Consider the following 72089-nt stretch of genomic DNA (forward strand, 5'->3'; position numbering starts at 1 on the left):
ATATTTTTTCTGATCCTTAAAGGATCTGGGCTAGACTAGAGGTTTTCTTTCCTCCATTCTTTCCTACTGGTGCCCACACTAGATGGAGGTGTAAGTGTAACTATTTTTTAATTAATAAAATTCTTTGACTTCAGTCTTTTATCGATAAAAAAAAAAATATTAAAAATAAATAAATTTAAATAATTCTTAAATAAAAAAAATTATATATATATATTTAATAAAAATTGGCCTCATCTAAACAAAATCACTTAATCCACTTTATGTATTATGTATAAAATAAAATAGTATCATTCCCCAATTTTCTTGACCTTATCATGAATCTCACATTTTCTTTTAAGTTTTTTTCATTTGTAATATATTATACCTAGAGTAAGATTTTAAAATTTGAAATGTGGGTTTACAATGATGTCAATTTTAGGAAAAACTCACTTAATCAAGAGCAAAATTATGTGATTTTAAATTTGGAAATGTGGGTTTATGAGATCACTTTTTGGGGTATATTATTATTATATTTTATATATAAGTTTTTTTAATTTGTAAGAATTATAAAAAAATATAATATAAGTTTTTTTTTTTGAAAATTAAAAAAATTATATTATATATAAAATATAATATAAATTTATTGAATTTTTTTTTCGATGTTTTTTCTAATTGATTCAAATAATTTGTATCTTATTACCAAATTTCTCGGATCTACTTTCTACATTTTTTTAGGCAAATTTTTAGGTCATTAAAATAATATTTAGTATGATTTTTTTTGGAATTATTTAGATTAAAGATTATTATGTGTTAAATTTAAGATTCAACTAATTTATAATTAACATTCAATTAATATTATAGTTAGGGTTCAAATAAAATTATATAACTTAATTAAAGTTAAGATTCAATTAAAGTTACACTACAAAATTATTAATATCTTCTATTATTAATTAATTAAAAAAAAACTTATATTTTTTAATAATTCTTACAAATTACAAAACTTATATATAAAATATTATACCGAAAAACTGATCTCATAAATCCACGTTTCCAAATTTAAAATCACTTAATTCCGCTCTCGGTAATATATAATATAAATAGAAATAGTGTTAGTAGGCATGATTTACGGACAAGTATAATTCAGTTGTTTTGGGGCAGGGCAGAATAATTTTATGGAGTTAAAATGCCTTATTTAGACACAGAAAAGGCTAAACAAACTCGATGCATCGAGAATATCTCTCTGCTGTTTCTTTAAAAAGAAATTGTTCTAGATTGCAAAATACACGTTGCATTCATTCCCAATTTAAAACAAAGCCTGAATTTGCCACCACTTGTCATTTTAACAAATCCTATTTTAAGGTTGTGGGCATGCCAAGAAAAGAAAATCCTGTTAAGTGGAATGCCTGAAACGGAAATCACAGAATCCGAATCATGGGGTTGTTCTCCTGTTTGTTCGTTGCTTCTACCTGCCTTTTGGGTTCAGATTTTCTAATTATCAAAGGCAATTTTCCTTTTCAAGACTGAAAGATGAAGAGTTTTATGGAATTCTTCTTGATTGGATGGCCTTTCCATTTTGGGCAGTATATTTTTCTTTTTTGAGAAGACTGTGAAGCTGTGCGGTTGGGCAAGATTGGATTTTTCTTCCCAAAATAAGAATACTTTTACTCTAATTTATGAGCAGAAGATTTTCTTGCTAGGTTGGTTTACTAATTCGGTAGCCCTTTGTATTCTAAGACCTTACCAAGCCACTTTATTATCTTCTTCACATCCCCTGTATCACTCTGAGATAAGAGAAAAAAAAGTTATTGGGAAAAGAGAATATATCTCAAGCAGTTATGGGTCGAGGGAAGATAGAGATCAAGAGGATAGAGAATGCAACAAGCAGGCAAGTCACATTTTCAAAGAGAAGAGGAGGACTCCTTAAAAAAGCTCAAGAATTGGCTATACTATGCGATGCAGATATTGCACTTATCATCTTTTCCAGCACTGGAAAATTGTTTGAATTCGCCAGTTCTAGGTATGTTTATGGTTATTTTATATCTTTAATTTTCTGCAAATTATGGTTCTTGTTTGAATTAGCCTGCTGTATTTCTTAATTTTTCTTAAAAAGGCTCAAAAAATTATGCTATCCGACTTGTGCATGAATTTTGGCAACTTTTTCCATGTAAACACAAAGAATGGTTCACAGACCCAGCTAGAGTGGCATCGCTGTTTCATCTTACTGGTCAAAACAAAACCTTTGTTGAAGACGCATTTGATTTGTCATCAAGATTTGATGCACAACAATCTCTCTATGATGAATTAATTTGAATTAGATGCTGTGGGTTGTTTATCCACATTTTACTTAAGTATTTAATTTTTTGCTTTTTAAAAGATTAAATTTGTCGACATACTGAATTAAAAAAGTGCAGAGCCTATGACACTCCAATGGAAGCAATCTGTTACAGATCCTCTGAGAATTTGCTTTGGACCGCGGATTACATAGCTAAGAGTTTTCTACAAAGTCATAAAATTTATACTAATCATAATCTGAACCCTTGTACATAATAAAATGTTAATTGAGTTTTCTTTGCAATAGCCTGTTCTGCAGATGTTTGTAAATCTGAGGAAGGTAGCCTTATGAGCACCTTTTAAGTCATCCTTAGGATCATGGTCACCAGCGATGCATCGAGCATTTGTAGTTGGGTGCTTTTAAAATATACTTCGAAGGATGTCGATTAGCCTTCCCACTGCCGCTACAAGAGTTGCATGCTTATTTCAAAGTACTGAGTTGTCTGCTACTGTAAGCAGTTTGCTTTTTAATTAGGGTAAGCAGGGATTTTGAAAGGGCCCTGACCTTTGTACAATTTAAAAGATAAGCATTAAGGACTACAAGACATCAAAAGACAACCAAGAGACATATCTATGAAACCTTAAAAAAACCCAAAGACAACTAACACTCACAAACTACCAACCCAAATTCAGGGTTGTTTGAAGCCAAAATGTTCCAATGATTTTCTCCTCACCAGTGAGCATGGATCCATCTGTCCTGAATTTCTTTTTTTGGAACAACACTTAAGACCACTAGCAGATGTATCATCCAAAACCAAATCCTTGAGAGAGGCATCCGTTACCTTACTTTTAACAGGAGCATCCCCTTCAAGTTCATCCTTCTGTGCTTCATCCATGTTGGTATCTTCAACAGCAACAGGCGTTTGCTTCTTTTTCCTCCAAATTAAATGCTTTTTCTTATTACTTGGGCAACTAGCAGTACCATGGCTCACTTTGCAACAACAAAGACAAATTAGTGGAGAGTCTTCAAGTTCAATCTGCTGTTCCCACTCACTAGTTTGGAAGATAAGTTAATCCTAGTAGGGATCTCCTTTTTTTGTCCATGAGCACACAGAATTTAGCAGATAGTCGGCACTTTCTGAATCTAGTGATTGAATTAGTTGCAAAGTACTGTCCAAAGGATTTAGTGATAAGCATAAAATCCTTGTACTCCAAAGGCAATCCCAGCAAACTATTCCAAACAGGGGACTTAATAAAGTCATCATTCAATGGATCAAAACCCGGAGACCAGTTTTTAAGACAAAGGCCATGTCACCCGTAAACCAAGGACCTTTCCATAGAGTCCAAAGGCAATCACTCAGATTGGAAAAAGAAAATGAAAAAAAAGTTATTCAACAAAGTGAATACCTCGACTGCTTAACTTCCATTTCCAAAGCGAACATCTTCTGATAGCATCAATATTTGGACAATTACAGCAAAATCTCCCAACCAGCATCCTCTTAAAGTAAGTCATTGACTTAGCAGTAAGGGAGTCAGGGATAACAATTTGTATCTGGCAATCTACCCTTCAACCTCAGCTTCAACAGAAGTGATAACATTTGAACTATCTACACTAACACCTTCTTAGAAACCCTAGGGTGAACACCCACCCCAGAAGGCCTAGTAGCCACAATGATGTTGTATGCAGTTTACCTAGCCATATTAGGCCCAGAAGCCTGCAGAATAGGGAGGGGTAGCAACTAAAGAAATCTCCCTATCCCTCCCACCAACAAACTCCGGCAAATCCTTAACAACACTATCAATAGAGTTATTGAAACCCTTTGTTGCTTGGGAAGGAGCCTTGGGTACCATTTGTTCAACATTCGTGGAAATCCGAGCATGAGTCACCTTGTGAGGAGAAACCATAGGTTGAGGGCTAAAATGGGGAGGGGAAGACATCGCTGGGGAGAGGAGGAAGTCTGTACGCAGCTTTTGAACAGAAGCTCCATCATTGACAGTAGCCTTCCTGATGTCCACAAACCCATGCACCTTATGGTGAGCCTCGAACAAAATCTTGAGGAGCAGCTCATTGTCCTCCTCGGACCATTTATTGCCCCATTCATCTTCTACAGAGAAGTCTTTAAAGCCACCATCGCCGTCATCTGAATCTGAATCTTCCTCACCATTGGCAGCACAAGAAGAACGCACAACTAGGGCTTGTGTCTCCTTCACAACTAACCTTTCCTGCTCTCGTGTTCATCATATTTTTTTGAGGCCGATCTATTGTTATTTTCGAGGCTTATCTATTGTTATTATGAGCAAAATGAAATGAAAATAAGGCTACTGTAAGCAATTTGTTCACAACCCCCAGGATGGTCAATTTTGTTGCAGATATACTCATGTCACAAGAAAATACCAAATATAGTGTTGTTAATTCAAACAAATGGGACAGCCCAACTGCCAGTAAAACTCCTACAGAATAGATTCTTCAATTAGAGAGATTCACCAATGGCTACAAAAATAGGCATTACATATCTAAATACAATAAACATATGAATATTTAAATCAAGCTATAATTTACTATTTGTGAACAGTAACAAGTAGACGGTCATTGCAGAAGGTTAGTGTCTCCACATCATTTGAAGACCAAGTTTATCATGCTTCAGAGCTTGAGACCAACCAACAAGAAATATTACTGCTACACTTCAAAATATATTTTAGGGATGTCTGAGAACCAAGAAAAGGAAACTTCATAATTGCCCACTTGTTGATAATAGATGGAAAAGATGCCAAAATGCAATACCCAACAACAATGCTTTAAACATAAGCTTCCTATATACTCTAAACAAAACCCACAATGGTTTCTGCACTTCGCTAACATCTGTTGAGTTTATCTGTGCATTTCATTTGTTCAGATCCACGTAATTGTGACGACATCTGTAATAAACTTTTACATCCAGCATATGAATGCAAACGTGAATCCCTGACAGTCAAGAACCATCCTAGTTTAGTCTCACAAAATACTCAGACATGAAAACAGGAACAAATGTGTCAAATAAAATTCCCAAAAGACCATGCAAGAATACACAATATACTATGTGGAATCGTCTTAATTATAAACAAAAAATAAACATAAGCACTGCTGACAACAGAACATTCTGACAGTTAAGATCATTTATAGGTTTAATGACAGTTAACAGAATCCATTGAGACAAGCGTTTTGCAACTATCAGTCTTCCCATGATTATCGTAATTCATATAAAACTTCTTAGATGAGTTATACAATTCAAGACATGAGATTCTGCTTGTATTGATTTTCACTATGATCCTTGACGTGTCTTTGTATAATGTATTAATGTCGCCTTAGCACATTTTGCCATTTTTGTATCACTTGAGGTGACTATTCTTCCTCTAAATTTTTATAAATATTATCTAAAAGTGTATAAACTTGAATTGCATATATGCACACGATCCATCAATCACTTTCATCGATTTGTTCTTGATAATACTGCAAAAATAGATGGAGAACTTATCTCCATCCATACAGAGCTGATTACAAATAATTTTTGAAATGATTTCCTAGATTCTTCATGCTGGGTAGCTCTTGGCTTAGATGCCTTGTATGAGGGGACTGGGGAATTGTTTCAGTCAAAGTCACCCATGATATGCATCCAACCTCATACATTGTGATATACCAAATGAGTTAGATGCAGTAATCTTAGCCATTTTTAACACTTTTCATTTTTTGTGTGTTTGAATGTGAGTCTCCACTCTGAGAGCTTAAACGCTTTTCCACTTGAGCTCATCTCATGCAACTATCAAATTAGGGTTACACTAGATGTTCTCAAATATCAATGCTCTATGAGTAGCACATGTGATCTGCTAAGTTGCATATATTGCCTAGCAACAACAGATATTAATGGATGCGAATTCATAGAATCAGTTTTCACTAAAAATTCTTTACAGAAATTTGAACAATGTTTGTTTATGATAAATATGAAATGGCTGGAATTTCAGTCACCAATTGGCCTTCTTGTTTCATCGAAACAACCAAATTCCAAAATGGGGAAAATCATACTATGAAATGCCATATTCAAAAAATTTGGTCTTGGATTGTCTATATGTTCTAAGATCTATCATTCAACAGTCAGGAAAGCAGTACACACAAACACAAATGGATGCTGCCTCTGTCACTCCCCATATCTAACAACTCTTTGCCCCTGCTCCATTGAACACATATACAGAGTCAATATAAAAACATTTAATAAAATATTTCCTAGCTAAAACTGAATCAATTTGCATACCATCAGTCAGATAGAAAGTTATAGGGCCAAACAATGGCCTATCAGAAAAGCTTTCAGAAGACTTCTCAGTTAGAGCCTGTTAAAAGCAGTAGAGGTTTGAGCAAGATTCTTGCCTCAAAATCTAACTTTTTTTGCATATAATTTTTTGTCAACAACAGCGGTTTGAGGAGAAGGATGGTCATCTGCTCATTTGGCATCTTTCCTAAAGATGGCTAGTTTGTTAGAGAATCTATTTGAAGAAACAACATTCTTTTAATCTTTTCAAGGTATGGTAAGTTTACATCAGTAATATCATGAAGGAGAAAGGAAAGCAGGAGCCTTGAAAAGACATGTCTTCTCTCAACTGAATAACACCTAGAAGCGTAATATCATGCAAGGACAAATTTATTCCAATTCAAAAGCTGTTGTTGATGTATAAGAGTCATTCAATATAATCATGTGGTAGATCAATCATTTAGGGGCATGGTACATTCATGAGGTTGAAGAATTATGTGGTAAGATCACCCATAAATTATTGTGTGCTTGTTTGACATTAGTTTTGATAAAATGCATGAAAATCTTGTAGGATTTGTTCCTAGCAATCTGATCTTGGTCTATGGAAAATCCTCAACTCCAACTTTTCAAGTTGTATTTTCTGACACATCATTAAGAGAGTTTCCAATATTAAATCAAACATTCATCTTATACATGAAGAGGTTATCATTCTCCTATGTTATTTATTTTTGTATGCCAATAGTTTTTATAACTCTTGGTTGGTTTTCATGTTCTCATATTTCTACATACACTTTTGGTTTATTTTCAATTATTATGTTTAGATTATCAATACCATTCTCAAGATAACAATATTGTTGCAAAGGTATGATGTCAGAAACTGAATTTGTAAAAGGCAGAATATCTTTCTTATGTTTTCTCAACTCAATGACATCTTTATTACAGGCCTGAGCCTACAAGTTTTGAACCTATGTTCTCTCCATCACTAGAACATCCTCTTATTACCATGCTATACGTGCCTAAATCAATATAAAACATGTTAACTGAAGTATTAAACATTCCAACAAATTTTCTCACTTGCTTCTTGATGTTAAAATTGCAAACGTACAGACTTCTGTCTCAGACAGTTGTCTAACACTTTCAATGTCCTCAAATCCACCTTTAGTCTTATCCATTCTGTTTTTAGACTTGCTTCTGATTTCATCCAGACACTCCTCTTGATCTTCCAACCTATGATATTATTTTATGGCTGTAATATCTGTTTATTTTCCTGATAAGGACATTGAAATTCATATTATCTTTAAAGAAACATGCAACCCGCTGTGGTACACATCAAAAGAAAGGCCCAGTGGGTCCATCCAAGCACATCATTGAGGAAGTAGTGTCCATCTGTGCATATTAAGTTCAGGTTTATCAGTCTTTGCTAGTTGTATGATCCCCTGTTTAAGGTATACAACAGCACTACATTTGGCCTATCATGCATGTGATATTATTATTCCTTTAAGCAGCATATATAAGGATATAATATAGTTACTATATGCAAGGTAAATAACAGACAAAGGAGATGAAGGATCGAAATTCTTTATAATCTATTGTTCACAGTTCACAGTGTTTGTGTCCAAGATTGGTGGATTCAGCTGTAGAGATCAAAGAATAAATAAAGGTAAATATTCTGTTTCTTGCATGTCTTATGCAAGCTATATTAAGTGGGAAAGTGTAGATTATGAACTGAAATAGCTGAGGCACGCCAATGGAGGATCTTGGAAAAGATTATTTTCAAGAGCACGAATCAAAAGGACTCCTCCAGCTTTTATTTTGTTCCATTTTAAATGACTATGATAATTATTTCTGTTGAAGATATTATAGCTATGGTCAGATTTCTGAGATCTATTTTTATATATATACAAACTGAAGCACAGACCATACCGATGTAAGACTTGGATTAATATCTTCACATCTAAGATGAACTTGAGACATATATGAATCAATATCAAATGTTAAGTGCTGGAGATGCGATGGAATTATAGTTCGATCCATGTTTGTATTGTTAACATACTAATAGCTAGTTATTACTTACTAACTAACCATTAAGACATACCGTTTGATATTGAAGAGACACAACCGATCATGGATCGGTTCTACAAGCCATATATAGGCTCATTCGATGGAAGAATGCAATCATCGAAATTGATAAATGACTCGTATTCTTCAGCATAGATAATCTCAACGACTCATATTCACAAGATATGGTTCGACATTATATATTCGTTTGATATTGCAGATTGATAACAATATCCAAGGCATTCTATATCGCAGATCGACATCATATTAAGGGCAGTTTATACTGTAGATTGAATATATATTTTCAAGTGCTGGGCATTCACTATTAGTGAATTAATCATCATATCAGACATTACTGTATACTTACCTGGGCGAGGTCTATTGGTGATCAAGGTGGACTTGAGCAATATTATATATTAGGCACTGCTTCATATCAGTCAAAGTACAGATAAGTAACTGATTCTATACTAGTTGCAAATAATCTACTGCATTCTTTGATATTAGATTCTAAAAACATCTTTACATACCTGTGATTTGTCTTTCTCTACTTGAGTCTAAAGAAGTTAAAGAACTGAATTTAAAGATACTTACCTGCAAATAGAAGACTGAATTTGATTTAGTTCACGTCTATCTATATCTATAATAAGTTCAATTTGCATTAACAATTTCCATTTCAATAAGATAGCAAGAAAGTTGGTGATATTTACCTCCTTCAAAGGAAATAGTTCTCCAAAAATCTTTGACATTAGATGCTATTGAAAAGGCAGGACGATGAAAAAATAACCAGCTACAAAATTCAATGCATGAAATCCAACAATGAGAATAAGGATGGTAAGCCCAGAAGGAGAGTGAATAGCATTGATACTTATTGCCCATGGAGATCCAACAGAGAGTGAAGTTATAAATACTGATATTGACATCAGCAAAGGTTGAATTACTGAATAAACATGTAGTGCAAACCTTAAGAAGACAAATGATTAATCAACTCAGAATATCGGTGGATAATGATGATGATAACAATAGTAATAAATCTGTCTTATTTCTGCAACTATCCTATTTGTTTGCACACATTGGAAAGACAATTTACATTATAGTTAGTTTGTTTTTTGATCAGTTATTAACAAATGTCTAACCATGAAACCTGGAACAGTTGGTGATAAAAAGATTAACATAAATTTTAATTATAAAATTTCATCTATTTTCCACTTGAAGATGTTATAACCAGAGTTATATTTACTTCCTCCAGCAGATCTGCACCTTTAGAGATGTAGGGAAGTTTCTCCTGACATGTCTTCCAATACAGCTTCATCTATACTAAGTTCAAGCCTCCCACTAGATAATACAATTTACATTATAGTTAGTTTGTTTTTTGATCAGTTATTAACAAATTTCTAACCATGAAACCAGGAATTGTTGGTGATATAAAGATTAACATAAATTTTAATTGTAAAATTTCATCTATTTCCCACTTGAAGATATTATAACCAGAGTTGTATTTGCTTCCTCCAGCTGATCTGCACTTTTAGAGATGCAGGGAAGTTGCTACTGACATGTCTTCCAATACAGCTTCATCTATACTAAGTTCAAGCCTCCCACTAGATAATACAATTTACATTATAGTTAGTTTTTTTTTTTATCAGTTATTAACAAATTTCTAACCATGAAACCTGGAATTGTTGGTGATATAAAGATTAACATAAATTTTAATTGTAAAATTTCATCTATTTCCCACTTGAAGATGTTATAACCAGAGTTGTATTTACTTCCCCCAGCAGATCTGCACCTTTAGAGATGTAGGGAAGTTGCTCCTGACATGTCTTCCAATACAGATTCATCTATACTAAGCTGAAGCATCCCAGAAGATAACATCCTTCAATCCATTAGTTGCAATTGCACTTATGGTGGGTGGTTTTCCCTCATATATTTATGTGGATTAGAGTATTGTTTTCACCTTTTTCTTTTCGCATAGGGGTAACCCACCTTAAATTCCCTTATCCTATGATGGCTGTAGATATATTTTTCATTTGTGCAAGATTTCTTGTAGGCTTGCTTTTGTCTAAAGTCTTCCCATGGTTCTTGATATTCCGTTCATGATGGATGCATATGTTTCTATAGGATCAAGTATTTCTACTTATTCAGATGTGTCATCTGCAACAAGTCATTTTTTTTACAGTTTTAGAAAAGAGTTTACATTCAAGAATTCCTTAAGGTAAAAGTCTTTTTTTTTTTCCCCAAGAGGGAAATAGGAAAGGCATAGGTAATTGTGTTGTACTTTGCAAGGGGAGAGATGATTTGCTGATTGTTCTTCAAGAAATGGCCTAGGAACCAAGTTCTAAATATGTGTACTAAGCCTCTTGAGGAAATTATAACTATCTTATAAGTTTTGAAATATTCATAATTTTTTCAGAGGAACCCATTTTCTTATCTTGAGTTCCTCGATAGTTGAAACTGGAAGAGTGGTCTCCTTTTTGCATTAATATTGCATCTACCTGCCCATAATGTGGACAGAAGTCATAGTGATCTAAGATGAAACAGCCAAGAAGGTAAAATGTGTACTTATTGAAATATGGATATTTTAATAAGACTTTCTAATTGGAGAAAGTATTATAATGAGCATGACAAAACTCCTTTAAAATAATGGAATCGTTAGAAACATGATGAAATTCCCCCACCAATAAAGAGAAGTTTCTTTCTTTGCAACGAATGTGATGAGACAGAGTTTTTGACCCAACCATTCTTTCAGTTATTTATTGAAGTGTACCTGCTTTTATAACTAATCACAGCTGGCTATAGGAAGAAGAATGTGACACCATTCTTACCTATCTGGACCGTCCCCCATCTTCCATGATAGAATTCAGCTTATTGGTGGATTTCTTGAACTGTCTCTAGTGAAACTGTACACCTTGACTGAGTACAGCCACTGCTTTGTCCGTTCATGAGATAAAATAACTTCCACCTTTAGAATAAACTATTTTCTTTCTGCATCAATTCTCTCTCAACAATTACATTGCTTCATGTTTCATCATTTATTACTAAAATGTTTACCCAAATAAGAAATAGTAAAGAGAATTTGTCTTTGTCAAACTCAATTTGTTATCATCATAATTTCTCCTCTCAATTGTCATATAATATTGGATACGTTTCTATGTTTATAGGTTTATCTCTAATATTTGAAACAAATCTTAACATTCAATATCATTCAGAACTGAACTACTAATTTAGACAGAAGATTTGGTTCATTCTTCTTTACAATTTACTTAATGACTTGAATATGGTATCTGCTCACTAGATCAATCCTTGTTGTAAATGGCTTGGAATAATGCAAACCAAATTCGGTTCAAATCTTTAATAATTTAAGAAAGTATTAAATGCGCCACCTTCAATGGAATGTTGCTATGAAAAGATCAAGAGCCTAAAGTAAATTTATACATCTTCCCCAAAAAGAGAAAAAAAATAGAAAACTAAAAATTTGCCATCAAAATTTCTTTGTTGCCAGTCGAAACATTGGTGAATTAATTTCAAACAAATCAAGGTAATAAATTATTTTAAGAATATAGTAGATAGGACAATATGTATATAAAATACCCGTTAGCATCCACAACTTCTGTATTGATTTTCTATGGGACTTATGATGAAACTCCGTCATGATACCAGTTATAGCCATTAACCTTTTGCCTGCCATCATCTCATTGCCAGCCTCTGAATTCTTAGCAAGTAAATTTTGCTCTGACTCAATCTACAATTCTGCTAACCTTCTCTTTTGTTTTCAGTAAGAAGATCCAGTGAAATCTGTTAAATGGAACTGAGTCAAATTTCTCCAACAAATTACAACATTGCAAGAACCAATAGCTAAGAAAATATCCCGTAAGATACAAACTGCTCAATCTGAGGATCAATAGTCTAGCAATATAATTTTCTGACTTACCTGCAACGTATGAGTTTGAGTGTATGATCAATTGAAATGGCCTGTTGTCCATGGAATCGTAATTTTGTACCCAGTTAACATGAAACATAGCCTGGACACAAAAATATGGTTGAGAACAAACTAAAATCCATTCCAATAAAGAATTACCAATCTCCATATAACGTTTCTGCTCTATTCATTTTGTTATCAAAGAAACCTTTATAGGTTGCAATGTAAATGCAGAGGATTGCAGTTCAGTAAGCAATTTATTATCTCACAAAAGCTCCTTTAAATTCAAGTGCCAAGGGACAAGAAAAATTCAGACTGATTTTTACGTTGGTCTGAAATGCACCGGTGGGCACCATCCCATTGCTTTTGTGTCCACCAATCCAAAACAAAACAACTCACCATGAACACAAAAACATGAGTACTGCACTTATTAATGCTTTTCAGATTTGTATTTAAATGTGTTTAATCTTGTTACTGTGTAATCACTTGAACATGTTTTGGATGATAGTAAAAGGAAATAAGTATCTATCTAGAGGGACATGTCAGGGTCATTACTTCTCTCCAAGTTGACCATTGCATCTTAGTGCATTGACAAAGGAGAAAAAATGTAGATGTGGAGAGAGAACCTTGGAAATAATACTGTGAGACATCAATAGCTTGATAGGTTTCCAACTAGTGATGAGTTTTGGGCTACCAACTTAGGAATAAACTTGATGTATCCATGCTTAATAACAAAACCTAGCATATCTACAGTTGTGAAGGGATTCATTATCCACTTGAAGGAGTTCAAGGCCCATGGAAATCTAAGTCTATTCATATTATTCAATAGGAAATCCATCAAAGCTAGGTGTCTTGACATTATCGTAAAGGCATCATAGAGGCTATTGAACTGGGAGTTAGTTATTACAAGCAATTTGAGCTATAAGTTTGACTTTGGTGGGAAAAATCTACAAATGTTGTTGAAGTACTCTATCTCACACTATTGTGGCCTCTTAGGCTTGAAAAAATAAATTTTAATGATCTAGGAAGGCTTGAAATATTTCATGAAAAGTGTTTCTTCCATAAGTTGACATGATTTGGGAATAAGTCTACATAAATTGTAAACAATTGAAAAAATGTCTAGAGGTTGTCTTCAAATTTAAGGGAAAATGGATGGCCTCATATATGAGCACTATTTCCCAAATGAAGGTCAACAATATTGAGATTATGCTTGAGCTAAGACATCCAAGTTTGAAGCTAAGTAATGGAAGGATTATTATTAATCTCTTTGGTAATGTGTCAAAATTCAACAACCACAAGAGAATTGGCTCACTTACGCACATGATGAACTTGTTTTGCAAACCCCATAGGAAGGTAGTGGTAGAAAAAACATCACATTCCACCCATTACTCTAGTTGGTAGCCACTTGAGGATGTGGCTTTAAGTTTTAAATCCACTTATTGAGATGGCTAATCATCTTAAGACTAACCTAAGTGACATGTTCATTAAAACATAGAGTGCTAGAAATTTTCATCATTGTGCTGTCCCATTCAATATTAAATACATGATCTTTAAAAAATTATGATAATTATTTCCATTACAACAAGACAATAAGAAAATTTAGTCATGTTTACCTTTTTTTCAATAAATTAATAGCTTGCATTCAATTCACTCAACAATATGTATTAGCAATATGATCATATGCGAATAACATAAGTATATTTGTAAACAATTATAAAAGTTGTGCTTGAAACAACACAAAAAATTGACTTGCAGAAAACCCAATTAGGTTGAAAAATATTTTCCCAAGAAGGGAAAGTGTACCAATAGCGGTCATAGCTAACTTCGTGCACTCACAAATCCTAAACAGTACATTAGATTTCGATGTTTTTTTTGTTGTCTCCATATGCAACTTAACTGCTTATAGCTAAGGTTTTGCCTTCTAGGTAGTGACGACGCACACTGTGCAATCAGTTATGTGCACAAGGGTCAAAAAGTACAAATATTCCAATAGTTGTGCACAAATGTTCCAGTAGTTGTGCACAAATGTTCTAGTAATGGGTTTACAAACGAGCCAATTATGGATCAAAAAGCTAAAAAGTAATCCGTTATTGATACATGTGGAATTTATTAATGAGCTTTTCATTATCATTTTTCTAGCTCCTTTAAAATTAGTAATTGGGGGTTGGGTGCACAAGGAGTGATTGGTTATTGAAACATGATCCACTACTGGTGCTCTTCCCCTAGAAACTAAAAATAGATTTCTAAGAACATAAATGTGGAATAAAGGACAACAAATACCTAAAAATGAAACAACAAATATATACAAAATGGACTTGGAGAAAATCCATTTAGAATTCCAATATAGTCCAAGAACTTTGAACACATCACCCATATGATCCACTACGAACTATTATAAAGACCAAAATCCTACAAGAACAAAATTGAACATTTCTTACTATAAAGTATATAAATTCTATCAACTTAAAAGTACCAATGATTTGAAGTTTAATTGAGTATTTTGAAAGAATACTAAATATAAGAAAGGAAAACTATAAAAGAAATATATGATAAAAAAGGAAGTCCTTATACATTTAAACATATACAATCTTTTAAAAGAGAGAATTAACGAGACTATTGATTTTATGTACTATTTCATATAAATTTGAATTATTAGAAATCAAGTTGAGTAGTCCTATTTTTTCAAAACATATGAGCTTTATTTTATTTAAAAATATTTTCAAATCCAATCTAGTAATAAGTTCAAACCATTTGAAATCATTTTTTTTAGTAGGATGGAAAAGAATCATTATTAGGAGGAAAATAATGTATTTTAGTTGGCCAAAAGTTTACAATGCAATGAAGTTCACTACTTATTTTGAAAGAAATGAGAAAACATTTTACATAAAAGAAACATTGGAAGACCTTAAACATGAAAGATAAAATTTAAGACCAAATAAATATATAATACAATTCCAACATAATTGACCTCTTATTATATCAATTCAAATTAGATGGACCAATGAATGGATTAATTACAAAAAATGATTTAGAAATCTTATAAAGTGCCTACATCAATTCTCTTTGATCCTTTAAGAAACACAATAGTGATTACATCCATGGATGTCTTAATTGTCAAAACTAAAAATATGCTTGTTCTTGAAGATTTTGGATACCTATTGTCTTATTATATCTAAGGGTTGGTTAAAGGTATTTATTTTCCTTATTTTGTAGCTTAATTAGTTAACAATAAATTTTTGCTAACTCTTATCTTTCTCTCTTAGAAGAACAAAATAATATTTTGCAAGCTTTTTTATTCTTAGATATTTTTTGTGAAGAATTCCATTTTAATATTCAATGGTAAAAAAGACAATGCAATAGGTATTAATTTCTAGTTAAGTATTCTTGTCTTCACTCTTATGTGTGGAAATGGATTGTGAGGAGAAATATTTAAGTTTTGGGGCATCCCTTTTTCTTTTCAAGATTCTCCCACTATTTTTTGGTAGGTAATTCCCTAGAATTAAGAAGTTGGTGTATTGGATAAATAATCATTTGACTCTTGTATGGAAATTTCAATTTTGCTCTAAAATTATCTTTGCTATTCATTTTTATTCTCTTGTTGGGTCCCCTCTAAGGCCACTTATATGAAACAAAGCTTCTTATAGAATTTCTTTTGGCCTCTACCAAGAACTATAAATCTTTTCATCATGTGGAATGTAAACATTATTTTGGAGGTCTAGGATTACTTTTCGCTTGATGCAAAGGCTTGGATCTATGTGCTAAATGGATCATTTGAGTTCTCAAATACAATGATGGTTAGAATATTCTTTTAATATTATATTTGTTCTAGTTTCCATTTGGGTAAACTATCTTAGAAGGGGATCCAATTTCACACATTTCTTCTAATTTAACCTTCTATTCTAATCTAGGGGAATTTTTGTTGTGAATGTTAGTTAGAGATCTTGGGAATCCATGAAGTCCTCTCTTCTTATAATGTCATTAGATTTCATAGCCATATTTCTACCCATTAAGAAACTATTTGGTGGTTTGCTTTTTTTTTTTCAATTTCAAAACTAGCAATTTACTAAGAACTCATGGGTATGTGCTTTGAGGTTTTTTATAATGGGGTTCACGATGGTGATAACCTCTTCTCCAAGGTCACTAGGATCTTTTAACCTATCCTAAAGTCAACAAAAAATTTCATAAATCCAATTAGGATCATTAAACATTTGAAACCATTATTGGTATTATTTTTGCAAACATAGTTCACAAAATTAGAGCTTGATCTCGTAAACCTTGGTGGAAATATTGAAAATGGTATACCATTTTGAAACTAAAATCCTTTCAAAGTCTTCTCTAACATGTCTTATCATTTATCATTGTTTCCTATTTTAAACTAGAGATGGTTTCTACAATCTCCATTACCAATTTCCTAGCATAAATTCTACACCATTTGGCTAGCCATTCTTGAGCTAAAGCTTGCTCATTTTACTAGTTTTCTTGTTTTCAAAGGCCTTCCCATTTATTCTAAGTTAAGCTACTTGGGGATTTATAATCCTTGATGTTCTTTTTGTGGCATTGTGTCTCTTCTAGTCTTTCCCTATAACTCAAGTTTCTTGGACCTACATTAATGATTTCTTGAAGCCTTTTTAGCCTAAGCATTTTTCATGGTATATGATGTTATTAGGGGATATAACTTGAAACCATTTTAGATATATAACTAGATTTGAAAATATTTTATGGAGGGAATTATCTTTAGCATTTGGAAAGATAGACATTCTACTACTTTTTCTAGATGTTCTATTGATCAACTTTCTTTATTCTTAATTCTTGATATGTTGAATGTGTTTATGTGGATTCAAGTGTGTTACCCTTGAACTTTACATTCGATTCCTTTTTGTGAATGTTATTTCTATGGGCTTTATGTCTATCTAAATTCTCCCATTGTCATGGTCGTAATCGCCTTAGTCTTCCGACCCTATTTTGTAAGTCACGAAAATTGATAGTTGAACATTTCCTTCGTCGAACCAATCTATTAAGTTCAAAGGTTCATAGGTACATTGGTTCAATGAGGTCATCAGTCGATCAACATTGTTTTGAGTCCAAATGTCGTAGTCCTTTGTGTTGCCTGGTTGAACCTTGAACTAGTAAACATGTATGGTTCAACGGTTCAATGGTTCCATGGTTCGATGTTTTCTGTTGATAAGCACAAAGATCAAGGAAGGCATGATGTATGGAGGTAGGCATAATTGTTCAGCAAATGAATAGTCTGAGCGATTGAGCCACTTTTCTAAGCAAGTTGTAACTTTTTAAAATGAAAAGTAATCATTACTTGGACAGACAATCCTACGAAGGTGATGTGTAATTAATGCATGCATCAGGGATTGTCTTTTCAATGTTATCTCGCATGCATGAGTAAGTATGGAAGTTGTGTCACCAAATTTTATGCTAATCATATTGAAGTACTTTAAATATTGTTTGAGAAGCCAAATTAGTAAACAAACTGCTCAGTGAAAGAAAGGTAATTTTTTGCTTCTCGAGCTCGGAAAGGGTGCAGTGTATGATAGGTGAGTCTAGTCTTGGCCATTTCTTTCATTTCATGCATAGGAAAGAGGATTTATTCAATTTCTCATTGTGGTGGTTTGGGTTTATTTGCTTGCATTAGTATAGTGTTGAAGTCATAGAATTGTCAGAATGAGGTCGACACCTCCCAAAATGGTTGCTGAGAATGGTCTAATGAGTTATCTTCTGGAGTTTGGAGATACATCTCTGGCTCATGCTAACCTCGAAGAATTTATGGAAAGATTGACAAAAAATGTTAATTCTCCCATGATGTAGAGAACTGTGGATAGTGGTCTCATAGAAGCCGTTGTAGAAGATAACTCGATCTGCTAGGGAATACCCAATATGCTAAGTGTAATGTGGATGAATATTATCGATCCCTTTGGGAGACAAAAGCAACTCATACATATACCAAACATAGGTTCCTCCAACCATCACGACTGCTCAAGAAAGTCGACTTTTCCTTTTAGCAACATACCTTTTGATAAGTGACAATTTATATATTAATCAACACCTCTTATGTTAGAGTGTTAATATGCTCCCGATTTTATTATCAAGGATGGAAGGATTAACACGTAATTAATAAATAAAGGTAAATCGATATAGCTAAATTGTCTAAGGCTGACCACTTAGACAATTTAGTTGACTATGTCGAGATGACTGACGCTATTACATTAACACTCCCTCTTAGCTAGAGAGAAATCCTTCTTAATACAAATGAACACAACCACCATGGCTACTCCTAGAGGGTGAATACACACAAATGCTAAGTCATGGAGTCTCTCACATGAAATCCACCATACCTACTCGCAGAGGGTGGAACAAGGGCTAGAACCTCAAACTTCTCTCACAAAGAAGAATTCAGATCAAGGGATGATACCTCAAACTTCTCTCACAGAGAAGAATGCATAACAAGAGCTGATGCCTCAAACTTCTCTCATAGAGAAGAATGCATAACAAGGGCCGATACCTCAAACTTCTCTCACAGAGAAGAATGCATAACAATACATATCAAGTAATTACTGATGTTGAGGCTCCCTTTCAGCAAGGGATTCATTCTCCAAAACTCCAAGTTTGTCTCGAAAATGCACAAGCTTCACTTTCGCAAGATGCTTGGTGAGAATGTCAGCCGTTTGTTCCTCAGTACAAATGTATCTCAACTGAACAACATTCCTTTGTACCATATCTCAGATATAGTGGTATTGATTCTCAACATGCTTTGTTTTGTCATGGAACACTAGATTGACAGAAAGATTCACAAACCTTTGATTATCATAATGAATGGTAGTAGGCTCCAATGATTGTCCAAATAATCCTGCAAGGAGCTTACGAAGCCACACTGCTTCGCGAGTGTTATAGAAGATAACTCGATCTGCTAGGGAATACCCAATATGCTAAGTGTAATGTGGATGAATATTATTGATCCCTTTGGGAGACAAAAGCAACTCATAAATATACTGAACACAGGTTCCTCCAACCATCACGATTGCTCAAGAAAGTCGACTTTTCCTTTTAGCAACATACCTTTTGATAAGTGACAATTTATATATTAATCAACACGTCTTATGTTAGAGTGTTAATATGCTCCCGATTTTATTATCAAGGATGGCGGGATTAACACATAATTAATAAATAAAGGTAAATCGATATAGCTAAATTGTCTAAGGCCGATAGGCCACTTAGACAATTTAGTTGACTATGTCGGCCATGAAGGAGATGACTGACGCTATTACATTAACACTCCCTCTTAGCTAGGGAGAAATCCTTCTTAATACAAATGAACACAACCACCATGGCTACTCGTAGAGGGTGAATACACACAAATGCTAAGTCATGGAGTCTCTCACATGACATCCACCATACGTACTCGCAGAGGGTGGATCCACCATACCTAGTCATAGAGGGTGGAACAAGGGCTAGAACCTCAAACTTCTCTCACAGAGAAGAATTCACAACAAGGGATGATACCTCAAACTTGTCTCACAGAGAAGAATGCATAACAAGGGTTGATACCTCAAACTTGTCTCATAGAGAAGAATGCATAACAATGCATATCAAGTAATTATTGATGTTGAAGCTACCTTTCAGCAAGGGCTTCATTCTCCAAAACTCCAAGCTTGTCTCGAAAATGCACAAGCTTCACTTTTGCAAGAGGCTTGGTGAGAATGTTAGTCGTCTGCTCCTCAGTACAAATGTATCTCAACTGAACAACATTCCTTTGTACCATATCTCATATATAGTGGTATTGAATCTCAACATGCTTTGTTCTGTCATGGAACACTAGATTGATAGAAAGCTTCAGACAACTTTGATTATCATAATGAATGGTTGTAGGCTCCAATGATTGTCCAAATAATCTTGCAAGGAGCTTACAAAGCCACACTGCTTCGCAAGTTGCAACACATGCTGCAATGTATTCTGCCTCTGCAGCACTTAGGGCTACAGAAGACTGCTTCCTACTACACCAGGAAATCATAGCAGATCCCAAGCCGAAGCAACAACTAGAGGTGCTCTTATGATCAGTAACACTCCATGCCCATTCAGAATCAAAATATCCTTCAAGAATCAGGTCCACACTAAAAGAGTATTTCAAGCCATATCCAACTATGTCACACAAGTATCTCAAGATATGCTTGGATGCAACTAGATGTATCTGTCAAGGTTCACTCATGAACTAGCTAAGTGCACTCACTGCATAGCAAATATCTGGTCTAGTGTTAACTATATACATCAAGGACCCAATCAACTGCCTATACATAGTCTATTCCCTCTTGTTGAGAGAAGCCACGAGCCACAAATCTAGCCTTGTACTTTTCAATGCTACCATCAACTACATGCTTTATCTTGTACAACCACTTGGAAGATACAACAGACTTCCCTTTCAGTCTAGGCACAATATCCCACACATCATTTTTGAGAATGGATTGATACTCCTCATCCATTTCATCTTTCCAAACTTGTTGTTTTGAGGCTTCATCTATGCTAGAAGGTTCAAACTCAATAAGATTACACATTAATGCAACATAACTAGAAAATCTCTGTGGTCTTTTACTTTCTCTGAATGTGCCTCTAGGAGGAGCAAACTGTTCTACTTCCCACATAGTGTTTCTTGCCCAAACAGGCCCCTTTCGAGACACAACAATATCTCTAGGCCCATCAGTGGGATCCAAAGGTTCAATTGGATCATCACTCATATCAGGTTATGTAGTCTCCCTCCGAGTCTTAGGAGCATGATCAACATCCATGTCTTGAGGAGTCTCATCATCTATCTCCATGCATGAGCCCTTTCATTTCCTGAATGCAACATCTTCCTCAAATGTGACATCCCTGCTAACTTCTATTTGCTTCTGACCAAGAATGTAAATATGGTAGGCTTTGGAGGTTTCACTGTAGCCCACAAATATTCCTCTCTTTCCAGAAGGTTCCAACTTGGTTCTCTTGTCCTTAGGAATATGAAGATACACAGGAAAACCAAATATTCTCAGGTGACTGATATCAGACTTGATCCCTGAAAAGGCTTCTTCGTCATATTTTGTAATATCCAATGAGGACGTCTATTTTGAACATACACTGCTGTTCTAGAGGCTTTTGCCCATAGAAAAGTCTGAAGGTCTTGATCATGAATCATAGCTTTTGCAACTTCAACAATAGATCTATTCTTCCTTTCAACAACCCCATTTGTTGATGGTTGTAGGGAACACAAAACTCCCTCTTGATCCCTACCTCAATACAAAAATCATGAAAGCTACCCGAGGTGTACTCACCTCCATTATCAGACCTTAAAACTTTAATTTTCTTTCTTGATATATTTTCTACAAGAGCTTTAAACTCTTTAAACCTAACTAGGACTTCATCAGACTCTTTAGACCTTAAGAAATAAATCCAAGTCTTCCTAGAGTAGTCATCTATAAAAGTTACATAATACAAACATCCACTTAGGGATGGAATTGACATTGGACCACATAAATCTGAATGTCCAAGATCTAGAATTTCTTTAGACCTACTTTCACTGCTACGAAAAGGATTCTTAATATTTTTACCCATAGCACAACCTTTACAAGTACCATCATGAACATGATTAAGTTTAGGAATACCTTTTACCATCTTTTCCAGTGATGGAAGAGCCCTAAAGTGGAGATGTCCAAGTCTTCTATGCCAAAGTTCGCTGGAACTGGAAGAATCATGAATAAGAGCTTGAACTGGAAGAGTGGAGAGTTTATACAAACTCTCATGTTGATTTCCGATCACACGAGCAATCTTGATGCTAGAGTTCTTAGGCCAAGCAAGAACTCTTCCTTCAGAAAATACAATTTGATATCCCTTATCGTCCAAGGTTGAAATAGACACAAGGTTTCTCTTGATCCCTGGCACGAACAACACATCACTTAGGTGTAGAGAAATTCTAGATTCAAAGTTTAGAGATGTGGCACCAAATCCTCTTCTGGAATAGTGTGCATCATCCCCAATAATAACTTGAAGATGTGATTCTTTCTCCACTAAATTAGAAAGGTGCTCCTGATAACCGGTGCTATGTCGAGAGGCTCCACTATCAATTAACCAGGCATCACTGTCCATAGGAACATTGCTTCATAATGCTGATATGAAAAGAAAACCATTGGAGTTATCTTCAACCTCCTTCTAAGATGGGACTTCATTGATGTTTTCTTCTTGATGATTAGGTCTTGTCAAACACTGGATGCGAGAGAGATCTTTCTTCCTCTTCCTAGAATCAGGTGCAAAATCTGATTTCAAATCTCTATTCCTTTTGAAGTTGCCCTTCTTCCAATTCTTACGTTTCTTGGTAGATTGAGTGGCAAGAACATGTGTATCTTCATTTTGAGAACTCTTGATAATTCCTCTAGCAGTCAATCTTGATTCTTCTTTAATACAATCTGCACGGAGTCGATCAAACTTAGGTAATTTGGATCTTCCACTTATGCTTTGGATAAATAGCTCCCATGAATGAGGTAGACCATTCAAGGCTAGCATGACAAGGCCTTTATCAATTACTTGATCCCCAATTGCACTTAGTTGATCTCTCAATTTTGAAATTTTTATGAAGTACATGATGACTGAATCTCCCTTTGCCATCTTCACTTGGTGGAGTTGTTGCCTCAAGGCAAGAGCCCTACTTACGTTGTTAATCTCATATAAATCTTCCAAGGTTTTGAACATATCTCTCGTCATGATCTTCAGGTTCAGATAAATCCTTTTCCTCCATGAATTGAAGAAGATCATTTTCTTCAAGTGTAATGAGCACTCTAAACTTTCGTGAGGTGAAGTTAGATGCGCCTTCAAGCCTATCTTCGACTTTAAGACCGTTCACCATTTTGGAGACTTAGAGATACTGCTCGACGGAGAGAGAGAGGATATAATACTTAGAAGTTGTAGAGAATCTGATCACGATCTTCTTTCATCATGGCTCTAATACCATGTTGAGACATGGACCAGCTAGGACTCAAACCTAGGACCTTCCATACGCTGCTAGAGTGCTCTACCACTGAGCTACTGGCCCCTCTTGGACCAGTCCATCGTTAGTCTGGGTGTGGCTTATTTCCAACACCAACACCCCATCTTAAGCCACACCTCTCGTGTGCTTGGGGCTCCTAGCCTGGACTTGGCTTTGATACCATGTTGAGATATGGACCAGCTAGGACTCGAACCTAGGACCTTCCATATGTTGCTAGAGTGCTCTACCACTGAGCTATTGGCCCCTCTTGGACCGGTCCATCATCAGTCCGAGTGTGTCTTATTTCCAACACCAACACATATTCCCTATCATGATTTGGGGCAAGGTTGATGTGTGGAGTCACTACCACAATTTTCATAAATTTTTAAAAGGAAAAAAAATTTGCTTGGAAAGCCAATAAAAAATTAAATGAAGTTATAGAGTGTTTAATAAATATAATTTTTTACATTTTTGATGTGTTTTTAGAATAGCGAGTCAATACATTGGACTTGTGGGAACTTGATAAAAAACACAATGAGCTTTTTTTTAAATTGAAATTTAGAATCTACAAGTTGTGGATAAAGAAATGTACATGTACACATTGAGTTAGTGCAGTATGCATTACTAAATATTAGTTTTTAATAAATAAAATATTTAATATAAAAATCATTAAAGGTAGCTTAAGTTAAAATCTTTTTTTTTATTATCTGATAATGGCGGTTTTTGAAATAGTCAAACTATTTTATAAAGACTAGAATGCATTCAATGATGCAACCTAAATAATAATAAACTATAAATAAGAACAAAAAAATCATCTAACTGTATCAAGGTTGTAAAACAATAATATCTCTAAACTTACAACAAAAATAAAACAAGAAGTTAATAATGAGGCTAATTTCTAAGATTCATTTTGAGATATCCAAATCAAATAAGCCACTTATATTTTAAAAAATAACCTTAATTTACAATTCATACTAGGTAGTTTACTACAAACCAAGATTGAAAGTACTCTAACTTCCATCACAAACATCTTTTACTATTTTCCTATTATAACTTTATTTCATATTCAATCTCCTCCTCTTTATTCTACTCCTAATTTAGCTATTTTATAAACAAATTTGATAGTACATATATAATATAACTTTTTATCTTGCTTCAAATTTGAGAAATGTGAGGTTACATAAGACTCAATGAATAAAGGATGATTTTTTTCTTGTCTAACATTTTATCATTTGCTACTTTTTGGTTTTTTTCAATTTCTAACTCTAGACATTGATTCCTTCCTTTTCATTATTTCATTTCTTGTAGAACGAGTACTATCAAAAGACCAATACTATAACCCCAACTCATATAGATACTAAATTTATATTTTCCTTTTTATAGGATCAAATTCTAGTTTTCCATTTTCTTAATAATAACTATATTCTTCTCAAAATCTAAGGATCATCTAGAATAGTTCAAACAAAATCCTTGAAAATGAAAAAAAAAAGGAAATTAAGAAAATATCCATTGTAGATATTTTAGCCTAACATTTTATTTTCTATCCTCTTAAATCCTAACTTCTATCTTTATAGATATTAGGCCTAGCACCTTTGAAAGTTCCCAATAAATTTTCTTGAATCTAGAGAATCTAACTACTGAATCCATGAACCTAAGATGGAGTTCCTTTTTGTACATCATGGTTCCACATAATAGGCCAAAGATATATGGTTTTAAAATTTATTTATGAGTAGCTCTACACATTATTTCTATATCACCCTTTAACTTAGAGGTTACAATTATGATCGAGAATATTCTCTCCCTTAAATTTATTTCACCAACCTAACCTAATGTTGCATTCCACTCATCATCACTATTTGGTTGAAGTATAAATCCATCAAGAAAACCATTGCCATCACTCACACCTTTGTCCACAAGAGAGGATTCATATCCACAACATTTACCTTACATAGACTCATCACATTATAGACATTACTTCACAATATGTATAGTGAAATCAATTATTTTAGAAATCTCTTTCGAAAGTGATTTTAATTTTTTTTTTGGGATGCATCTCCCTAGAAGATTGCACTTTTTGTCAATATGTATCTTCAAAGCTATCTATTAGTCTTTGTAGAGTGAATTTGACTCTCATTATAACAAAAAAAATTCAACATATAGAAGTAAAATGTATATTATAATTTATTTGTGATCAAAATAGGTTCATGGAGTTTGCAATATCAAATGTTTAAATTAGAAGATTGTCATATCATTAAATGATAATTAATTTGATATAATTTTTTTTTTAGTATTTTAATGTTATAAAATTTAGTAAAAGTTATATATTCAAGTAATTTTATTATCTTTTTTTTTTTGTTCAGCATGAAAAATATTTTGGAGAGGTACAACAGATGTCCAGAAGGATCACAATCAGGATTAATTGAGTATGATAATGAAGTAAGCTCTTTTTCTCTCTCTTACACAAAGAAATCATAAAGTTTATTCAATGATATGAAACTCTAAACAAATCACATGCTTCTTTAAATAGTTTTTAATATTAATGATGTCTCTTGTGATAATATTACTAAACACATGTACCAAAACAACTTCTTTTATATAGTATGGGTGAATGTATAAGTCCATGTTTCTCCAAATATAGACCTTGAAAGAAACAATTGACAAACAAAAGATATACCTCTTTTTTCATGGAATATACGAAATATTTTATACCAAAATTAGCAAGATACTAGCCATATAAGTTTTGTTGTTGTCAAGTGTATTACACAACAATGAAAACTTTGTAATGTTTTCAAATCTGAATTGAAAAATATGTTGACATATAATAGCTTAAATAAGTTTTTAAGGAAAATATAGGACATTGACTTGTAATTGTTTCATTTTCCAAGTTTTATATGACATAGAAAGGAGAAATGATATGGTCATATTACTTATTCTACAATTTTTGATAGGGAGATACTAATAAACTTATTAAGAAATCTTGGCTTACAAATTATTCCTGTAATGACATTTCACCCTCATCATAATGAGTAATAGAGGTAAATAATATCAAAATTCAAATCCTTCTAATATTGATGCCTTGATTAATGTATAAATATTGAAAATAATTAATTATAATAATATCTTACCTTGTGCACAACATTAGGGATTCCATTTCACTTCAACCACTTAATAATATATTTTAAAATCCTCTCTTAATTTAGAATAATAATAAAAATATCTCCTCAAATAGAAATATATTCTAGCTACCCATTTTCTTAATGAAATTATGGAAATTGACTTTTATTTCTATTAAAATCCTAAATTGATTGGTGGATATCATAACAACCATAATCTAGGAAAAATATATTAACCTTCTAGATCTTCTCAACACCTTATATCACAAAAAGATTAAGGTAAAATATCTAGACATACTACATAAATATATTAGTTCATATATACCTAGATTCCAACTCATTATTTTGGAATGATGTTAAGTATCTCATCAACCCTTAAATTAATAGTTCATTGCTTCTAAGTTTAATGTTAAAAAAATCTCAATTGATATGAATGGACATGATATAATATTTCTCACCTAGTGAATCCTCCATGATGTATGATGGGTTTTTGTGAATTATTAAGTTACATGCACCTTTCAATGTTTACATTACTACAATGCTTGGAAAATTTAAACCATTATTTTTTCTATTTCATTAAAATTTATGATATAAAACTCAATAATTAGATTAATGTTGAGAGTTTTCTAATATAGTTAGACACATAAAGTTTAGGAGTGTGATCTTCTTTGACTCCAATAACTATGCCTTAGAGCATTTGTATATGACTATGACCTGTTCCATGTACCTTACAAAACTCTATAGGATCTTTTAGAAACCTAAATCTAGGTAACTTTCAACAATTTGAAATTTGTCATGTATTAGATTTTACATAAGAGATTTGATAGTTGGATAAATAAATGATCCTATGTGTTGGTGTTGGAAATAAGCCACAACCAGACCGACGATGGACTGGTCCAAGAGGGGCAAGTAGCTCAATGGTAGAGCACTCCAACAGCGTATGGAAGGTCCTAGGTTCGAGTCCTAGTTGTTCCATGTCTCAACATGGTATCAGAGCTAGATCCAGGCTAGGAGCCCCAAGCACACGAGAGGTGTGGCTTAAGGGGGGGTGTTGGTGTTGGAAATAAGCCACACCCAGACTGACGATGGACTGGTCCAAGAGGGGCTAGTAGCTCAGTGGTAGAGCACTCCAACAACGTATGGAAGGTCCTAGGTTTGAGTCCTAGCTGGTCCATGTATCAACACTATAAAGCATTGGGTTGACATCATTTACAATGGTGATGAACATATTAATGAGATAACATAACAAACACACCCAAGACAATCCTTCTCTTATACCCCACTTTTTTAGTTAGAATTAGGTATTGGTAGTTAAAATTTGAGATCATTGATTGGTTTTATGATATCATACAAAAGCAATAATATGTTAGCTTATTCAAATAATAGAAAATATTATCTAAATTATAGCTCGAGTATGTTATATTTACAAGATTGATGGAGCCTGAATCCTAACATTCGAGAATATAATAATAATTATGTTCATTTAAAAACTCTTTAATTCTTCTATCTTGTTTCCGTAGTAAAAACTATTATTAATATTCAACTTATATACACTTTCGTATCTGGCAAACCTAGACAATCAGTTACCAAACCACATTTGGAGTAAGGCATTGAGGTGAATCTAATAGAGTGGAGGTTTAAAAATCGAGGTTATGATTCTACTCCACGTACATGTTCAAACATTGATACTAAAAGTTTCAATATAATGGTTCAGATCAACATGCCTTTTCAATTACAAGAATTGAATTTATAATGGTAGTATCTAATCATGAAGACTTTAATTGCTGGTAAGGAAGCAACAAATATTTAAATATAATGACATTATATTTAGAAAGGCCATACTTCGCATGGAGGGGAAAAGCTTGTCTCAACAAGATTTCCATGAGAAAAATGCCAATCTCAATTGAGCACTTTGGCTAGACAAGAGCAACAAGCATAGGAGAGTATAAGAGCTAAATCGTGAGGGCAGCTGAGAAGGATTTAAGAGCCAAATTTAAGCTATCATTCAATCTTTGGCACTTGTTGAAGATTTCTTTATGCTATGAATTAAGGTCATATTTGCTCAACTCACCATATTGTTTTTGGCCTTAGAATATGTGCATTCTTTAGGTCCACAGCTTGGTTAAGGAAGCCGAAGAATAGTAATGTAAATGGCAGCAAGGAACTAGATTATTCTCTATGAGGCTTACTAGATTGCATGTTAAGAACATCAGGCAAGACTCAAGCTACTATTTAGTGGCAGTACTGAGGAAAAACAATGTGATAGTAATATTTTTTTACTTGACTATTACATATTTATGGCAACTATTTTCAAACAGAGTAATCCCTATCAACTCTTTTCCAGCAGACTTAATCGGTTATACAAAATTACGAAATTGTTTACGTACTGATTTAAGCTCATCTGGTGCATTGCCTTCATAGTTTTTCACTTTTGGTCAAATTCTTCCACCCCTATTCCCTCCAAATCACGTTGCCTTCTCTTCTTTTCTAAATCAATACCTCTCTTTGCCAATTCCAGCCTCTCTCTCTCACTACCTTTTTATCGTGTATTTTTGCATGCTAACTCCCTCTTCCATTTCTTGGCACATGCATTCCCTTTTTTCCTAAACTTCTCCTTGCTTTTTGTTAATTTTTGGGTGAATGGAGGATACGTGGCAGTTTGGTTTAAGTTTAATTAAAACTCCACTTCCTTAGATTTATTAGAACTAGTGCTTTATGGCTAGAAAGATGACACACTCCAGCTTTACTTTGATGCATGTGACACTCTTGGTGGATTATCATAAGGAAATTCCTTTCCCATTTTTATTATACATATTTTTATAAGATGTATTGATGTAGGAGCAGTTGGGCCCTCACAAGCTTCTTACCCAATGTGTCTGATGTAGTCCAGCATCCAGACTCGCAAGTAATCCCGTATCACTAAAAACTATACTTTTTTATGTTCATGTTTTTCATTTTTGGTGTAGGCTGGAGATACAAGATCATCTTTTGGATTGTTGAAGGATAAATTATTTGTTTTATCAAGACTTATTTTCTATTTCAAAAACTAGATGCAAACAGAATGTTAAATGTGACTAAAAGGGATGGAAAAGCTAGTGATTTTGGTGAAAAAAATTAAAAACTATTTAATTTCCAAATAAGAACAAATTGGTTTATGATTTTATTCATTTTACAAAGATATATATGATAGGAAGACATTAGATATGGCTCAAAAACATTGACAACACATTTTGGAAGCAAAACTACATTTTTGTTTCATTCTTTTTAAGGAATGAGAAACAAAAGAGCAGATTTGGGTGCCTCTTTTTGGTGCATCACTAAGGTTTTAGCCTCTATAAATACAGCCTTTAATAGTGTTAGAGACAACAATATCCAAAGATGGAAAGGTTGAAGAAAGTATTTGTAGGCTGTTTCAAATATTGAATGAGGAGAAGTGTAGGAAATTGGCTTGCTAAAAGGAGAGGGATAGAGGAAAGTGAAGAATGAATTTGCAGATGTGTTGGTAGTGTTCAAGACAGCCATGAGAGTTGTAGGATGAATAAAACAAATCAGATTTCAAAAGAGGAGTGCAACCGAGAAAGTTGAAGGCAAGAGGGTTTGAAGATTCAAAGGCATAAAATGTCTAGAAACATGTTAAATTTCTGATTTTTTTCTCTTCCTGAAACCTTTCATATATTTAATTGTTCTTGAGGAATTCTATAATAAATATATGTTTCCAAATTTTTTACAACATTTGTGTTAGTATGAGTAGGATGATATGTAAAGGCTGCAAGATTAGGTAATTTGAAAAGACCCCCTAATCTTGTTTGCGCATCATGTCCATAGCTCATTTTTTTTCTTTTGAATTAAAATTATATGTCATGAATAATTTAACAACATAGTCATTACAAGTAATGACTAAAATTATAGTGCACTCAATTCCTCTTTGTGTTCTCATGAAATCCCAAAGTAGAGGGATACATTTAGACTAATATTTTGTTACTCCAATTGTTATATTTGACATTTAAATCCATAGCCCTTCCACTATCATATCCCTATTTTTTTTTTTAATGTACCTACCCTCTATGTCCCTATTACTTAGGGATATGTTTATCTAATTTTATCCATTATGGTATAACCTATCAAAAATTTATCATAAAAGCACATTCTATGATTGTTCCTATCTAGTGACACTTTGTAGGAGTCAAGACCATAAGTTAGCTAGGTTTCTTTAAAACACATAAGCATGCCATTTAAGATTTAAGGCTCTTAAGCTCCACCCTAAGCCCTTTTTTCCCCTTATAGATGATTTATGAAGAACGAGATGGTATTACAAATTCATTTTGAAAATTTATGATGAATTAGGGATATAGAATCTTGTTCACAATTTGTTGGTACGTCTTTTATGGATATAGATTCTTGTGAGCTTTTTCCAAGATCAAAAGCTCAATGAAAAGTACAAAATAGAGAGACAAAATATTGATAGGAATAAACTGTATTTTATCAAGATGAAAATATTGATCCACTAGATCATCAAGCAATCAATTGTTACATACAATGTAGATGAGTCTGTTTATATAGGCAAGGCTATATGGATATGTGAGCACACAATGATGACATGTGGGCACACAATGATGACATGTGGCTCAATGAGAAATAAGGGTAGGTAGGAAATGTGTGGCAGGTAGGAGAAACAATATAATATTTCACATGAGGTGGATCACCCACTGAATGTGGAATGTAACAACAAGATAAGACCACAAAAGGTGGAAATTATCCTACACACACTATCCCAATGTGGCACAAACACCCAAGTGTCTCATACCCAAACTACTATGATATGCATGTACCTAAGTAAACTTAAGTAAGGTGTAATAATATCCAACATGAATAATTAATTACACCAACACCCCCCCTTAAGTGCAACTTAGGGGAATGCACTTAAGTCTACAATGCAACTAAGCAATGCAAGATGGGTCTTTGCCACAAGGCCATGTTAGGTACCCATGTACAAATGCAAATGTACACAAACCAATGCAATGAAATCTCTCACAAAGCGGGGAAAGAGAGAAAAACCCAATGGGAAAAAACCCTCCCCCAAAAGAGAGATGAAAAATATATACAAAGAACTCTCATAGAAGCATGTGAAGGACAAAACCACATGTGAGGAAAAAGTCCCCCCCCACCCATATGAGTGAAGAAGAGAGACTAGGTAGCCCCCCCTCAATGTAGAATCAACACCAATGATAGAAGCTCAATGATGTATGAAGAAATTGCTCCATGAACATCGAACAAAGTCTCCCCAATCATGAAGGGAAGATGTAGGAAAAAACCTCAAGATGAATGGAATCTTTGAATGTTGGCATATGTGCAGAGTTTGATGACATGATGGGATTGTATGTTGTCATTGATTTCAATATGCTGAAGTATGAACCGATATATTGAAGTAAGCAAACTGGCAAGTGAATTGGTGAACCGGTATGATGGTATGAACCGATATATGCAAAAAGTGAACCGATATGTTGGAGTGTGAACCAGTATATGGAAAGTTTGTATCAGCGTTTCATTTGATATTACTACCAGTTGGTACTCTCAGCTTCAGGGTTTCCAGTTGATGCATTCCAAGTCTGTGTGATTTGACCGACGACATCCTGTGATGAATTAGACGACATCCTGTGATGAGTTAGCATTGAAATGAAGATTAGATTGCATTGCCACATCAACCTTGTGCGCATGAAGAATCTCCTTGAGGATCTTGCATGAAGAAGATTGATTCTATCTACCTTGGGAATGAGCAAAATCTTAATAAACGGTGGAGAGCACGTGATGGGTTATCAACTTCCAGAAGTAGTGAAGAACAGATGATGGTGAATGTCTTGAGATTTGTTCAAGATTGTTTTACCCTATGTAATGTGCTTAAATGGCTAGGATTGGACTGATTGTATTGTTAACCTATATGCTTAGGGTTTTAGGTTTTGGTCACCAACCTAATTATTGTCTATAAGGTCGATGATGATTTTTATTTGAAGTTGTTGGCAAATGAATGAATGTGAGGTGATTCTTGCTAGACCTAAGGAGTAAGAAGAGATCTGTAGAGTGTGATTGCAGATGTAAAGAAACTGAAGTGGATCTGCCTTGGCATTAAGTGTTGTTATCAAATCAACGTATTACCTGTTGACTTCTAACCATTTTAGCAGATGGAAAATCCCTTTTCCAGGTAGCTTTACATGCTTTTTGTAAATCCTTTAACAGGGTGACTCAAAGTCATTGAGTTCTTCAAATCCTCTTACAAGGTAACCTTTAACAGGGTTTTAACCTCTAACTGGGTATTTAGCCATCCCTTAACCGGGTGATCTCTAACAGGATCGGTTCCTAGCAGAACCTATTGTAAAGTCTTTAACCGAACTAGGCTCCTAACAGAGAAAACTTCATAAGAGTTCAAGAACAACTTGTGGGTATTCATCCCCACCGTGGTTTTTCCCAGTTGGGTTTCCACATGAAATATCAGTGTGTTATGTGTGATGCTTTTTCATGCAATATTTTAGTGTTTTCTATTAAGCTGTAATGCAAGCTGATCCAATGGTCATTGTATTTCTGATGTATTACTTGCTTAAGCATATGGGTGAATTTGAGATGAGATATTAGGTTTTGAGAAGATCTAGATGTTATCGGTTTATGTCTTTTACAATCCATATTGTGTTTTACCAGTAGTGTCTTGATTTAGATTGGTGATATTGTTTACCAGTTAGTGGAGTCTTTGCACTTTAAGTTGTTTAAGAATTTTTTGTCCATACCGATTCACCCCACCCCCCCCCCTCCTCTTAGTATCTGTTAGGTATCTATTGGTCATCATTATTCATCACTGAAAACTACTCAAGTGTCCCCATGTCGATGCTGAAAGATACCCCCTCCAAAGGTGGTGAACTGCTCCACACTACTGAAAAACGCACTCCAAGATCTAGTAGAGATGAATTTAGAACAATATCCAAAGACTCACATGTCTCCTCTAAGGATAAAGAGACCTCCTCCAACCACTGTACAAAAGTATCCACAATCATGTCAACCTCGAAAGAATGATCATGTAGAGAATGCACAAGAGGGTCAGAGTGTTCCCTCGCAACAATCGAAGAAGGATAATCTTCATCAAAGAGAAGATGAATGTCATCAATGATGTCTCCCAAATCTGGAATGTAGGAATCCACAAACAAACCTGCAATGTCTGTCAAGTAGTCATCCCAATGAACTGAAGCTGGAAGACATGAAATATCCTGCTGCGTTGAATCACAAGAAGGCAAAATTGTTGCACTAGTTGTATCATCAAGTGCAATAGGTGATGTGATATCAATAGGAGGAGATGAAATGGAAGGCTCAAGAATGGGGTCACATGTTTGAATCCCCAAGTTCAAGTACCCAAAGTTCTCCTCAAAATCTGAATCATCAACATAAGAATAATCAACCTCATCAATAGGACCAAAATGTGAAAAGGAGTACAACCGAGATGCATGATCAACCACTCCAGTCGCAATAATAGCTCTAGTCTCCAAGTCTCTAATGATAATTGAATCAGGTGTGAACTCCGCAGTTTTCCTAGTTGCCCCATGTGTGATTTCATAGATGCAAAGGAGATTGTTTGTCAAATGGGGTACACACAACACATCATTGAAGGAGGTATCCCCAATGGCAATAGATCCTTTCCCAATCACATCCATGTATGTATGATTGCCCATCAAAATATGGGGCATGGTGCAAGACTCAAATGAAGAGAACATAGACTGCGAAGATCCCATATGATGAGAAGCCCCTGAATCTAGAAGTCATCTCCCTAAATCATGAGTTGTAGTAGCACAAAGAGCTTCTTGCTTTCCTTTATCTGTCCCAAAAGACTGATCTTTTCCTTTATCTTTTTCTTTTGAAGAAGAAGCCGAAGTAGACATAAGGTAGGTTGATTTTGTTCTTCTCAAGAAGATTTTTCAACTCATCAATATCCACAAAAAGATTATCCTTATATGATTTCTTCTTAGGTGAGGATGTAGAATCACCTTGTTGTGGAGAGGATGATTGTGCTCCATCTTGTTGTGGTTGACTTAGGTTGCTTTTGATTCTTGCCTTTTCCTTGATTGCTTTGATTCCCCTTATTAGCCACTAATGCTTGTGACTTTGAAGATTTGAGAATCCCTATCTTAGTCAACTTAGATTGCTCAAGAATCAACATCTCCGTGAATGCATCAAATGAGGGAGAAGTGTATGAGGAACCAATGGGTGTGAAAGCTAGATGCAAAGGCTGCATACTCTGAAGGAAGCTTGTCCAACAAGTTATAAACCAATTGAGCATCCGTTTTGTCAATTCCACAATCCTTTAGCTTTTCTCTTAGCTCATTTGCTTTTGTGACATAATCTTGGATTGTATCAAAATCCTTGGGATCCAAAGTTGTGAGTTCACTATCAAGCTTGTAGCCCTTAATCTCATCAACTTGACCATACAATTTCTCATAAATATCCCAAGCCTCTTTAATTGTAGTACACTTATCAATGTGAAAAATGAGGTCATCTAATACATGCTTTCTAAGAGTTCCAAGTGACATAGCATTCTTAGTGAGCCATTCAATTTGAGCATTAGGATTAGCCGTAGGATCAAGTGGTGTTGTCATGGTTCCATTTACATAATGAATGAGTCCTTTTTCCATTAGTTTACTCCATGCCTTTATCTTTCATGATGCATAATTATGAGGTATTAAAAGTGGAAATTTAGGAGAACCCATAGCACTAAAATGAAAAAACACAAGATAGAGAGAGGAACTATCACATAAGACACCCCCCAAATTACTCAATCAAGAAACCCCCCCCAAAATGATGATTTGACACTTTATACTTAGTGCATATACAATGGGCCACTTGCAAAACAAGGCAAGGTGGACTTCTGATTTCAACTTTACAACTGCTTCAAATAGGCTATAAGAGACCTCAACAATACTGCAAGTGATCTAAATCGAGATCCAAGCAAAATGCAAGTACCAAATAGGCCAAAAATGATCAAATACTGAAAGTACAATTTCTACTCAAAATCACTGCAAACTAATGGTAGATTATGAAAGTAGATGAAAAATTATGCACTTTAAAAAAATCGGCATCTGAAAAGGAGGTCGTATGACCCCAAATGAAGCCTCTAAAGTTGCAAAATTGAGGATTAGATAGGTACAGTCATGAAAATCTCCAAAATTCTAAAAAATCCGTCGATTAAAATTAGATAATTCCACCACCACTACAAAGAGCACAAAATTATAGCCCATTTTAAAAAATGCACAAAAAAAGAAGCAAAAATGAGCAAGATATGGCCATTTGAAGTCGGATTGCAAAATTAAAAAGCCAAATGAGAGGTAGGTAAATTTTTTTCAAAATACCACTAACGCAGTGCTGACGTCAACAAACGAAAGGCTTAAATTTGATGCCCGCTTGGCTGTCATAAAACTTCACGTCCAGCCTACGTGGCATCCGTATCGTACAAACATGTTGACCTGGCTTAATTAGAATCCACCAAGTGTCGTACGGTCATATGGAAAATCTGATGTGGTAGAGTGACAAAGCTTGCTGATTGTTCGTACATAATACTGAGGTGTTAGTATGGATTCATTGATGTGGCGGTGTAGGTGGCAAGACTTGGCAGACCGTACTACTGATGTGGCGGGCCTACGTGGAAGTGACGTGTCGAAATGGTACTCCCAGGAGAATACCAAGACGACAGGGGCATCGACGGAAAGGTCAATGCCGACGAAGAGTCAATGGTCGCCACCGGGGAGGTCACCGGCTGGGGTGGTCACTGGTTGGGGAGATCACCAAGGAGAGATGACCGGTTGGAGGCTGCCGGAGGGGTGGTGGGAGACCCGGAGATGGTGGGGTCGGCGCTCGGCTTCTGAAGAACTGCAGGGAAGGCCACACAGACAGAGAGACAGCAGAGCGAGGGTCACCGATGAAGCGTTGGGAGTGGAGAATGTGTAAAGTACAAACTCTGCAAAACACAGGGTTCGGGGGTGGGAGGTCACCGCTCCCCCCCCGCCCTCCCCCCCATAATAATAATTTTTTTGATTTATTTTTATTTTAAAATTTTACAAATTAAAAAACTACGGAATGAATAAATAAGAAAAGTAAAAATACCGTAGAAAAAACAATTATTATTTTTTTTTGAAAAAAATCGAACCATATAGCCTTATAGGCTAATTTTTTCCTCAAAAAATTGACTTTTTTTCAAAATAGGCCGACTTTATAGTCATAATTCATGGAAATGGCCTCCCGGACACAAACGTGTTGTCCAAATTGTTGTATGATGCCCCCATAAATAGCAGCACCCTAGATCCGAAAATTGAAGCCTCTAAAATGTCTCCAAAAGACTAATCAATGAAGCCTTTTAGGCTCTGATACCATGTGAGATTATGCCAAGATCAAGAACTCAATGAAAAGTACAAAATAGAGAGACAAAATATGTATAGGAATAAACTGTATTCTATCAAGATGAAAATACTGATCAACTGGATCATCAAACAATCAATTGTTACATACAATGTAGATGAGCCTGTTTATATAGGCAAGGCTATATGGATATGTGAGCACACAATGTTGACATGTGGCTCAATAAGAAATAAGAGTAGATAGGAAATAGATGTGGTAGATAGGAGAAACAATATAATATTCCCCATGAGGTGGATCACCATCGAATGTGGAATATAACAATAAAATAAGACCACAAAAGGTGGAAATTCTCCTACACACACTATCCCAATGTGATACAAACACCCAAGTGTCTCATACCCAAACTACTATGATATGCATGTACCTAAATAAACTTAAGTAAGGTGTAATAATATCCAACATGAATAATTAATTACACCAACAATTCTGAAAGTAAATGTATTGTCTTTTCAAAATAGTACATTTTCTTCATTCCTTTTGTACTCTTTGCAAAACTTAAAGAAAATCAATTATACATTCCGCTACTATTTATTCTTAGGTGTGGATTGTGCTCATAAGATTGATACATGTAAATTTTCTATTTTCAACAGTAGTAACAGTAGTAACATTTCAGCTTAAATGATATAATAATGTAGAAAAAACATGCTGGTTGCTTTAACGTATTTCAAAGAGTTTGGTGACTTCAACATTTCCTTTATTCTTATCCAATGAGTTGGCTATTACATTTTCACCCTGCTTTTAATGTATTTCTTGGTCATTGAATTCATACCATATCTCATCGCAGAACCAATACCACGAGCTAGCAAGACTGAAACATCAGGTCGAGCAGTTGCAGTTATGGCAAAAGTGTGTGGTGAACTTAAGCTTGTCCTACATATATCCTTGTTTCTTTTACCAGAAATGTTCACAATTATCAATGTGAATGATGTGTTGGAAATGGATGCAGGCATATGATGGGAGAACAGATTTCAAATCTGGGCATGAAAGATCTGCAACAACTTGAACGTCAAATGGAAGTTGGAATGAGTCGAATTAGGGCAAGAAAGGTATTAAGAATTAAAGAATATTTGTTATTTTTAATGAACCGACTAGAACTCAGACCTAATGTCTCTACATCTGAGCATGCTAGACTGTTCTAGCATTTGAGCTACAGACCTTCTTCAAATCTAAAGTATGAAATTGGTTGTCGAACAAATCTACTCAAGCCACAAGCATTTGCCTGGAATTTCTAGGAAGACAATCTGATTTGTTTAGGTGGCTTATATGAAATCACACTAGCTTCTCTATTAGGGTTCATATATTAATGTGATTTCAGAAGTCATCTAAACAAGTTGAAACTTAAAGTGTGTTATTTAAGCTTGTTCAAATGATTTACATTACATCGCACTAGCTTCTCTGCTGTTAAACTACTAACCAATTTTGCAGTTATCATAATGGATTACTATATTGCTTTCAGGACCAGATTTTGTTGGATCGCATAGATGAAATTGAAATGAAGCATTTAGAAGAAATTGAAATGAAGGTAACTGGATTTCTTTGAATTTTCAATATTAATTCTCACCAGTTCTACATTGTATATTTGAACTCCCACAAAATTTTCCTGTACCATGATATGCACATTATGCTTACATAATTCATTTTTGCTAAATACACCAACCTTTCAAATTTGCAAATCAAAATACAGCAGCATATACGTTGACATCTAGTTAATTAAATAGGTAGAGTTAGGAGAATGCAGTATATGCTGACGTGTATAATAATTTGTTTTACCTTATTAAGATTTTTTTAAATTAAGTTACTGACTGTCTGAACTTCATGTTTTTTTGGAGAACATTCAGGAGCAGGAGAATCAAAATTTGCGCAGACAAGTAAGGCATTTTCCATTTAACTCTTTTGTATACATATTAATATTGAAGATGATTGCTTAATTTGTCAAGCATATATTTCCTATCTAACACTGCAAACTTGGCCATTAGAATAGTTAGAAGAGGCAAGCAAGAATCCTTTGACCGTTGAACAACGTCCAACAACTTTTCTTGAATTTCGTCCGCTACAAGCAAGAGATTCTCCGCCAGCAGTCATTGCTAGACCGTTGGCAGCTCATAATTCTAGCAGCGAGGAATCAGAAACTTCACAGACATCATTACATTTAGGGTAACGACTTATTCGTTATACCCATATACGTTTTAATCTTTTTCTTTCAAAACATTTTTGTTTGTTGCATTCGGAAATACAAATGCAAGATGACTTACAAACTAAGAAAGAATTTAAGGCAATGCAGATCACTTACAACATCACACATTAATATTGGGTTTTGTGGCATGAACAAAATCTCACCATATAGTTGTTGCAAGTAAACTCAGTATGAGAAAAAGAATACTCTTTACAGTTACTGAACGTGAGGTTAACATGACAAAATGAATCCTTTATAATTGCTGAGATTTAATCGACAGAAACAGATTATATTTATATACACACATAGAGTGAGGAAACTGGAAGATTGAACACGGTTTAAAAAAGGAAGGCTGAACAAATATCCAAAAAAAACAATAAAAAATTTATACCTTGTATTCCTTGGCTGGACTTACAAGTCAGATCTTTTGCACCCATCATAAACAATGTTACAATACAAAAAGATGGGAACTCAACCTGCACTGTCTTGACAGGAGCCTCTTGATAATTCCAAAATATAATCTTTGACCTCCATATGATCTCTTGCCTCCTTTCCAATCCTTTTGTCTCTTTCAACAAAATCAACCTTTTATATGCTAGCACTGGAATCTGTAGTAGTAGACAGCACAGGAATCAATGTCAAAACATCTTCTCCTCTAAAAAGGGCCTTTCTCTTTCTCTGAATTTGATTTCCCTCCTCCCTCACACTCCACAAGACTTCAATCTTAGGTCACCAAAAATCAAAATAAAAGGTTCCTTTTGTCCCTTCTCCTATGTGCCTTAATGGTACAATGCATTTATCGGAACTGGGCTCTTTTTCATGAGATTCCTATCCACGTCTTGTCTCTTCATTTATTTAACCCATACATTCTTGGTTGTCTCTGTGCAACATATTCTTCTATCCTCCCTCACGTACCTCTTTAAATTCTGCCCTATTTTCCTTTAAAAATTTATTGCTTCTTTCTACGTGCCTCTTCTATCCTTTTTTGCCATGTGCTTGGCTGTATATCATCAAAAATATTTTTTGATGAATAGGTCTTGTTTATTAATTAAAAGTATTAAAGTACATATTCACAAAAAAAGGTCGGGGGATACAAGATCACTTCGCGAGGGTCACACGGTCAGAAATCTGAGGCAAAAAACAAAGCTGTTTCAAACTAGTTTTTTGATCATCAAAAATATTTCAAACATCATCAAGTCCCAATAGAATGAAATTTGAATTCAAATAGGTGGTTCGTGGATATAGAGGGGTGTACAAAAGGTTATTGATATTCTTCTTTTGTCAAGATAGGACAAGGAATCAAAATATAGTAAAAAAATAATATAAAATTTTAATTATTTTTTGGATTTCAAGATATTTTGTATTAGAAATTTTAGATTAAAAAAAATTCTACTTGTAGTCAAAAGTTGCATTGTTGTAGTTGAATTTTAATCAATAACTTTAATTAGGATGATCATAAAGCATTTTTGATTAGTTTTCTCAACTTGAAGGTTCATTTTTTGAACTAGTTTGTTAAATTCATTTTCATTAAGGAATAACTTTCCTTTAACAATAAAAGAGGACATGCCACTTTACTTTTCATCATTTTCTTTGTTTCCCTTGCAATTTCTTTTGTAACAATAATTCCCTCTTTCTCTTTCTCTTTCTCATTCTCTTCTTCTTTTATATTTTTCTACTCTACTTCAACCTAACATATCCTTGTCTTTTAAAGAATAAACCGCTACTAAATTGCTACATCCTTCTTTTCTATTGCAACATTTTGCATGTTCCTCTCCACCTTTATGTCTTTTGATAAAAAACTATTGCTGCATTCTCATCATTATATTTTATTATATGATTGATTTCAAAAAACTCATTTTGTACCTCATTCTTTTCACCAACATCTACTACAACATTACTCACTTATGTACAACACTATGACTGAATTGAGCATTTGTTCCTTGATTTCCTTCATCTCATTCTTTATCATCACATTATTTTTTTCTTCATTATCCTTTTGTATGATTAGATAAACAAGATTGTCCAATTTACCCATCCCGTTTTCTTTTGCTATAGCTTTTGTTCATATTTCTTGAAACTTAAGGGCTTCATTTTCTTCCTCCATTTTCTCATTCAAGTGGAGTTCACCTTTTATAGACTATAGATGACCCGTCTCTCTTTTGATGGATACTTATCTAAAAAACCCTACCATTTTTTTTACATTTCATGTCTATCTTCTTCCCTATCTTGTCTTTCTTCAAAATACGCTTCATTTTCTAAAATGAAAAGTTCAATCTCTCATTATCTTAAGAGATAGTCTGTAATTGAATTCTATTGTGTTCCTCTTTCCCCTTCCCTTGTATACAATTCTTAACACTTTTCTCTTAATCAAGTTTATTCTTTTAAAATCAAAGGTATCAAAGAGATCAAAATCACTTTAATGTACTTTTTAAATAAACAACAATATATTTATAGCCTAAAAATTAGATTTTAGTGTTCTTAATATTAGGATGCAAAATTGAGACACATTTCTTAATAGAAACATAATCTTTATGGTTTCTACACAATAAGTAAAGATGACAAAATAGATTATTTAATTGTAAAGTTTTAATCAATCGAAATAAGCATTATTTTTCATGCAAAAATAAAATAAGGATATATACAAGATTAAACATAATTACAAAAATTTGTTTCCTTAGATTCCTTAATTAGAAATACACCTTTCATTAAAATTATCATAAATAACAAAAAAGAAGCAAACTAAAATATTTTTGTTCTAATATGAATTCGTTCCAAAGGAATGGATGACTCCCATATTCATAGAGGCCTATTGATAACTTAAAAAGTAACTTGTGACCTATAATCCCCTTGAATCTTTTTTCAAGGTCCTTAGTATTTAAACATCCAACATTGGGTAGCACTAGATCAGTATCAAGAGTTAATTTTTTCTTCTAGAAATTCCTTATTTTCCTTCGAAGGTCTCACATGCACCTTTTATTTTTTCTTCGAAGGTCTCACATGCACCTTTTACTAGACACCTTTAGCACATTTTTTCCGTATCCTTCTTCTCACACTTATTCTATTCCTCTTTAAATTTTCTTGAATTCCCTTTTGAAAATTTTCATCTTGATAATACATGTCTTTTCTCTCATTTTTTTCTCTACCTAGATATGCATATCCTACCATAATAAGTGTATTATAAAGGGTGTGCAAAAGGTTATTCGTATTATTTTCTCTTTCTTCCAAGATTTCATAAGAAATAAACAAAGGAAAAAAAAACACATTGTAAAGTTCCTTTATGCACCAATGTGAAAAAAAATAAAATTTGTTCAATTTTATAATAGAGTTAATATACATCCTTCTAAATTAATTACTGATTTTAACAATACTTTATTTTCATATGTCTTGCCTAAACCTTTTGATTATGTCCATTATCTCTAAAATTATTTATATAAGTCTGTTTAGTATCAACTAGATTTTACCTTCAAAAAGTTTTAGGTTTCTATTTTTGAAATGGTTTTGGCACAAAAGTCTATTATTTGTTAGTAATGTTTAAAGTAAAATTCATATGTTTTTGCATTTTTCACCTATTCATTAGTAATTATATTTTGAGTAAATATATGAATTCAAAATAACAAATATTTAATATCCTTAGCTAGATTAAAGAGAATAGTTAAACCATATAAGTAAAAAATTATGTTAGTAATTTTTTTATATTATTTATTTATTAATAATTATCACTTTTTTAATTTTTTAATATCAATGCTTTTATTTTTACAAATGTATTGCAAATTTTTCTAATATGAATATAGATATATAAATTCTTTCTTAATTTTATTATCTACTTAATTTAATTATTAAATAGTGTTTAGAATTCAATAATATAATTACTTGATCAACTGACCAATTTTGTCAATAATTATTATAGATTATTTGATGGCCATGCTCAGAGTAAGACAACTCAAATCCATCAAAATAAGACAACTCAAATCCATCAAAAGTTTTCAAGTTCAAATGAAATCCATCGAAAGTTTTCAAGTTCAGATGAAGTCCACAAAAGCCAAAATGAATGGATGGAAGAATAATTTTACTTGGTAAGGTTTGCATTTTTATTTTCTATTTTAATTAAAGTAAGGTTTGCCTTTCTATTTTCAATTTTAATTAGATTATACACATCATATTGACTAACAAAATTTCAAAATTTCTTACATTCCAGGAAACTACACTTGCAAGGATGATTTTCCATTCAATGATATTTTCATCAACTTACATTTCAAATTATTAGTACAACGAATACAGTTGCCTACCAAGAGATCCTCTTATGATATTAAATGATGATTCTTCTTACCTCATCCATAATTAATTCCCTAGGATTGAATATCTTTATTTATTTTGTACATATCTACTTCGAAATATTGAAACCGGTGTATAGTAATATATAGTTAGAGAATTTTGAAAAAAAAACAAACTCTTTAATGTTTCATGTGAACCAATTATACATGTTTCTAGAAATAGAAATACTTGGATTCTAGCTATCATTGATGAGCATCACAAATAAGTACTATGTTTGCATTGTCTAGTTTTTTTACTATTAGAATTCATTGGAAAACAAACCTAATATTGGGTAATAATATGAATGAAGTAGAGAAAATATTTAGATGGTTTAAATGAGAGCACATATTATTATAATATATATTAAATTTTTAAAATAAATATTGAAATTATTTATTGAATGATTATAAATAAATGAGAATTTTTTTGTTGTGATATGAATATTGATAGAAATTTTTATATATTGTTATTTGTTAAATTATTAAAGGATAGTATATTTTTATTATATATTTTTAATTTGCCATATATTTAAAACAATCATTTTCTTCATATTGTTAATTTATCTAATAAAGTAAATTATTTGAATTTTTTATAAAATTATATATTATTCTTTTAATACATAACCTATTTGATTTTGAAATTTAATTTTAATATATCTTTAAATCATTTATAATATATGGATATCATAGCTTATAACCCATGGATACAAAATTATAATTGAGATAATACAATGCTAATGTTAATGAAATTCAAGTTAATATTATAAAGCCAAATAATTCTCAAAATTCTATACTTAATGTTCTCATAAAAAAATATGTTAATTTTGAAATTTAAATTTTAACTCACTTTGTCTTCCACTGTACTCTCCTGATCATAATGATGGATTTAGTTTCATCTAATTCTATTGTTCTTTATGACACAATTATGATTAAAATTCTAAATTTAATAAAATACATGTAGATAGATTCTTAAAAAAAGACACATATGAGCCATTTATTTCATGTATACTTTCAAAGTTGATATTGATTGTACAATAAACACATTTTTAAAATGAAAATAATTATGTATATTAAAATAAATGTGTGTATTAGGCCAAATGCTTAAAAAAATGGATGAGATCATGACACAAGTCAAATCAATGGCACTCAATGAAAAACATAGGTAAATTGCCTGTAGAAGGGAAAAAAGACATTACATTAAAAAATCAATCACTACAAAAAGGAAATAACCATAACATTACTAAATTAAAATAAAATGATAAAATAATTAACAAGGGAAGCTTTAGAAGTAGGAGAAGGGTGTTTATCATTAGGATTATTCATGGACATAACATTGTAAATCCTTGCCTCCTACCCATCATTAGAATCTTCTTTCTCCTTAGGAAACCTCTTATTAGAAATTACTCTAATCATATGTAGGCTACTCACATTACTAAGATGATGTGTGAGATTGGTGAATTGAGAAATGGTGTCTCAAAATTACATTTCCTGAGTTGAAATTTATTAAATTATAATTTATTTATTTATTATTTTGTTCTTGTATATAGAGTGAGGCATTTCATTTTGAGGTGACACTTTTTGTCATGTATCAACATTTTGTAAGTGTCTTCAATATTGTAAGAGTATCTTATGAAATGTTAGAAAATATAATCTTGGGTACTAATCATTATGATAAAAATAAAAATAAAATAAAATGAGAATTATAAAAGAACAGATTTTACAAATTACAAAATTTATAAATGAAGAAAATATTTTCAAGTAAGAAACCTCATAAAACACCACTTTATTAAAATACTTACAAAACATATTTTATTAAGAAATAAACTAAAACCACCATTTATAAAAATTCATAATCGAATGTTTATTAGGCCATGATTATTTTAAATAAGATATTCTTATTAAAATTATAATATACAAGATTTTGTAATCTCATAATAAAAAATATATAAATAAAAATAACCTTTCAAGGTGGGAGTTACTTACAAGATAGATTATATGAAAAATAAGTGCATATTTAAGAGGGTTTTGTAGTAAAAATATCTACAAGAATAGTGATGAGTATGGACACTTGTCATCAAGAATCTCTTAAATGTGTGAATCAAGATAATTTGTGTCCAAGTTTTGGTGGTTAAATATGACATTTATGACAGATGATAACAAACCAAGAATATTCTAAGAGAACCTTATCTAATGGAGGAATTAAGATTTGGGTATCATACTTCCTTTAGACTTCCTAATGATTTTTAAAAGCTATTTAGTATTTTTTATTTTCTTCTCTTATAAATTGGTATTTATATTTTGAGTTGTATATGGCTATTTTATATGTAATCGTATCATTGTATTTTGGGTATACCATCATTAAATATTTCTCTACAACTATATAATTATATAGTAACATGATGAGAATATTTTAATAATACACAGGGTTTTTTCACACATAAATTTGTGCGGTATTATATTATTTAAATTTTTATGTATTTTGTCCCTTATAATTACAAATATCATGAAAATTCATATTGTCATCCTCAAAAAGATTAGTTTCAAAAGTGTTTTCCCATACCTATATGCTTATATGTTTATGAGACTATTTGTGCGAATAATGTAATACCGTTTGATTAGAGGATTTGGTTGATCATTGGAGATTGAGTTGAGTTTATGTAAGAGGATTTAGTCCTCCGGTATTGAGCTTAAGCAAAACTATACACAAGCATAGGAGATGCGATCTTTGTAGTTCAAATGCTTCTCTAGATTATAGTTTGGATTTCTATGTAGTTAGTGAGACTCCTTTTGTGATGAACAGTGCGCTCTAGGCTATTGGCCTTCGTGAAAGTGCAGGCCCCTCAATTGTAATTCACATACTTACTATAGAAGTATTATCTAACTGTGGGTAGGCTTCCCAGCGCGGTTTTTCCCTTTACCGAGTTTTACACATATAAATCTTGGTGTCATGTGGATGGTATTTATTCTGTGATTATTGTTTATGCTTAATTGGTTTAACTACTATTCCAGTATAATGTTTTGCGTTTTGGTATTAAAGTTTTAATTGTTAAGGTTTTGGTAATCTGTGACAACTGATTCACCCCCCCCCCCCACCTCTTAGTTGTCTTCTAGTTATTTGAATTGGCTAAAATTATGAACATGCAACACTACACATTTCATTAATTTATGCAAGCAGAAATAAAATAAACAACATTAATCTTTCCCTAGGGTACTTCAATGTCATTACTCAATTAACTATCATAATGACATCCTACTCACATGATAATCACATTCCATTCTAACTTAATGCATTATATCCATTTCCTAACCATGACATATGCAATCTACTATGATATTTCTCCAATATGATATGCATACTATTCTAACATCTTTCTAGCATAATACATTTAACCATTTCAATACAAGACTAACCCCCTTAGATCTACATTCATTTTATGCACCAAATCCCTTACATGCAATGCATAATTTTCTTTCTACCGATGCATCTACATGAATCATTCATCTAATCATATTATCTAACATTCTCATTAATACTAATCCATTCATTAAGGTTCCTTCACATTTGAATTACATCCAAATCATTTCATAGAATTCTATTTTAATCATTTCATAGAATTCCATTTCAACTGATATAATTAAGCTATAACATTCCATTTTATTTACCAATATACTTAAGGATATTTCTTCCATTCTATAAATACAACGTGATACATCATATAGTCTTATTACAATATATGACACAATCCTAAATTCCATCTACTACCTTCTTACAATTACAATTACATAAAATACATCATGAGCATAACTCTTCCTATTGTTATGATTAATGATAGTCCCAAAGATACTGAGAGGGGGGGGGGGTTGAATCAGTATCTAACCAGTTAATAGAATATTTAACCTTATTAAGTATTTTGTATTCCAAAATAGTGTACCGATAAATAAGAATTAATGTAGTAAACAGGAACAATAAAGACAACATAGAAAACACACCATAACACAAGATGTTTAATGAGGAAACTCGATGTGGGAAAACCTCAGTGGGATTTGTGACCCACAATATTCACTCACTGGCCAATTACTAAATATTACTTACAATGAGGGGCCTGCACATGCAGGAAGGCCAACTGCCTAGAGTTCACTGCTTAATCTAAAAAATAGAAGTCTCATTGACTTACAAAATAGATTATGAAAATCCAATACAATGTACTACTTCAAATCAGCATCAACTATGCCAAGTTCAGTACCGGTTTAAGCTCATACTATAACCATAAACCTTATACAAAATTTGTCCTATGCATTTGCATACATCTTCCTTATTATTCGCTCATTCCTATCTCATCTCCTATATACTCTCTTATCAAAATGATTTACAAGATCTCATACATATATGAGTCTATTACAATATGCCATGTCATCTTTATAAAAGATGTTTATAATTAAATACACTAAACACAAGTTTATCCCTATCGACTGGGGTGCCGATATGCATTGTTGCTGATGTTGGTGAAGTGTCTGTTGGTGCTGGTGCCTGCCGGTGGTATATCCATAATCATCATGAAGACGAATCCATATCCATGCAAGAAGAATCCAAGAGAGCATCTCAATGGCTAGAAAGCACCAACCACCCAACCATGTGGAACCAAAGGAACCACCTCCCATGCTAGGAGATGACACAAGGTCCCAACACACACTCTAAACCTAAGATGACACCTATAAACAAAGAGACTAATCACAAGGAATCTCATGCAAGAGCCAACACAAAACAACAAGAATAAACTCTTAGAGGCGTACAACTCAACAAGACATAAATACAACCAATAAGGCATAATCATAAATCATCAAGGGAACACATGTATGGGTGAAGTGTCATCACATGCCATCCTCAAAACATAACAACATAAGGCACTAGCTTGATAGACATGTGGATCCATCTCAACCTATGAGAGATCAAGGGAGAATGACTTTCCATAGCAATGGCCTTCTCATGCTTATCCTAAAACATCCTCCCTAGGATCAAGTGATGAGGCTCACATCAATTTTATCTTTATTAATAAATATAACTACCTAGCCCATTAATTATTAGGATATCACTTATTTATAAATCATGGTAAACTCCCAATGTGCCCTGGTGGTCTAGACTTCATGCATCCTAACAAGGAACCTCATGCAAGCCTATTTGTCGTGACCTTGATCATCACAAGGAAGCCCACTCCCCCTAAAATGGACCAACAATAAATCACAAGAGGCTCTAAACCATAATGAAATATGAAAATATAACATTCATATGAAGCCAAGAACATCCACACATACTTTTACAACATACATAAGGCTACAACAACATCAAGTATAACAATGAGCCTCTTGGCCAACAAAAGGGCATAATAAAGTCATCAAATTTGTTGTCAATCATGAAAATAATCTACAACAAGGCCAAATCACTTGCTGGTCCAAAATAGTAACATATCCACCTCATCAACCATGACATATCAACATGGAGAGAGTGCAAATACAACCACAATAACGTACAAAGACAAATAAGCATAAAACCATGTAAAAGAATCAAATCTGATCAAGACCAATTTTGGAAATCATCAACAAACCTCAATCAAGTCTCTGGTACAAAAATCCAATCAAAAAAATTAATCAAAATAAGAAAAACTATGAAAAACACATAAATAAGACAGGGTCGAGTATTCACACAATAGGTTAGCACATTTACACAATAGTTTAGCACATTTACACAATAGGTTAGCGCATTTACACAAACATCACAAATACAAAAATTTCCATAGAAAACTCTTGGCAAAAATATAAAATCAAGTCTTTAACAAAAGGGATTGAAAATCATATGGAAAGAGTCGCCCAAAAACAAAGAATAAGAGGGCACACACGAAATAAAATATAACCAAGTATAGACCAAGATATATTAAATTTTTCCTCACGAGAAAACTCACAGAGAAAACCAAAATACTCTACAAAACCTCCAAACAATCTAGCAAAACACACACACAAGATAATCACACTCAGGAAGGGGATTTTTAAACACCCCAACAAACCAAATAGATTCACAAAGAGAAAATATGATCTGAGAAAAATATATAGAGCCATGAACGACATTCACAGGAAAACCAAAATAAATTTTCCCAGCAAACTGAATAAAGCTCATATTATATAAAGTTCTCTCCCCAATATTATTTTGGAAACTATATTAAAACTATAGAATATGCAAATATTATTTTGACCCATCTCCCGTAAACAATGTGCAGACACAAAGAATATAGGAAAGCCATTAAAATAAAAAAAATAGAAAGGAAAAAAGCTCCAACCTACAACTCGTGTAATGGAATGTAGTTGTTGAAGAGCTCCCCACAAAGCCAAGCAAAAATCCAGCCAAGCTCCAACCAAAATTCAAGTGCAAAATTGAAAGCTCAAGGGAAATACTTGCCGAGAAAATTTTCAAAGAATAGCCAACTCAAAGAACATCATGGAAATTAAAACAAAAACCAAATAATAACTAAAACCCTAGCCTCCATACCGACCAATCAAATTTTTTCGTTTTGAATATATTTTACCAACCCCGCCATATAATATAATTTTACCTCCCATTTCAAATTCAACCAATAAGAGTAAAGGGTAGGTAAGGTAAATATAAAATGTATTTATACAACCAAGTTGGGGAATTATATTATTATTTTATTTTAAAGTGTTTATACACCCCACTTCAATAAAGGTCAAACTTTATAAATATAAATAAGCTATAAAGATAAATACTCAAATGGGGAAATTAAATAAAATAAACCAATGGCTCATAAATAAATATAAGAACCAAATAAATATTAAATATCAAATAAACAATTAAACCATAAACAATTAAATAAATAAATAAATACCAATTAAATAATCAAAACCCAATAAAGATTAAACCATAAATATAAAATAAATATTAAACAATCATAAAATCAATAAACATTAATTATTAAATAAATATAAATACCAAATAATTAAATAGTCAAAACTAATAAATTAAGTACATTAAAATAAACATTATTAAATATAAGACCACACATCAAGAGTCACATAATTAATCTAAAAATACTCAAATAAATCAACCATTTCTAACATACTCACAACACCAAGAAGACCAAGCTCATTAACTGACATGGCGAATTATGCCAAGACGCTGATGACTCATGGTGAACAACTTAGACCTAGAGTATGTGAAGGGAACTCATGTCATCTCTGAACCATGTATAAGCCATTGGAATTAAAGACACTCACATCTGTGAAGCCAGGTAGAGTCGATGTCTGGTACCTACAAAATCCTGCAACCACAAAACAATGATACAACATATGCATATATCTCATAACAGATAAGTGATAAGGAATCATGATGGCACATACCGCTTGCAATGAGTGATGTGACATGTCCCTCTCACAAAGACAATCATACAATAGTCAAACACATCTCATAATCATCTCATCAAATGTGATCATGAAATAGGGTTAGTGAAATCATAATCATCATCAACACCATGATAAATCTAAGCTATCAATAATCCATCACATAGTAAGCATATGGAATCCATCGAGCACATATATCCATCAAATCACATGATCAATAATGATAGTATCAACATCCATATAGATCATCAAAATAGCATATGTCCAATAGTGTCTAACATCAATAATAAGTAACTAAAACACATGAGTAATCATCATCCAAATCATCAAATATAGTCTAGATAAGTCTATCAAGCATGAAATAAAATTCAAGTCAAGGGTGGACACTACATCCTCTCCCCCTTTTCCTAGGCTCTCCTGTAATGCTGAGAATAAGTAGGGGTACAACTCTCTCATTCGTGCTGCATCCTCCCATGTAGTTGTAGAATCATCATTCAAATCCCACTATACCCTTACCTGCTCGATGCCCTGACCTCTGAGGGACATCTCTCTATGTTGAAGAATACACATGAGCTCCAAAGAAAGCTACCCATCCTCGACCTGTAAACCATTCCAATCCAAAACATGTGAAATATCAGGATGATATAACCTCAAAACTGAAACATGAAAGACATCATGGATGCTGGACAAGCTAGACGACAAGGTGAGGCGATAAGCCACATGACCAATCCTCTCCAAAATATTGAAAGGTCCTACAAATCGTGATGCCAACTTAGAGACTTTTCCATAATGGATCACTCTTTCATGGGTGAACTCTCAAAAACACCTTATCACCAACTGAAAACTGGCTATCTACTCGGTGTGCTTCGACATACTTCTTCTATCTATCTTGTGTAGCCATCAAATTCTCTCTAATGAGAGCCACCTACTCCTCCATATCCTATAACATCTCTGAACCAATACACACTCTATCCTCCAAATGGTTCCAACTTAGGGGTGTACGACATGGCCTACCATATAATGCCTGATAAGGAGACATACCAATAGAGCTGTGCTAACCATTGGTGTATGCAAACTCAACCAAATAGAGGTAATCCTCCCAACAAGACTGTTGATCCATCATGTACATCCTCAACATGTCCTCCAAAATCAGGTTCACCCTCTCTTTCTATCCATCTATCTCAGGGTGATAAGTTGAACTAAAGTTCAACTACATCCCTAAATCATGCTGAAGAGTTGTCCAGAATGGTGATGTGTACATTGGATTGCGATCTAATATGATCCATTGAGGAATACCATGTAAGCACACAACTCCCTCCAAGAAAACCCAAGCTACTGTCGTTGCTATATATGAAGATTTGATTTGGGAAAAGTGCACTACTTTGGTCAACCTGTCCAAGGTGACCATAATAGCATCATGATGATGTGAAGATATGAGAAAAATAGCAATAAAATCCATAGATATAATATCCCATTTCCATATTGGAACCAAATGTGACTATAATAATCAGGTGGGGGATGTTGATGCTCTACCTTCACTCGCTGACACTCTAGGAAACATGACATAAAATCTACAATATCTTTCCTCATACCAGACCAATGTTATATTTGCCTCAAATTTGCATGCATCTTCTTGACACTTGGATTTGGCGAGTAAGGTGCATGATGTGCATCTAACATGATCAAATATCAAAGACTGTCTGATGGTGGAACATAAATGCATCCCAAATGTCTAAGAAGTCCATCTGACTCGACTGAATAACCTGCATATCTTCCCTCAAGAGCTCTACTACGGCAGCCTCTACAAGAATCTTCTGGTACCACACATCTGAAGGAAGGGCACTGAGAATATGGCTCCTCAAATCCACGCTAAGAGACACTGCTGAAATCTCTTGACTCCTGGAACTCAATGCATCTGCTACTACATTCTCCTTACCTTTGATGTATCTCACCTCAAATCCATACTCACATTAAAAATCCATCCAACGCCTCTACTTGGCATTGGAATTCGGTTGCATCAAGATATATTGCAAATTGCGGTGATCATTGTGCAACTTAAATAGATGCCCAAGAAGAAAATGCCTCCATCTAACTAAAGCATGAACCACTACTGCTAACTCTAGATCATGGGTGGGATAATTTTTCTCATGATCTTTAAGTTTTTCACAACTAATATGCAATCACACGACCATCCTACATCAACACTGCTCCTAGACCCTCCAAAGAAGCATCTGTACACACAAAAAAATTCCCCAAATGGTCTGGCACTACTAGAATAGGTGCACTAGTCAAAGGCTCCTTAAGGATCCAAAATTCTATCTCACACTATTCTATCCAAACAAACTTCTTCCCTTTCCTTTGAAGAGAAGTGATAGGATGGGCTATCATGGAGAAATCCTGAACATATCTATGATAATATCCTGCAAGACCCATGAAACTGCACACCTTGCTCACATTAGTGGGTGCTGGCCAATCAACAATCACTTGTATCTTTGAGGGATCAAATGCAATACCCTCTCCTAAAATCACATGAACAATATACCTCACCTCTGTCTAGAAGAACTCACACTTTGCCAAATTGGTGTATAGCTGATTCTTCCTAAGACACTGCAAAACCTGCCTCACATGATCCTCATGCTCCTCAAATGATCTTGAATAAATCAAGATATCATCTAGAAATACCAATACAAATCTGTCCAAATACAACATGAATACACCATTCATCAAGCTCATGAAAACCAGTGGTGCATTCATGAGACCAAAAGGTACCACTGTGAACTCATAGTGACCATATCTATTATGAAAAGTTGTGCGATGAATGTCTGCCTCATGAATCCTCAATTGGTGATACCTAGACTTAAGGTCAATCTTGGAGAAGACCTTTGCATCCTTAATATGATCAAACAAGTCATCTATTCGAGGCAAAGGATATCAGTTCTTCATCGTCACCTTATCAAGCTACCTGTAATCAATGTATAATCAAAGAGATCCATCCTCCTTCTTCACAAATAACACAGGTGCACCCCAAGGGGACACACTAGGACAAATAAGCCCCTTCACCAACAACTCCTCCAACTGAACCCTCAACTCACTCAACTCCTATGTGGTCATCAGATAAGGAGCCTTAGAGATAGGCTCAGCTCCTGGTACCAAATAAATCCTGAAATCAAAAGCTCACTGAGGGGGCATACCCGGAATCTCAATAGGAAAAACATTTGCAAACTCCTGAAGAATGGGATGCTGCTACAATAAATCCTTTGAACTAACTCCCTCATCCACATCCTTCACCCTAACTACAAATAGCAGGCAACCCTTACATGCACACCTCTTCATTTGCATAGCAGAAATCATGTAAAGAGAGATAGGTCTCTAAATACCTGCAATCTCCACTCTCTCCCCACTATCATCCACACACTACACTCTCTTACCTCTACAATCTATCTGTGCTTGGTGAGGTCCAAGCTAATCCATACCAAGAACCACATCATAAGATCCCAAAGACATAACTTGAAGATCCATAGAAGTATGGCAATCTCCCAAAACTAAAGGAAAACTGAGCACAAGGGAATCCACTACCACTTTGGACCCCGTAGCTAACTCTACCTATCACCTATCATCTTGCTTTGTCATAGCAAGCCCACATCTCTCTACTAGAAAAGGAGAATTAAAAGAATCTGATGCTCCTGAATCAAATAATACTAAACAAGAGATACCACCTATCACATCTGATGTATCCACAATGGTGGTCTGATGCTTAATCTAATGGTTATCAACCACCACAAATACATGATAAGACTGGCCTGCATATCCAACGATAGGCTTAGAAGTATCTAAGGACAATGAATGACAATGTGTCCTAGCTACCCACATGCAAAAAAATATCTCCTGCATAACACTCTACTACCTAGTGCTGTACTCGATTGCTGAACATTGCCTCTACTAGAAGTTGGCTGAGAACTTTATGCTAGCTGAGAAGGAGTAGGTCTCTTGTCATGCTGATGACTGCGACTCCTATAAACCTAAAATTTGGCACCTCATGCAAAGCTCTGGCCATGAGAATGCTTCTTCTTCAACTGCTGACCATTGCAGAAAGAAGAAGGATGGCTCCTATCAAAGCTCGAAGTCTATGGCTGAGAACCTCTCACAATAGATCCTGTAACTGGTGCACTAACTGTCTGTCCTCCTGTCGCAACTCCTGAAGCTAAGGCAAGATTATCCTCTTCTATCCTCTCCTTCTCCAAAATTGCCTCCAAGGTCTTAGGTTTGTGCATTCGAACCTATCCACTAATATGATCACTGAGACCTCTCCCAAAGTGTTGAATCAACATCAACTCATCATTTGCAATCCCAACATACTATCTAAGCTTGAAGAACCTACACTCATACTGCTCCACTATCATCCTCTGCTATCTCAAATCATGGAACTCATCGACCTTCCTCTGCCTCGAATGCTCTGAAATAAATCTAGCATGAAACCTCTCCAAGAACAACTCCCAAGAAATTGTCGCTATGTCCAAATGCAGCTTTTGTTCCTCCATGTGCCACCATGTCATTGTAAAATCATGAAGGTGCATAATCATGTATCTCACCTTGGTGTTACTGCTACATGGGTGCATAACGAAACACCTACCCAAGTCCAATAACCATGTCTCTTTCCCCATGCCACTACCTAAGCCATAAAAAGTAGGAGGGTGAGTCCTCATCAAATCTCTCATGTGACTGGTTGTAAGCGCCTCTCGATCCACCTCAACTCTCCTCCTAGAAGAATGCGAACACTCTCTCTCCTGATGCTCCGAATGATGAGATTCCTCCTGCTGGTTCTCCTCCTACCATGGTCCTAAGCGACCAGGAATATCCTGAAGCACGTTCATCAACTATGGAACCACATCATCTATAGGCTAATCCTGCTGCTGCTCCTTATGGTGTGACTTCTCAGAAACCTCAGGACAAGGATTCCTACGAGTACCCATGTGACTAGCACGACAAAAATCTCTAGCCCTAGCAGGCATCTTGTCTAAGTAAGACACAAAAGAAAACTATAAGCTAACCATCTAGGGAAACTATAACAAGAAAATAAATAGCAGGGATAAAACCGTTGGGCTACCCATGCTAAACGCTAACATGCACAATGTGTTCAAATGAAACTAGAGTACCTAGTGTTTGAACATGGGCTTTAATACCGGATGTAATGCCCAACAAAATACTATCATTACATCTAGTAATGACATCCTACTCACATCCTACTCACATCCTACTCACATAATAATCACATTCCATTCTAACTTAATGCATTATATCCATTTCCTAACCATGAGATATGCAATCTACTATGATATTTATCCAATATGATATGCATACTATTCTAACATCTTTCTAACATAATATATTTAACCATTTCAATGCAAGACTACCCCCCTTAGATCTACATTCATTTTATGCACCAAATCAAAATGTGTTCTAACCCAACAATTCCTATCTACACGGTCTTTATCCTTTTCCATGATAATGCAATCCTAATGCATAGGTATATTCCATCTTTACTAATCCATTTAAATACACTTCAATTGCATCCAATTCCCTAACATGACAATTCATGTTAACATTAATTCCAAATGCATATTGCAAGAAATCTTAATGCAATCTTCTTCCTTAACAATCCCTTACATGCAATGCATAATTTCCTTTCCACAAATATATCTACATGAATCATTCATCTAATCATATTATCTAACATTCTCATTAATACTAACCCAAACATTAAGGTTCCTTCACATGTCAATTACATCCTAATAATTTCATAGAATTCCATTTCAACTAATACAATTAAGCCATAATATAAATCCATTCCATTTCATTTACTAATACACTTATGAACATTTCTTCCATTCTATAAATACAACATGAACATTTCTTCCATTCTATAAATACAACGTGATACATCATATAGTCTTATTACAATCCATGACATAATTCTAAATTACATCTACTACCTTCTTACAATTACAATTACATAAAATACATCATGAGCATATCTCTTCCTATTACAAGATCCCAACTACTACATACAAGAATATTACATTACATGAATTCTATCATATCAATTACATAAATCTGCTACAAGGTACATCCATAATAATCATGAAGAAGAATCCATATCCATGCAAGAAGAATCTAATAGAACTTCCCAATGGATAAAGAGCACCAACCACCCAACCATGTGGAACCACCTCCCACGTTAGGAGATGACACAAGGTCCCAACATAGACTCTAAACCCAATCTAGCACCTATAACCAAAGAGACTAATCACACAAGGACTCTCATGAAAGAACCAACACAAAACAACAAGAATAAACTACATCAATGGGAAAGAGAGCATAGTTGTAGATGCCTTGAGTAGGAGATGTCATGAGATATACTCCAAGTCTATAGATACAGATTTGAGTGATCACATATTGTAGCACTTGCCCAAGGATGAGTGGTATTTAGAGGTGTGTCGGGTAGTGCGATATCAAGAGACCCTATAGGGGAGATATGCAGATTATTTATTAGAGTTCGATGGACTTCTACACCATAGAGGGCACATTTATGTACCTTCTTCTGGGAAATTGCGTGACTTCATTATGATAGAGGATCATAGACATCCCTATGCAGCACATCCAGGGGTTAAGAAGATGCATGCAGATTTGAGACTGTTGTATCATTGTCCGAGTATGTGGTAACTCATTGCTTAATTAGTATCCCAATGCCTTGAGTGTCAGAGTGTTAAGGAAGAGCACTGCCATCCTGGTGGGTTGCTCCAGTCTCATGCAATACCAGAGTGGAAGTGGGATACAATTTTGATGGATTTCATCATTGGTCTCCCTATGTCATCTCACCGTCATGATGCCATCATGATGATAGTTAACAAGTTGACAAAAGTAGCTCACTTCTCACCAGTTCAAACTAATTTCATGACACCAGTAGTCGCACAAGTGTTCTTGTGAGATATTGTCAAACTACATGGCATTGTTGGCATTGCATGAAGATTGCATTGATGAAGTATAGTGTTGTCATTGATGTCAATAGTAACCATTATTGAATATGTATTGCAAACTGGTAATCCATTGTAAAGCAATTGGTATTGGTAAAGGAGTGAAGGAAACTGGTATTGTTATGGAAGCTGAGCTCAACCAATAATCATAACCCGTTGATAAGCATAACCCTAACCGATGAAGCTTGGTGAATCAGTTGTGATGATCTATGATCAAATGGTGATTAGAGATGAAGATGCCATGTAAGATTGATACACGTGATGAGTTTCAAAGTGGCTTTGGTATGTGAAGATATTTGTTTGTCTTGGGAATGAGAAAATGCATATCATGAAGTGAAGAACGCATGATGAGCTATGGGATCTAATGTGCGGTGATCCAGGAGTGGTTGAAGTTGTCTAGAACAATGTGTAGTTGATTGCTATGTAATCCAGTGGTTATGATTGAATTGATATGTTTGTAATCTCTATGAGATTTGTAGGTTTTGTGATGTGTTACTGATATATTGTATTTGTTTTTAAGGTCAATGAGTTGTTTGTAATTGTGTTGGCAAATTTGGTTAAGTGTGGTAGTGTGACTATTGCTGAACTAGAAGGAGTGTCTAAAATTTTTTGTGAAGGAAGATAGGAGAAGAAAAGGATCTAACTAAGCAAGGTAGTGCTATTACCAGATCAACAAAGAACCAATTGTCCTCTAACCATTACAATAGTTAAATCCCTTAACCGGGTAAGATTTAACAGGATTCTTGTTTAAATCCTCTAACCAGGTGATCCATTAGCTTGAATTTGAAATCTTCTACCGAGGTTGCCTTTAACAGGGTATTTATTGCCTTTAATAGGGTATTGCCTTTAACAAGGTATTGTATTCAATCCCTTAAACGGGTGGTCCCTAACCAGATCTGTTCTTAACAGGACATTATTGTATAAGATTTTGATAAGGCTTGGCTCCTAATAGGGTGAACTTTAGGAGAGTTCAAAATACTTGTGGGTATTCATCCCCACCGTGGTTTTTCCCATTTGGGTTTCCATGTGAAAAATCATTGTGTCAAGTAGTGAATGATTTTGTGGATGTTTTTGATATGGTTGATATGATTAACTGGTAAATCCACTTAGATATGTTTATATAACTAGAAGTGATCTGAAATGAGCTATTATTGATGTTAGCAAAGTGGTTTAATGTTTTGGTTAAATGGTATGTGAGTATCAGATCTATTACATTGTATCATTAATGTTTTGATCAACCAGTAAAGTTTGACAGTGCAGTTGTATTTTTTGATACAGTGTCTAAACCAATTAGTTTAGCAAGTTGTTTCTTAGTTGGAATTGAATTTGGTGAAAGTTTAGTATATTTTCTATCTACTGATTCATCCCCCCCTCTCAATAGTTTATCGGATCCTTATTGTTTCATCATATTATTAGGTGTACCATGCAAGATTATTTCATATAGGGATTCACTCCTTACGTCTTCCTTTTGGAAGGCATTACAGGTAGCATTGGGTACCAAACTCAACTTTATTACAACCTATCATCTAGAAATGGATGGACTGACATAGAGGGTAAACTAGGTATTGGAGGATATGCTCTATATGTATGCCATGGATCATCAGACTAGATAGGAAGAGTATCTCCACTTGCTAGAATTTGCCTATAATAATGGGCATCACACTTCCTTGGGGATGCCACCTTATCAAACATTGTACGATAGACCTTGTAGGACACCTTTGAGTTGGGATTGTATTGAGGATAGAGTAGCCATTGGTCCTGAGTTAGTTAGAGATATGGAGTAGCAGGTGGATTTGATTACACATTGCCTTAGAGATTGTCTGTGCGAATAATGTAATATCATTCAAGCAGAGGATTTGGTCGATCATTAGAGATCGAGTTGGGTTTATGTAAGAGGATTTAGTCCTCTGATATTGAGCTTAACCAGAACTATACACAAGCATAGGAGATGCTATCTTTGCAGTTCAAACACTTCTCCGGATTGTAGTATGGATTTCTATGTAGTCAATGAGACTCCTTTTGTGATGAGTAGTGCACTCTAGGCTATTGGCCTTCTTGTAAGTGCAGAATTCACATACTTATTGCATAAGTATTATTTGATTGTGGGTAGACTTCCCACGATGGTTTTTCCCTTTACTGAGTTTTCCACATATAAATCTTGGTGTCATGCGGATGGTATTTATTTTGTGATTATTGTTTATGCTTACTTGGTTTAACTTCTATTCTGGTATTTGGTTTAAGCATTTCGGTATTAAAGTTTTAATTGTTAAGGTTCTGGTAATCTATGAAAATTGATTCACCCCCCCCCTCTCAGTTGTCTTCTGGTTATTTGAACTGTCTAACATTATGAACATGCAACACTACACATTTCATTAATTTATGCAAGCGGAAATAAACATAAACAACATTAATCTTTCCCTAGGGTACTTTAATGTCATTACTTAATTAACTATCATAATGACATCCTACTCACATGATAATCATATTCCATTCCAACTTAATGCATTATATCCATTTCCTAACCATGAGATATGCAATCTACTATGATATTTATTTAATATGATATGCATACTATTCTAACATCTTTCTAGCATAATACATTTAACCATTTCAATTCGTGAAGTTAAATTATCAAATCATTCGTGAAGTTCAATTATCAACTAAGGAAGTGTATCATACAAACTAATAAAGTGAAATCATTCTTGATGTTCAAATCATTGGTGAAGTTCAAATGATAATGGTTATATCTCATGGTTAGGAAATTCCATCTACTACCTTCTTACAATTACAATTACATAAAATACATCATGAGTATAACTCTTCCTATTACAAGATCCCAACTACTACATATAGTAATATTACATTAGATGAATTCCATCATATTCATTACATAAATATGCTACAATATACATCTACAATCATCATGAAGACGAATCCATATCCTTGCAAGAAGAATCCAAGAGAACATCTTAATGGCTAAAAATCACCAACCACCCAACCATGTGGAACCAAAGGAACCACCTCCCATGCTAGGAGATGACACAAGGTCCCAACACACACTCTAAACCTAAGTTGCACCTATAACCAAAGAGACTAATCACACAAGGAATCTCATGCAAGAACCAACACAAAATAATAAGAATAAACTCTCAGAGGCGTAGAACTCAACAAGACATAAATACAACAAATAAGGCATAATCATAAATCATCAAGGGAACACATGTATGAGTGAAGTATCATCACATTCCATCCTCAAAACATAGCAACATAAGGCACTATCCTGATGGACATGTGGAGCCTTAGAGATTTTTTGTGCGAATAATGTAATATCATTCAGGTAAAGGATTTGGTCGATCATTGGAGATCAACAACTAACTGTCCAAGCTTAGCAATAGGGGTAGATAAATTATTTGTAACAATATCCAGTAAGAGACTTGAAAAAATGTCAATAGAAGTTTGAATAGTCTCTATTTATTTTCTCTTCTCTTTCAACCTCTTATTTTGTGCTCTGGATTGCATAATAGTAGCAATCTTCATCCATTCAGATGCACTCAAATTGTCCATATCTATAGGACCTTTTACGCTGATTGAGTCATCATCATCATCATCAATTTTCTTCTTCTCCTTTGCTTTCTCCTCTTCATCTTTTTTCTCTTCTTCTTGCTTCTATGTTTTCTCTTTCTATGCCTGTTCCTACAGTGTTGGTGTAGTGACCAGTGGCAGTTGATTTTCAATATTATGTTTTTTTTCCAGTGGTGGTTGTATGCAAACACTTTGTTTAGTACCTGATGCTTCCTCTTCTATTTGTTCACCAACAATATCTGGTTTCTGTGCTTTATCTTTGACTGGTTCAATAATGTTACTAGTGGTATTAACAATATCTTGAATTTCTTTAGTTTCATCTACAAAGAATATGACCAGTGGAGAACTTGTGTCATCCTTATTCTTGACAGGGTATACTACATGCGGTGTAATAATTTCTTCAGTGTCCAGCTTTGATTGAGCTCTGGTCTTAGTCTGATCAGGCTTATTGTGATAGTTCTTTAATTGATCATTCATTCCTTGAATAAATTTAGCTACCCGATGAGTATCATCTTCAACTTCCTGAATGTTTCCTACCAATAGTTTCATTCTCCTTTATTTTGAATGAAATTGTCCTTTGTATTTAGCAAGCATTGCTAATAATTATTTAGGAGACAACTCAGGAAAATATTGAACAAAAAATCTATCAATAATCTCTTGGTCTTGATCTATAATTAACTTCCATTTATTTTCAAGAATTAAAATTAAAGAAATTGAGTTTTCCTTATGAATCTCATGTGGTAACCGGTTATATTGACATAGGCAATTGATTACCACTTCTACTACTTCTTGTTTCTGAACTTCATCAAAAGAGTCAAAATATTCTTGTACATTACTAAATTACTTTCTCTTTGATAGTTTCACAGTCCTCTCAAAATGACTCACTGGCTTCCATGATGCAACATCAATAGAAATATTTTGCTTAGGGATTTCCCCTACAGATTTAGATTTCTTACCAGTTGCCTTTAGCTTCTTCTTCTCTTCCTCAGACTCAGTTCCCTCAGATTCTTCTTGAAGGATGAGATGTATGCCTCTCTTCCTCATGGCAGTAGGCTTCTTTTCATATACCTTAAATTCTTGTTCCTTCTTGGTTCGAATACTCCTTGTTATTCTTATACCGGTAGACATAGAAGCTCCTTGATCTTCTTTCTTCTTTTTTTCCTTTACACTACTATGTTGTGCAGGTGCAATCCTTTCTCAATAAGTGCCCAATCTTTTCTTCTTAGTATCCTTAGGTGACGCCAAGAGGTTTTTGGCATAACTGATTAGTAAGTCATAATTGACTTCATAGCTGATTTCCTCATTTTCTTCTTCTCTCAGTTCAACAGCCTCCATAAGACAGAAATCAGTGGTCATAGTGAAACAAATCTCTTTTTCAAAGTGTTTCACCACTTCATTCGATAACCTTAGTCTCATGGTCATCTTCTTCTGGAATTCATTGAAATGCCTGTTCATTACAATTGGGAATATATTCTTCACAACTTTTATGCTATTCTTAATTTGGGCTATAACAGGTGTATCCTTAGACCATTGTATATCACCAATTCCTAGAATAAAGTTTTGAAAGTAAAAAAACAAACCGGTCAAAAGTTGCCCATATTTAAACTTCTAACTGTTGTCCTTCTTTATTGATTCTAGATTCAACATTAGTTGACTTCACATCGCCTTACACAGATCATAATCTACATCTTCTTTATCATCTGGTAGGTGGTGTGCATGGCAGTAGATGGTATACTGTTCATTCAACTAGAATGAAATATCTGGGTGCCAATAACCATTGTTGCAAACTTGACTCCTTCATTTGCAATGTTATTAACAGATATAGCACAACTATTAGTAGTGGTCTTTGTCAACTCAATAACAGTCTCCTTCAAGATTTTAGTCAATTTAGGTACTTCACCGATTTGGTAGAAACCAGTCACAACATGGATATCCTCCTTTGTAATAGTGTGTGACCTATCTAAGTGTATGTTCCCTCCATGTACATGACTGAGGATAATCCTGACATGTTCTTCCTCAAAATCTTCAAGAAAATAGACTGTATTATGAAAATTCTTTTCATAAACCATAATGTGCTCGGGTTTGATCTTCCCATTCTTGTCACATAAAGATTTAAGCTCAGAATATATTACCAATGACCCTATATCCTCAATTTTGAAATCTATATAACATGAAAAATCACCTTTAATCAAAACACCTTGGGGTACTTGAGATAATGCATTATACGACTCTATCTTATCCATCCCCATTAACTACATAGCTTCATCAGTGATAAAAAGACTTTCTACTAGTGTAGATAATGATGTCATTCTAAATAATCTTGACTTGAGAGAGAGATTAACAAAAATACCTTGTTCCCTTCGCACTGCTAGGGTTTCTAGTTTCTCTCTCACTTGCACACCTGATTCGCCTTTCCTTAGCTTCAAATCTGATTCAACTTTTTAATCTGTAGCATGAAACCATTCTTAATCTTCTAACAATACTCTATTTTGCTGTGCAAGTGCTCACCAAAAATGCTTCTTTGAATGCAATAGGGTAAAAAAGATAGCGAAATTTCTTTTTATTAACTTTACCAACTGCATTAAATGCACTATTGATAGGGTGAAAAAACCCTAATTACCATTTAACAAACTTGCGTTTACCGATAGGTATACTAACCGGTTGAAAATCCTTTAGAAAACCAATAGATAACAATATCAAAATTCTCATATCCCAATTTAAAAAGAAAAATCCACTTACTATACATTCTTCAAGGGGTCTGGAAATAGATTTACTGATATGCTCCCCTTAGGCTTATTGAAAAGATTAGATTGCTGGTGTAGGATTCTCCACACTAGGTTAAGTATTATATTCTTTCAATGGCTTGTCCTCACTTTTCTTCTTCCAAATCTTATTCATCTCTGCACTAGTCTCTTCAACATCAACCTTATGCTTTCCTTTCAGATCCACATTGTGACTTACCGGTTGGTTCTTCTTTGTCTTGCAAAATTTGGCAATTTGTCCCAGTTTATGACAATGATAGTAGGCCATCCTAGATGCTCTCCAAGGTATTGCATTACCTCTTCTAGTTCTTCTTCTACAGTTCATATCCACATGTCCAAATTTATTGCAAATTGAGAAAGTCACATTGATTCTCTTTTCCATCTCATAAGGACTAGACCGGTTAACATAGGGTCTTTGCCAATTTGTGTTCCTCCGGTCAATGATATTCCTTCTCTAGTCACCAATAGGTCTTGGATTCATATGAGGTGTTGTATTGTTTACTACATATCTGCATTCAACTAATCATGCCTATACATGTTGCATGTATAACAATAACCTTCAAATCTTCTAGGCATATACCTAGTACTAGGTCTATTACCAGTATTACCATCAGATTTGCTTCTACAAACATTAGCAGTATGTCATGGTTTAAGAGAGTTAAAGAAAATAGGTTTGTAAGCTTTCTTAGCAGTAGGCTTCTTAGCCTTATGATAAATTTTACCTTCATGCATGTTGCTCTTGGTACCAGAAGATTCTCCCTTCTCATATGTATTGTATCCTAACCCACATGTATCACCTTTCATCATTTGAGATTGAATTTTTTCATCTAACATGGAGGAGCTCTTATTGAATTTATCAAGCTTCTCATTGGCTTCTATAAGCTCTTTAGTAAGATCTTTATTATGCTTCATAAGAGTCTCTCTAAGAGACATTGTTATATCAAGATCTAACTGTAATACATCTTTCTCTTCTTTCTCCTCATGCCAATGTTCATGCAAAGCTGCACTCTCCTTCTTGATCTTAGAGATCTCATGATCTTTCTCTTTGATCAGGTCTACAATTTCCCTCCTTGCTTCAAGTTCTCTCCTTAGGTTGATTTTTTTACCATTCAGTTTCTCCACTTCTTTAACCAGTGCATCAATGTTGGCCTCATCTGAAGAGATTTTGTCAGAGATCTCCAATAATTGCTTAGTCAGTTATTTCCTCTTTGCTTATGAAGCTTTGAATCTACCTCTCAGGGTTTCTAGCTCATCCCTAGTTTCAGTGAGTTCTCTAGCCATATCTCTATAACTCCTATCCCCCATAATGGCTTTAGGGTTTCCTTCCAAGTGGTTAAGCCTTAAGGAAGTTAGTCCCTGATACCAATTGATAAACTTATAAAGCACTGAGAGGGGGGGGTGAATCAGTGATAGAAAAAACAATAACACTTTAATCCCAGATTGATAAAAACATTTAACCAGTTTATTTATGACTTTGCATGCAATCCAAAGTGATATAAAAGAATTCACCACAAATAAAACATTCACCATAACACAAGTATTTATATGTGGAAAACCCAACTGGGAAAAACCATGGTGAGATGGAACTCACAAGTTAACTATTTGTAGAAATAGGTAACTGACCAGTTAAGGTATAAAAATGCTCTGTTAGGAGCAGATCCTATTAAAGATCCCAATCCCTGTTAGGAGCTATACCTGGTTAAAGGTAACCTCAGTGGAGGATTTAGATCCAAGTTAATGAATCACCTTGTTAGAGGATTTATACAATGAAGCTTGTTAGAGCTTACCCGGTTAGGGGATTTAATTGCTGTAGTGATTAGAAAACAATAGGTGGTATGATCTAGAAATAGCACATTCTGCTTGTTTAGATCCTTTTATGCTCACTCATTACTGCATCATAGACATACTCTGCAACTCCTTCAACAAATCGTATTTAATTCAGCTCATAACACCACTCGTATTGTAATGCCCATACCCTAGTCGGACTTGTAAAACCCGTTTGATCTTGGTTGACTTCCTATGTGGCATTCTTGAATGGTAGGTTAACCATGATGCAATGTGTAGTTTAGATAATATAAATAATTGTGCAAATTTATTATTGTGCTCTTGCATTGATTCTTGTGTAAATGTAATTGTTTCCTAACTCTTGTGATAAATCTCGAGCTAACGCCCTCATTGAATATGTATATGTATATGCATGCTTGTATGAATTCATGGGTGCAGGAGATTGCAGGTACAACACCGCTTAGGGCAAGGTTCATCTCCTTTGGGATTTGCAAGGTTGAGTATGCCTCCTTCATCCTTAGAATCCAGATTTGGGGGTCATAAAACTCTTGTCTTGCCTTAGCCATGGACAGGTGAGCATCACGTGTGTGGTTCATGGGCCTCTCTTTTCATTGGATTGCGTGTCATGTGATTTGGTGGACTTCCTCGATTTGTGTGCCTTGCATGGGGTAAGTGAATTTGTTATTCTAAGTATTTAATTCAATTTGATGAGTAGATGTATGCATTAGGAATTTAGAAATTTAAAATAGGTAGTTTTCTTTTATACAATTAATCATTAATTTAAAGAGATTGCTTTAATTATTATTGTAGCAAGCTTAAGGTATTTAACTTGGATTAATGTGCTCATTTACGCATATGTAGTTGAGAAATTAGAATAAATAAGACCCTTGCAATAGATTAGTCATTTATTTAAAAAGGTCGCTTTATTATGTTATAGCGAGTCAATTTAATAGTTAAATTTAAGAATAACGAATTTAATGAGCTATGCATTTTAGAAAGGAAAGATTTAAAGTCATTTGAAAAATAGAAATAAATTAATCATTTTCGCATGTTGGAAGGGAAAGGGTAAATTTTATTATTTAAAAGGAAATTATTCTTTTTACTTGCAAATTGATATAGTATAAAGGATTGATTTTTGAGATTTAAATTAATTTAAATATCTCACCCTTGTTAACAGTTCAAAATATAAATGTAGGCCTAAATTGATATTAAGAGATTAAAATTAGAATTAAATAAGAAATAGAAGCATGTTAATTTTAATTAGAATAAAACAAGTTAGATTTATTGAGCAGTGGAAAATAATGGTTTCCATTTTCATGTTTCTTTTATTTTCAAAATAAAAATGCCTAAATTCGAAATTGAAAATTAGGGCAAAAATAGGGTTTCTCATTTTAACCTAGTTTGGAAATGTTTTTGGGGGTTTTTTTCTTATGACGCATATGAAATTGAAGGGAAATTGTATAGTTAGTAATGTGAATGAAAATGCTTAGGGGAAATTGAGAAAGATATCATAATGATGTTATTTCTTTGTGTAAATTTGAATTGTTGAGAATTTCAGTACGTGTATCTAGAGTAAACTTTATTTGGTGATTCATGTGTAAAGCATAATTAAAACTTCCCTTAAGTATATGTTAGCATAATGTAAAGTACTCCCCATAAATGTGACTAAACCAGTAATGGTGCTATTCTATGTGTGTTGTGAGAAAACCTGTACTTGTTTTGTGTGCCATGGGATGGTGAAGTAATCAACCATGGGGAATATGTTTGCTTATGAGTATGGGAAAACCATACCTATCTATGTGATGTTGCTTATTTGTTTCCTTACTGAGTGCCAACCCACGGGTTGTTGATAAGTCAGTATGTGAAGGGGTAGTAGTAAAAGTCACCATTCCTTGAATAGTATGAACAGCGTACAAGTAATGTCGACGCGAAGCGACTTTAGCTTCCCTATTTTGAGGAAAAGTATGGTTTTGTAATGAACTGTAACATAGGTGTACTCTATACTTCCCCTTGTGATGAACCGATTTACGAGGTTCATGTGTGCCAGCCTAATTCCTATCCTTTATTTTGAGCATATAGATGACAGTTCTTGAGCATATTGATGGATTTTATTGGAGCATTTGTTGCCTTGTCTTCATGAGAGGCGTGTTATTTTCTTACGTAAGTTGCCAACTGACTAGTGTTGGTAGACTTGTGGGTAGACCTTGGCCATGATACCTCTGGCTTATGGCGAGTATCCTGAGAGGAACATCGCTATGTGGGGTGTGACCAGCGCGTGCCTTATCCGTGGGGTACACTGCCATGCGGGATACGTCCATTGCGTGCCTTGTCTGCTTGGAGTATTGCCATGCCGTGCTGAGACACGATGCGAGATGTAGTAGACATTTCCATGCGGCCTACCACTAGGTATAGGGTAGAGCCATGCCACGTGACGACGTGATGCGGGGTGATGCCGAGGTGCACACTGCCATGCCATGTGGATATGTGACTTGGCCACACCACATGATGAGCTACTAGGATAGCTAGATGATTGTTCCTTCCTTCCTCGTTGGTGGCTAGCTACTAGTCACGTAGTGATGTAATGTGCACTTATGATTTTCTTTTATTTATTTATTTGTTTCCTTGTGGGCCAACAATTTATTTTACTTTGACCTTGACAGTTTAGCCACGAGCTTGCAAACTTGATCTTACTTGATTTGATGTTGCGAATCCAGAAATTATTTTCTTGTCTTATTGTTGGAATTGACAATTATTATCTTTATTCTTTTGTACTTTGGTGGCTAAACCGGTTTATCCTTGTTGTGTTCGTATGCTAGTCTTGTGTTGCAATGTGAATTCCTCTCCAAGAACGTAGGAGATGGTCTTGGATGAGTGTATACGAGGAAGTAGATGCAGGGAACCTTGAGGATGGAGGTATGTGAGGCTGTGAAACAGCTAGGATCCACTACCTACCTATGAGTGGTGACTATCTCTTGGAGGCTAAACACCTTACACAACAAGGGATATTTACGAGGGACTTGTATGGAAGGTAGCATCGCTATGGTGTACCCTAGCACCATCAAGCCCTCGAGTGAGATGTTGGACATTTGTTGATCATGTATTTATTCTGAGAGCAGGCATGGAGATGTGGATCATATATGTTACCTTTGACCGAGCATTAGACATGCTCACATGTGGCCTATTGGGTTGTGCAAACCAGTCTTGTGGATGGATATTATGTGTAATCATGGATTAAATGGAATTAACTTGTCACTATGTTATGGGGCATAGTCATTGGAAAGGTTCTTGTATGTCTGAAAAGTGTAAACAATTGAGTTCTCACGTTACTCTTATTTGTCGAAAGTTAACTTGGTTGTAAAAATTTGATATGTGAAGCTAGTTCTATGCGATAAAGTTTTGTGAAAGAGATGAATTGGTGAAAGAAATTGACCTTGAGAGCATATTTTCTTGTCATGTTTGATAAATGAGTATGATAACTGTGTCTATATATTTTAAATTGCTTAAATTTGGTGTAATAAAAAAAGGGAAAGAGTCTCGTTTCTCTACTATGATTGTGTGTAAATTATAGAATATTTGAAGATGTGAATTGATGTTAGATGCATTTTTGTTAATGGATGATGACACTTGTAGAGGATTTATGAATAACGTTCTAAAATGATGACAAAATAGTTGGTGGTGCAAATTGATAATTGTAATTGAGTTTCAGGGCTAATACGTGTTGTATAATTTCCACTTAGCTTTGCGACTTCCAGGAGTAAGTTAGAGCCTAGGGGGGGAGAATGTAATGCCCATACCCTAGTCAGACTTGTAAAACCCGTTTGATCTTGGTTGACTTCCTATGTGGCATTCTTGAATGGTAGGTTAACCATGATGCAATGTGTAGTTTAGATAATATAAATAATTTTGCAAATTTATTATTGTTCTCTTGCATCGATTCTTGTGTAAATGTAATTGTTTCCTAACTCTTGTGATAAATCTCAAGCTAACGCCCTCATTGAATATGTATATGTATATGCATGCTTGTATGAATTCATGGGTGCAGGAGATTGCAGGTACAACAACGCTTAGGGCAAGGTTCATCTCCTTTGGGATTTGCAAGGTTGAGTATGCCTCCTTCATCCTTAGAATTCAGATTTGGGGGTCATAAAACTCTTGTCTTGCCTTAGCCATGGACAGGTGAGCATCGCATGTGTGGTTCGTGGGCCTCTCTTTTCATTGGATTGTGTGTCACGTGATTTGGTTGACTTCCTCGATTTGCATGCCTTGCATGGGGTAAGTGAAGTTTGTTATTCTAAGTATTTAATTCAATTTGATGAGTAGATGTACGCATTAGGAATTTAGAAATTTAAAATAGGTAGTTTTCTTTTATACAATTAATCGTTAATTTAAAGAGATTGCTTTAATTATTATTGTAGCAAGCTTAAGGTATTTAACTTGGATTAATGTGCTCATTTACGCATATGTAGTTGAGAAATTAGAATAAATAAGACCCTTGCATTAGATTAGTCATTTATTTAAAAAGGTCACTTTATTATGTTATAGCGAGTCAATTTAATAGTTAAATTTAATAATAACGAACTTAATGAGCTATGCATTTTAGAAAGGAAAGATTTAAAGTCATTTGAAAAATAGAAATAAATTAATCATTTTCACATGTTGGAAGGGAAAGGGTAAATTTTATTATTTAAAAGGAAATTATTCTTTTTACTTGCAAATTGATATAGTATAAAGGATTGATTTTTGAGATTTAAATTAATTTAAATATCTCACCCTTGTTAACAGTTCAAAATATAAATGTAGGCCTAAATTGATATTAAGAGATTAAAATTAGAATTAAATAAGAAATAGAAGCATGTTAATTTTAATTAGAATAAAACAAGTTAGATTTATTGAGCAATGGAAAATAATGGTTTCCATTTTCATGTTTCTTTTATTTTCAAAATAAAAATGCCTGAATTCAAAATTGAAAACTAGGGCAAAAATAGGGTTTCTCATTTTAACCTAGTTTGGAAATGTTTTTGGGGGTTTTTTTCTTGAGAGCTTATTTGCAGAAGAAAAAAAAAAAATGGAGATGGAAAATTTTTTGGAAAATGGGGGATTTGCTTGGAGTTGCAGGTGAAGCTCTTCATCAAATTTCTTGCCTGGAATGCGTCATGAGGTAGGATTCAAATCTACTCTTTATTTATTTGTTGAATAAAAAAAAGGGGTATTGCCCATGAATGTTTTCTTTGAGGTTTAGTTTCAGTTTTCTTTCAAACTTGGTTGTTTCTTGAATCAAATCTTTGTTCTTAATGGATTTTGTGATTTTAAACTTGATAGGAAATATTTTTCCCATAATGAAGTTTTTGGTAAAATCTAGAAAATGAATGGATCTATGATAAATGGTTAATGGAGGATTTATTGTATTTTAGTTGTTTCATTTTGTGTTTTTTTCAAAAAAAATTGCTTGAGTCGAGCTGGACTATATCAAAAAAATTTATTAAAAAAAAAACAATAAATTAAACAAAAAAAAAGGGTAAAATTTAGGGTTTCGAGGGGGGGGGGGGGAGCCGAAGCTCAACCCGCCCCCTTCCCCGCGGCGCCGCCATAGTTCGCAGCCCTCCCCGCGACCACGTTGTGGGCTGTAGGCTGCGTCCACATTATGGGCCGCAGGCTGCGTCCACAACGTGGGCCGCAGGGACTGCGACCACGTTGTGGGCCGCAGGCTGCGTCCACAGTGTGGGCCGCAGGCTGCATCCATAGCGTGGGCCGCAGGGACTGTGACCACAATGTGGGCCGCAGGGCCTGCGTCCACAGTGTGGCTTGTAGAACCTGCGTCCACACTGTGGGACGCAGGGTCCTGCGTGATAAGGTTAGGGTTTGCCTTAAAAAAATAAAATAAATAAATAATAAAGTTTGTTTTAAAACTTTCTTTTTATATATTGTTTTTGTTGTTGTTTAAAACAAAAAAAAAAAAAACAATGTATAATATTGACATCTACAAAATGAAAGAAAAAAAATAAAA

General features: G+C 34.2%; 1 protein-coding gene across 3 annotated transcripts; it reads left to right on the forward strand.

Annotated features, from left to right (window-relative positions):
- The first annotated feature begins 1118 nt into the window (after positions 1 to 1118).
- LOC131056327 (MADS-box transcription factor 23) lies at positions 1119 to 43634 on the forward strand. 3 transcript variants are annotated; one of them, XM_057990676.2, is made up of 9 exons: positions 1119 to 1996; positions 25849 to 25924; positions 37826 to 37887; positions 37988 to 38087; positions 38498 to 38563; positions 38871 to 38909; positions 39023 to 39195; positions 43122 to 43287; positions 43410 to 43634. In XM_057990676.2, the coding sequence occupies exons 1-8, from the start codon at positions 1815 to 1817 to the stop codon at positions 43276 to 43278; spliced, it is 855 nt and encodes a 284-aa protein (XP_057846659.2). In that variant the 5' UTR covers positions 1119 to 1814; the 3' UTR covers positions 43279 to 43287; positions 43410 to 43634. The 3 variants fall into 3 exon arrangements, with proteins under 3 accessions (XP_057846659.2, XP_057846660.2, XP_057846661.2); XM_057990677.2 differs by having other exon boundaries at positions 38880 to 38909; XM_057990678.2 differs by lacking the exons at positions 37826 to 37887; positions 37988 to 38087 and having other exon boundaries at positions 38880 to 38909.
- Positions 43635 to 72089: the final 28455 nt, after the last annotated feature.

Source organism: Cryptomeria japonica, chromosome 7, assembly GCF_030272615.1.
Source record: "Cryptomeria japonica chromosome 7, Sugi_1.0, whole genome shotgun sequence".
Lineage (NCBI taxonomy): Eukaryota > Viridiplantae > Streptophyta > Pinopsida > Cupressales > Cupressaceae > Cryptomeria > Cryptomeria japonica.

Excerpts from the sequence above, each read along its gene's own strand:
- LOC131056327 (XM_057990676.2), top strand. The coding sequence starts at position 1,815 with ATGGGTCGAGGGAAGATAGAGATCAAGAGGATAGAGAATGCAACAAGC. Across the intron at positions 1,997-25,848 it reads TTTGAATTCGCCAGTTCTAG|CATGAAAAATATTTTGGAGA; the intron begins GTATGTTTATGG and ends TTTTTTGTTCAG. Across the intron at positions 37,888-37,987 it reads CAGTTGCAGTTATGGCAAAA|GCATATGATGGGAGAACAGA; the intron begins GTGTGTGGTGAA and ends AAATGGATGCAG.